Here is a 72,089-nt window from a genome sequence, read left to right as displayed (position 1 = left end):
CAGGTCCACCACTTCAAACCAGATCGCCTCCCGGCGGAAATGCTCCTTGTCCCCAAAAAGAACATCAATCTTGATCTTGCCAATGGGGGCGCAGGACAGGCCGGGTACGATGCCATGGAACACAGTCCGGGTAGGCATGAGTTGCTTTGTCTTGACATTCAACTTCTCCATGGTGTCACGGTACAGGATGTTGATGCTGCTCCCGCCGTCTACCAGCACGTGGGAGAATCGGGCAGCGCGTCTATCCGTTGCAAGGGTGGCATCCAAAACCAACGCATAAGAGCCGGGAGACGGCATCACCTCTGGGTGGTCGGCCCGGCTCCAGCTGATAGGTTTTTCTGACCAGTGCATGTGCTCGGCGGGGTTGGCAGCAACCGTGCTGACTTCTTGGTGTTCTCGGCGTTTGCTGCGCCGGTCTTCGGGCTAACTTGTAAAGATGACATAGGTGGCATGCTCGTCGGGGAACTCGTCGTGCACGGCTCCGACTGCGGGCCGAGCGGCCGGCAGCTGCGGAGCCGGAGGCGGCGGACCGGCAGGCGGAGGCGGTGCGAGCCCTTCACCTTTAGAGATTCGGGTGAGCCAGTGGCACTTCCGGGTCGTGTGGTTGGACGGCTTCGCGCCGCTGTGGAACTTGCACGGGGCGTCGAGAGTCTTCTCGTAGGAGAAGGCCAGCTGCCAAGCCGGCTTGTTGCCCCTCTGCTTCTTGGGTGCGGGCCGTGCTTTGGGCTGCTCGTCTTCGACTGTGGCCACCTGCCGACTGGTGGAGGGCAGCACCGGGTTCTTGCGCTTGTGGTCATTCTGGTGTGGGCGTCGGCCGGAGTCCCCAGCCGGCGTCTTGAGCGCCGGGTTGAGTACCTTTCCGGACGCGTCTACCCGGAGTTCGGTCTTCATCGAGGAGTCGGCGGTGGCGTACTTGTCCGCTATGATCAGAAGCTCGTCGAGGGTAGTCGGCTCGTCGCAGAGGAGCTTGTGCTTGAGGAGGGTGCCTTCTCGGCACCCGGCAGTGAAGTATTCTATGGCTTGCACCTCGTGCACCCCTTCGCAAGAGTTGCGGAGCTCGGCCCAATGCGTGAGGTAGTCGCGAGTGGACTCGGCGGGGCCTTGCACACACAAGGAGAGCTGTCTGGGCTTGGGAGCCCGCTTGTAGGTGCTGGTGAAGTTGCGGACGAAGGCTTCTGCGAAGTCTAGCCAACTGTTGATGCTGTATGGCTTTAGGCTGTTGAGCCAGGTCCGCGCCGTGCCCTGCAACATGAGGGGCACGTACTTCACGGCAACACGCCTGTTGCTGTTGGCTATGTTAAGCGCCGTGGAGTAGTCGATCAACCAATCTTCCGGCTTCACGGAGCCTTTGTACTTGGGCGTGTCTCTTGGGAGCGAGAACCCTTTGGGGAAAGGCTCGTCGCGGATGCGGGGGACGAAGCAAGGCGGGCCGACATCGTCTTCTTCTTGTAGCGCCAGGGATAGCGCCAGGCGGTCGATCCGATGGCGGGCGTCGTTCTCGCCGACTCCTTCGCGGCGACCTAGCCGGCCACTGAGAGTCGGATGCGCAACAGGCGGCGGGGTGGGATATCTCTCTCCACGGGGCCGGGGCGGAGGCAGGTTGCCCCGCCACTCCATGGCCCGGGGGTGGCCTTCTGTGTCTCGCTCGATGGAGATTCGGGTTCGGCTTCGGCTCGCAGCCGGCTCTTTCTCGCGCCGCGCGCGGGTTTTACCCGTAGTCGGCGTCCGGGACATCGCGCCGTGATCTTGGCGCGGGGGAGGGCTTTCCACGCGGGCGTCGGCTTCGTGCCGCTACGCGGCTGCATCGATCAGCTGCTGGATGCGTCGGGTCATGTGGGGGAGTTCTTCGGCCCCCAGTCCATCTAGCTCGTCTACGGCCGCCTGGGCGGCGGGCAGGTTCTCGAGTGGAGTAGCATAGACTGGGCGGTCGACTCCTAGCGTATCAGCGACAACAGCGCCGCGCTGTCTGACAACGCCGGCCCGGCTAGGCCCGCCTGGGGGCGGCGTGCCAAAGGCAGCGCGGTCGGCCTCGCGTCGGTGGGCCTCAGCGAGGCGTCTCATGGAAGCCAACTTCCGGCCCTCCGCGAGGAGGGCAAGGTGGCGAGCTTCCAGTGCTTCAGCGTCGGCATCGGCCGGGAGGGGGATGGACAAGTCGTGGACCGCCGCGTGCGGGGCGTCGTGGGCGCTCTTGTCAGAAGCGCCGCCGTGGCCGATGACCATCACCTCGGTGGTGACAGCGTCGCAGCCATCGGCCCGGGGAAGCGGGTCGTTGTAGATCGCGACATTGGTGGGGAACGCGTCGAGTGAGGCCGTGTCGGAGTCGACAGGCATCGGATCGGTGGAGCCAACCGACTCCAAGTCCACGGCAGGCTCGCGGGAGACGTGGAGCTGGCCGAGGAGGTTGACGAGGTGGTCGGTGCCCGTGTCGGAGGGAGCTCGTCAGAGATGAGCGTCTTGTCAAGGAGATCGGCGAGGCTGCTCGCCGCACAGATGTTGGTGACGCCTTGTAGCACGTCGTGGCAAGCGCCATCGGGCGTGCCGGGCTGGCTACGCTCGCGGGGAAGGAAGAGGGTTCCCGTCCAGAACAGGTCTCCCGACGGCGGTGCACCTGGCCCCACGGTGGGCGCCAAATGTCGGGTGGTAGGTGCGACATATGCCAATGGGTGGCTTATCATTGTGGGAGCCAGTAAGACGTCGCCGGTGCCTGGAAACGGGATGAGGCGAAGACATGCACGCCGGCGAATCTTACCCAGCTTCGGGGCTCTCCGTGGAGATAACACCCCTACTGCTGCTCTGCGGGGTCTCCGCATGGTCACTAGATAAACAAGTAGCTACACGGTGCTCCTTGAGCTGTTTGGCGAGAGGAGGAAGAAGGGCACGGCTTGCTCTCTTCTCCTCCCTATGTGGTGTTTGAGACTAGCAGGGATTCATCCCTTTGCATGGATGCCCCGAGGGGTTTATATAGGCCTACCTCCCGGGGGTACAATGGTAATCCGGCTAGGCGCGGGGCCCAGCTGTCTGTGTCTACGCTCTCCGGCTTCTTCGCCGGCTGCTGGGGCCCGCCGGCTAGTGGGTCCCGCCGGCTGCCGGCTCCTTGGCCGACAGGCAGGCCCCACTGTCCAGGGCCTTGTCAGTGGCTGGTTACTGTTGCTCAATCTTGGTGGCGAGGGCTTCGCCGAAGTGGGCGTGGCTACAGTGCCGCCGCCCAGTGGGCGATCACTGTAGCCCCACCGTGTTTTGTCTCCTTAATGGGGCGTCTTCTTTGAGGGAGGTGGCAAGCCGGCTGTGGGGAGCCGGCTCTATCTTGGGCCGACTGGGGGAGGTCTGGCCGTCTTCGGGTGTCTCTCTGCCCGAAGGGGCCCACCGCCCGTGGGCCGTACTGGTAGCCCGTCGTGGATGACATCGGGGTCAACGTGGCAACAGTGCTGCGCCGGACGGGTCATGGCCACCCGTACGGCGCACTGTGCCAGGTGTGCTCTGGGATTCGGGGGTGGCAGGCTTCACTGTAGCCACGCCCCGTCACATCGCCGTTACGTGGATGCAGACTTCGAGGGTACGATCTTGACCGCTTTATGGGAGCCGGCCCTCCCGCGGCTTCTCTTCATGAGGGCTGAAGTCGGGCCGCCTTCCGATAGCCGGCAAGGGGAAGGCGGCCCTGTGTCTTGGATTCTTGAGGGCAGAAGTCGGCTCGTAATTTTTTCAGAAGGGCCAGGGGGAGCCGGCTAGGCTACCCATGGTTATTTACTCCGACACACATCCTAACACTTATGCATATTGATGACTTAGATGTGCAACACAAGAAGTAAAGTATATCTTCAATCAATGAAGACATACATTCTAAGTGTGAATACATTAATGTGGAATTTGACTTCAGAGCGCCATGATAATTGTGCGCCATGTCTGGGTCTAATACTTCCTATACGGTGGGTAACACCACCACCAAAGGTTCTGTTTGAAGTGTTTCACTCATGGCGTTACATTTGCTATGTCTTCACATTTGGTTTGACTTCAATCTCAACATGTCTTCATGATTATCTGCACTATGTTGATTATATATATATTAGTGTTCTGTCCTCTACAGCATTCACTTATAGCTATGTCTTCGTGTTGAATCTTTTGAACTAAGTGAATGTGATCGGACCCTAACCTCTATATGCTTTCTATCTCAAACTCTATCTCTCCAAATCATATGCATTCTATTGAAACTGTCGAATGTCTTCTCTACGTCCTTGTCAGCAGAAGATACAGAGACAAACATTAAGTCCGTTTTCAATGCTCATTCCTTCACCTGAAACCCGGAGAAGTGGGAATGACCACCCGACAATCCAGGCGTGCGTGGGACGTGGAACAACCCCCGATATGCTGCATGATGGCCACATGTTCCTCAGATGTGAATCGCCAGGGGCACCTGTGTAATAACACTGAGCCGCCCCTGTACCTATAAATACATGTCTCACCGCAGTCATTATCTCTTCTTCCACTCTCACACGAACCCTAGTGCCACCGCTAGCCCTCGACGACGCCGGCGACGAAGCGCTTCGCTGCCGCAACCTCTCTGACGCCGTCTTCACGCCGACCGCGGACATCGTCTTCTCCGCCGTCGCCATAGGTGTCCTCCGTCGCCAAGTTAGGGCACGGACGATCGAATTGCTCGGCCTCCTCTTCCACTCCGTCTAGCAGTTCTTCGTGTGGTAAATAAAACTTCCTTTTTACAGCCCCTTTGATCCTAAAGCTTCGTCACTTTCTACCTCAAGCAGTTTCTGTTCACACAAGTTGGATCTCTTACATACTGCATCTCATAATATGCCTAGTATATTCACTTGTACTTCACAAAGTAGTTAGATTCCTCACTTGTACTGATCCATGGATTCGTACAAATCTGGAACCAACTCCTTATCTATGAGTGAATGTCTTCGCACGATGAGGTCAATGTCTTCTAAACTGATTTATCTTCAAAATCTTCTGAGAATGCATATGACCTCTTCCCCTTCCCTCGCACCTTAATGCTGTCACAGATACATGTCCATGGGAGAATCCCTTGGTTCTCATAGTCTGCATTCATTTGCAGAATTCTTACAGCATCATATAAATTCTCCTGAAGCCAGTTCCTGTTTGTCCAGCAAGAGAAAGCCTTTGAAGCCTTTGAACGTATTGAAGCCTTTCAGTTTAAAGTTCATGGATTCAGAGAAATCTGCTAGGAAGGGAGGCAGACAGCGTCGTGGGGGAACATCAAAAGATTTGCCTGATGACCTCTCAGAGCTTTACAAGACAGATCCCAAAGAGGATTATAATCAGCGCAAGACCCGAATCCAGTGGATTCGAAGATATTGGGCAGGACAGTGGTACAAAAACAGATTTGTGACCAAGGAATATGCTAAGACTGCTATCAAAAGTCCTTGGGGTGATATTCTCTTCCGAGGCCTTCCACCCAAGAACAAAGCTGAAGCTATTGCTCGGGGTTTCTATCCGTGTATGGTCCGTGGACCTCAGCCTGAAGATGCCCGACCCATCATCATTGCTATGGTGTCGTGACGATAATCTCTTCAAGCGCAACTTCCAGCACGCAAAGGCATCGGCCAAGGAGAACAAGAAGTCATTGGGACTAGACTTCAACCCTGGTCCTTCTGCTCCCCGGGCTGACGGCACACGCGATGCAGAACCCAATGTCATCGGTCCTTTCTACAACCTTGAAGGTCTCATCACCCATATCTTGGTTCAAGGGACATCCGTGAATGAGCCTGCAGATGACGCTGAATCAGATGAAGCGCCTGCCGTGCCGAAGCAAAAGAAACTGAAGAAGCCAAAAGCTTCAAAGCCTGCCTCTGCACCAAAAATCTCACGGGCGAAGCCACTGGCCACTGCACCTCCTAAAGACAGTGTGCAGTCTGAAGATTTTTCATGCATCTCCAAGCTCCAGAAGGTCAAGATGCCTCTGCCACACACTGGCCAAGAACTGACAGCTGCTGCCATTCTACGCAACGATGCCATTGATCTGTCCAGTGATGAAGATCTTGCAGATGACGCTCTTGAGCAACTGATCAAGAGCAAAGAGGAAGCAGAAATCTTCAATGATCTGCCTCTCTTTGACGTGGCAATCGTCCACAATTTCATTGATGAGTGGTTTGAAACGCCCAACCTCAGCTTCGAAGACTTGCAACTTCCCATTGGTCTCAGTGTCGCCTTCCATGGCGCCATTGCTTCGGAGCTAGCTCTAGCTCAGCGCATCGTCGAACTGAAGCAAAAGATTGACTATGAAAAAGCTCAGTTCAAGAAGCATATGGCCAAGCTCAGTGTGCAAGAGGTCAAGAACTTCAAGATCATGTTGCACGAGCTTAAAGAAGCCTTTCTCAAAAAGCGTGAAGAAGCTCAAGGTTCTCGTGAGCGCATGAAGAGCCTGGCTGACAAGTGTGTGCAAGGCTACAACGAGGCTGAGAAGCTCAAGGCCCTTGGGCGTCCGGGCATTGATCCCAGGATGGCTGCTAAGCAGAAGAAGAAGCCCACTGTGGCCGAACCCAACGCACCAAGGCAGGAAGCAGATCCCATTGTCTTCCCAACTAGCTTGACTGGCTCGAAGCCAAAGGCTAGGTCAACCGCTTCAGAATTGAAGAAGACGAGGACTGCTGAGGCTGAAGCCAGAAAGAGGAAACATCCTGAAGCCTCTGCTACTGCTCCCTCCAAGAAGAAGCGGAAGACCAAGAAGGAACGGGCTGCTCCCATAGAGCCCTTGATTGCTGAACCCATCTCCATGGTTTGCCCTGACGCTGAACCTCAGGAGCGCCAACTGACTATCCATGAGCCTGCTTTCATAGAGGCTCATGAAGTTGAAGACTTTCCAGCAGCTGATCCCATCGCTGCTGAAGACATTGGTCACCATGACCATGTTGAAGATGATGCAGTTCTTCCTCAGCTCGAGCACCAACAGGTATCATCGCCTGTGCTAACGCATAGCGAGCTCATCAGCATTGGTCGTCCTCTGACGCCAATTGCTCAGGATGCATCAGGGGCTGATCGCTCACAAGCACAAGATTAAGAAGACTTTGAGGCCCAGCCAACTCCAACTCCACTGGCGTCGCCAGCGTTATGCAGGCTTCGCAAAGGACTAAGGCCTCCAGTCTTTGAGTCTGAAGCTAAAGCTGCTGAAGACATTCCGGCTGCATCAGTCGATGAAGAAGAAACCCCAAAAGCTGCTACTCCCCCATCCCACCAAGAAGCTGTTCTCGAGGAGAATGTGAATGTGCCCGACCCTCCAGCTCATCAAGTGGAGGTTGAGAATCTTGAGGCTGCCACCACCAACACCAATGAAACCACTGACGCTGTCATGGCTGAAGCTAATGTGGAGCCTTCACCAACCCAAGCACCAGAAGTCAGCGAAGCCACTGATCCCACTGCTTCTGTTCCTGCGCCTACTGCTGGTCCTCAGTTCGACTATCATGTTGAGCATAGGCCTCAGGTACAGAAGCCAATCACAAGATTGCCCAGGTTTCCAGGTCCTGCATCAGCACCTGGATCCTTCAATGTCAATGGCTTCAAAGCAGACAACACTTTCTTCAATAGCTCCAGGAACCCCTACTCAAGGGAAAGAATATCATCTGATCGGTTCTGGAGCTATCCGCAGCGAAGCTATTACTCCTGCATTCTATACAATCAAGGTTGCATCTTCCCACATAAGCGTCTTGACATTGAAGCAATAGCTGGTCTGCCCTGTCTGGAAGAAGCTCTGGATTGCTTCAAAGAGGTTGGATTGCTGCCGTTTGTCACCGGCCAAGAGCACTGGAATGAAGAGTTGTTGCTCCAATTCTATGCCACACTTCACATCCGTGGGTACAACAGAGATCCGAAGACTTGGGTCCTAGAGTGGATGACAGGAAATGTTCATCACGAAGCCAAAGCCTTTGATATCATTGAGCTCACTGGTCTGCCCAGTCCTGGCGATCTCTACGAACATGGCTGTCAGCTTCACAGTGAAGCTGTGGAGAGCATCTTTCAGAAACCTGAACCTAACATGAGTCAGATGCTCAGTATGATGAAGCCATTGCCCCAAGATGCTGCATATCCCAAGGAGTTCTTCGTTGAAGACCTTGAGTATCTGCCACGGACTATTTATCACATCATAAGGCAAACTCTCTGGCCCATCAAAGGACATTCTCCACATGCCAAGCTAGAAGGTGCAATGAAGACTTTGGTCTTCTATATTCTTCATGGCAAATGCTTCAATGCACAGGACTTCTTCATCCACCAACTTGCTGCATCAGGCTCTGATCTTTTTGGCTTGAAGTTCTACGCTCCATGGATAATGCGGCTGATTAAACTCCACTCCGCTATCTCATATCAGCCATCTGCTCGTAATCATCGGATCTTTCTGCCTGATGTGGATATGTCTGTTGAAGCCATTTATCCTGAGCCTGCCAAGGAACCTCTAAGTCTTCGAAATGCGGAGCATCAAAGTTTTTCTCAGAACATTGAAGGAGTTGAAGCAGTCAATCGTGTGTATCCTTTGGCTGGAACTACACGTGCACCACATCATGCCCTTACTGAAGCCACCGATAGCACAATTGCCCAACGACCCAAGAAGCGCACTCGTGTTCTCAATGACCGAGAGCTTCTGGTGGCTCTTCATCAGAAACAGGATAGGCATCATGACTGGCTGAAGCACCAAATGCAAAGCCTCTTGGTGGATGTCAACCGCATTTGCAATCTTGCCACCAAGAATGCCTTTGTTGCGCATGAAACCTCTCGACGCACATGGAAAGGGCTGACGCTGATGTGCTCTGAAGATGATCTTCAAGAGGATGGCTTCTCTGAACGCTTCAAGTTTGACTCCACACCTCCTCGAAGGGCAGTGCTGCGACGAACTCCATCTCTTGAAGACTCTGAGTTCTCTTCCTTTGCTGCAACTGTGAATGCCAGAGTGATCGAGGATGAAGACGATGCTACTTCACCGCCACCTCCTTCAGCACGCTTCGACACTGCTCCAAGTTCTTCTGCACCGCCGAACACCACCGATGACCCTACCGCTTCACCTACTCTTCATGGGAACGAGTAGATGCTCTATGTCTTCAAACCTTTTTGGTCCTTACTGACAAAAGGGGGAGAAGCATATGAGTTTGATAGTCTTCAAGCGGGTCCATATGGGCGGGTGCTTTATATTTTGCTTCGTGTTTACAACCCTCGTTTTGATACATTTGGTTCTTTGAGTTGTAACACTTAAACTCGATGGTCGTCTGCTACTTATTTGCCACTTTGTGATGCGATGATAAATTCCGCATGTGTGACGATAAATTCCGCACTTAGATCATTTTGCAGACGTCCATTTTCCATTATGCATGTCATTATCTTCACATACGTTCACATGCATAGTGGATTGTCATCATAAGTTGAAGAGGATCTCCACAAGCACAACCTGGCATGTGCATTTGCATTCCAAAAGCAAACTACTTATATGCACATCTTCAGGGGGAGCCCTTGCAACTTATGAAGACAATTCCTTATCCTTTACAATTTCACACATTATATTCCCCGTTGAAAACTTCAACTAGTTTGTCATCAATCACCAAAAAGGGGGAGATTGTAAGTGCATCTAGTGCCACCCCTAGTTGGTTTTGGAGTATTGATGACAAACCTAGTTGAGGGACTGATGTGTTTGTGAGAATTGCAGGATAACACAGGTAGAAGTCCCTCATTGATTCGGTTTTCCTACTAGAGATGACCCCTAAAAATGTATGAAGACATTGATGTCAAAGGTGGTATATGAAGATATTCTCATTGAAGACTATGACAAGAGAAGACATCGCATGAAGCCTATGGAGCTCGAAGACTTAGATCTTTTGTAGTTCTGTTTCTTCTTTGTTGAGTCATAGGAACCACCGTACTGTTAAGTGGGGTCCAAGAGAACCAGTCAGAATGACTGAAGTGATGCTTAACCAAAACCTATGTCTTCGAGTGAAGACTATGAGAGCGAATCTTGTCCAGAGTCAGACAAGTCAGCTTTGCTTGTAGCCCAAGTAAAGTTGCCGTGTGTGTTTGAAATCTGACTGTTGGAACACGTGTCAGTTCCTTAGTGACCTAGGGTCATTTCGGGAAAATCAGGTCGGGTTGCCTAGTGGCTATAAATAGCCCACCCCCTACAACCATAAACGGTTGGCTGCTCAGAGTTAGAGTACGGCTTTTGTCGTTTGAGAGCAACCCACCTCAAAGCCTTTGAGAGAGAATTCCTTGCGAGGATAAAGCCCTAACCACCCAGAGCCAAAGAGTGTTAGGCATCACTTAAGTCTTCTTGTCTGTGTGATCTGAAGACTTATTACACTTGACGACTGTTAATCCTCCAGCCGGTTAGGCGTCGCGTTCTGAGCATCCAAGAGACATTGTTGATCGCCGTTGAACGAAGTCTGTGAAGGTTTGGGAGTCTACCTTGAAGACTTACCAGAGTGATTGGGCGAGGTCTGTGTGACCTTAGCTCAAGGGGAATACGGTGAGGACTGGGTGTCCCGAGCTGCGTGTTCAGGACTGGATGTCCGGGACTGTGTGTCCTCAGGTTTAAATACCTAGCCGCCCTAACCAGATGTACAGTTGTCACAGCAACTGGAACTGGTCCAACAAATCATTGTCTTCAACGAGTCACTGGTTTCATCCTTCCCTTCCCTTTACTTACTGTTGGTCCTTGTGAAGCCATTGTATGATTGCATTATCTTCTGTCTTCATTGAGCGACTGCTTGTTCTGTTTGGCTTTATAATATCTTCCAGCCTGATCCTCACTACATTGCTGCTATTAGTCATTGTGCTTTCACTTCATTGAATACTTGACTATGGTTTGCCCAGTGTAGTCTACCTTCCGCTGCATGGTAATAGGTCTATTTCTATCGTTTGTCTTCGAAACTTCCACATTTTGAAGACTTTCATAAAAATTGCCTATTCACCCCCCCCCCTCTAGTCGATATAACGCACTTTCAACAGCCATGGCAGGATTTGCACCTGCAGGGTGGCTGATGGGGAGGGTAGCATCCATGAGGCGTCGGTGTCAGTGCCTCTCAGTTCCCAGTTGTGATGGTTGGTGGTGCTTTCCATGGGATTGACGGCCTCTCCTGTGGCAGTTACAAACAAGGAAGAAAGGGAAAAAAAGAGAGGAAACGAGTGGAGAAGAGGGATCGCGAGGAGATAATGCTTTTGGACCGGTGGGTGGCCTCTCATGGGACACGTGTCGCACATAGGAGCCGGTTTAAGGGAGTAAGAAATCATCCAGCTAAAAATAAACCTTTTCCATTATTAATTCGGCTATATATAGTGGGAAAATAAAAGAGTATCCTACTTAAGTATAGTTGCCTTATTTGTAATAACCACACTCATAACCTGAAAGTTAAGCACGTCAACTAAGCTTGATTTTTCTCTGTAGGCAGTTCAAAGAGCTCAAAGGGATATTTTCCTACGTAGTCAAACTGTAAAATGTACACTGTCAAAGTGTTTTTATCTTTGTCATCTCCTCCCAATTGCACAATATATCTTTATTATTAATTTCACCACAACAGGATTATTGTTCTTTTTTCACTTGAGAATTATTTCACCACAACAGAATTATCGTACTTAGTATGCAAAACAACACATTATTTCTCATCCTCAAACCAGAGTTCAGGTAATTCCTAAAACTTGAACTTCTCGCGTGGTCATGGCCTTTAGTACACTAGTGCAGAACCGGGCAATAGCACCGGTTCGTAAGGGGCTTTAGTGCCGGTTCGGTAACCGGCACTAAATTGTAGGCACTAAAGGCCCCCCCTTTAGTACTGGTTCAGCATGAACCGATGCTAAAGGGCAAACACGTGGCACGAGCCAGCTCCGTGGGTGCATAGGACATTAGTACCGGTTGGTAACACCAACCGGTACTAAATGTTTTGGTGTGTTTTGGTTTTATTTTTTATTTTTACGTTCATTTTGTGTTTTCAATTTAATTTAGTGATTGTTTTACATTGTAATGAGTTGTTAAATCATTAGGTGATTAGTTTGACTGGATGCGTGTGGATCCTAGCTAAGTCATCAAGTATATGTCATATCCATATTATATATACTTGATCACCTACTTAAGTGATCGAGGTAATATGGATATGGCATATACTTGATCACTTAGCTAGAATCCATCCAGTTGAAACTAATATGCAATTTCTTTCATAAATAATATAATAACTCATCATCATCATCATATTAATTAATATAAAAACTCTTGCATCATATATATCATCACCAACGGTTTTCATAGCAAAATATCATCGAGTTCAACATGGTAATGATATTATAAGCGTTCATAACACCACAAAAGCAAATCACTGTTTGAGATTAAGTTCAGGACGAAGAACACGGACATGAGAGGACAAGTACTAAGAGCATGAACTAGCTAATTAATCACTCCTGCTGCTCTCTCTCAGGTAAAATAGCATAGAACATGTATAGCTTTGCTGATTCATCATATTGGAGCATGCAGATGAACCTGTCTCCTAATCGTGGGTTGCGCTTCTGATTGCTGCCCCCTAGTACTTCTCTGTGATCGTTCACAATTTTGCTCCAGTCTTTTACTATTAAGCATTCCTCGCTATTAGAAATCCTGAATGCACTAAACACTAGTAGAAAACGGGCCATTAGCACCGGTTCGTAAGGCCCTTTAGTGCCGGTTTCGGAACCGGCACTAACATTTCGGCACTAAAGGCCCCCCCCCTTTAGTACCGGTTCAGCACGAACCGGTGCTAAAGGGCAACCACGTGGCACGAGCCAGCTCCGGGGGCCGGGAGCCCTTTAGTACCGGTTGGTAACACCAACCGGTACTAAAATGTTTGGGGGATTTTTGGTTTTATGATTTCTTTTTCATTTAATTTTGTGTTTTCCATTTTAATTCTTTTTCGTTTGCTGGTATTTTACGGTACTACACATTGTACACGTTATGCAATATATATATAAATAGAATTTCTAGTAGAACCAATCATATATATATATATCATCAATGTCTCACAAACCACCATATTAATTTACACATACACACATGTATAGCTCTATACAATTTCTCCTACATATGCATGTTGCCTTCGGAGCCAGTGGCATTAGCCTAATTGGTGCCTTCGGAGCACGATGACAATTGGAAGTGGTTCATGACATGTTCGATGGGGGCGGTAGCGGGTAATAGTATTCTCCCTTCGGATTTATGACCTGGTCGAGCAAAAATCCCGCTATTTCCTCTTGAAGTGCTTCTACGCGCTCCGTTTCTAGGAGCTTGTCCCGCACCTCTTTGAACTGTTAAGAAGGAGATCAATATGCATGTGTATTAGTTGTGTGACTAGATATCGATAATGGTGTAAAAATTGTGAATAGTGTTCTGACAAGCGTATCCATTCCTGTCTTTGAGATCTGCTCCTTTCGGACGCCATCATGCGAATGTTCTCGCAAACGCAGTATGCACACAGATTAGTCCCCTGCGCCTGCTTCAGGGCCTTTATTACGAGAATGGAATTTAATTTGATCAGATAATAATTAATCAAGCATGATAATTAAAGAGATGGCAGCTAGCTAGCTAGTACTACTTAATTACTTACCTTGGATCGAAACCATTTCAGCTGTGGTTTCCATTCGCCTTTCGTGACGCTGATGAACCTTGCCCAAGCCCTGCCCGCCGACAAAGAAAATGAATAAAGGGGTTATTAAATAGTTCATATCATGAAATGACGAACTAAATAGGCCGAGATATATAGTTAATAATGATTGAAATTACCTGTTGACTATCCCATACAAGATGTTGTAGTCACTATTTGCTTTGAGTAGCGAGTCCAGTATTTCAACTGTTCCGGCGTCAACTTTAATGATACACAAGATCCAGTGAAATCTGCATGCACACACTCATTTGCATGTCTTAATTAAGCGGGCATATGTAAGCAAAAACATGTAGCTAGCTAGTAGGCAAAAACAGAGAATTTGTAGTACAAGAAAGTGTGACTCACTCGAAGTTGTAAGGAAGTAGTATATCTTCATTGTATTTGAGGCCCTTCAAGAACTCTAGCATGCTGTCCTCTACGTGCTTTTCATAATACTTGCTCATTTTCCATGTGTATTGATTAACGGTGTTTGGGTCAATGAACCCAATGCCATAGCGTCCACCTTTTCTCATTTCATACATCTTCATCCTGCATAATACCACAGAAAAGAATATAGTGAGGATAATTACAGGTAATGATTGATCAAAAGGATCACTACAGCTAGCTTGAGACTTAAATTAATTACAGAAAGAAATCACTTACAGACAATAGCAACTGACGATAGATTTGTCGAGTGCGTCTTGATTGTATAACTGAAACAGTTCAGAATACTCAACGGCCAAAGCTTTCTCATGGTAGTAATGATCCTTCTTGACATACACCATGAGGGACTCTCGATCGGATCTCTTGGTAATGTCCATGTACCATTGATGCAATTCATACATTCTCGTTGGGAGCTTCTTGACATCTTCTGGCTTGACCAAAGGTTGGCCCCGGACATATTTCCGTTTTATTTCCTCCTCTGTAATCACAGGCATGTCCTCGATCTCGAGGAGTTGTCCAACAGTGATCTTGAGTTCTTCAGCCTGCATTATATGCTCCTGGGTTATTACCACATCGCCCACCTCGGGAACGTAAACTGTTTGGCCACAATAATATTGGGCGCGCGTACTGTCACGTGTTGTCGACACAACAAGCGGGGGGTCGATTGCGTCGCCTGTTCTTCCAGCTGGGCAACGGTTTTCCTGCATTTTTCGACAGCTGCTTGTTGTTTGCTCGAGCTCGAGCTCGCCTCCTTCTGTAGACGTTGTCGATGTAACTTCCTGATGTGGCACTCATAGTCTGTGTCAACAGGCTTAGGAGCTGGTGGTTGAGCCATACGAATGAAGTGGTCAACTACTTCCACAGGCACTTTCTCCCTTGGCGGCGGTGGCGGTTTCGGTCCAAAATGGGCGTCGACTTCTGCCCGCACTATGGCATTGGTTTGCTCCTCGGTCCTGTCGTAAGCCCTCACAGGAAGAGGAGTAGTGAGGTTTGGACCATATTTATATCGCTTGCCTCCGCCTGTACTTCCTGTACTATGACCTCAACTGGTACCGCTACGCACCATAGCTGCGGGGTGTCTCTTCTGCGATTGCTGAGGCGGCGGAGACGGCTGACGGGGCTGAGTTGGACGAGGAGGAGTGGCCTGAAGCTGTGCCGGACTTGGAGGAGGAGTGGCTTGACACTTTGCCGGACTTGGAGGAGGAGGAGTGGCCTGACGCGTTGGTGGACTTGGAGGAGCGGGAGTCTGCTGACTCGGTGGCGGACTTCGACGAGGAGTCGGGTGACGCGGTGTCGGTGGCCTTCGAAAAATGATGCAATCCTTTCTCCATAGGATGATACGATGTTTGGCATCTCCGAGTGTGTGCTCCTCATCACCTCCGGGAATGTCAAGCTCTAGCCCCGAATATTGGTCCACCACCTCATCAACCAAGACACGAGCATAGCCCGCTGGAATCGGGTTGCAATGGAAGGTTGCCTCGGGGGAATTTGAAAAAGCAACGGCGTCCGCCACCTTCATGGATATGTTCTTCATTTTGAAGTGTAGCTCGCAGTTAGTGTTCTCCGTGATGTCATCCACGGGGTATCTATCCAGCACTACTGCGTCGCCCGGGGCGGAACCCACGCTGCTTCTCGGCATGGATGGGGCGGTGGTATCCAATGCTGGATCATCCGCTAGCTGCTGCAGCTGCTGAGACCCCCTTTGCTGGCTAAGTGAGTCGATCTGCTCCTGCTGCCGCTGGAATTTAGCTGCCAATTCCGCTTGACTTGCTTCTAGGCCTTGAAGGCGTTCATAGTCGAGCTTCCTCTGCTCCTCCTTCATCTTCCTCTTCTTCTCCTCCGCAATCTTCTTTCTCGCACGGGTTCTGTAGTCGGCGTTCCAGTCCGAAAACCCCTCATACCACGGAATAGCGCCCTTGCCTCGTGTTCTTCCTGGGTGTTCAGGATTTCCCAGGGCACGCGTAAACTCGTTGTTCTCTCTGTTGGGCTGGAACACCCCCGATCGAGCCTCTTCTATTGCAACAAGTAGTGCATCATCGGCTCCGTTCAGACATGCCTTCGTCGAAACATTGCCTGTCTTCGGGTCCAACTCCCCCCCATGCGCATAGAACCAAGTCCTGCACCTGGGGGGCCAGCTCTTACTAACCGGAGTGACACCTGCATCCTCCATCTCTTTCTCAGACTTATCCCACTTAGGCATTGCCACCGCGTAGCCACCTGGCCCCAGCTTATGGAACTTATCCTTTTTTTTGGCATTGGCCTTGTTTATTCTCGACCGTTCCTTAGCTAATTCTGAATCCTTGAATTTCACGAAATCGTCCCAATGAGCACTTTGATTCTCTAGTATCCCCTCGAATACTGGAGTCTTCCTTCCTCCCTTGACGTACTTCTCCCACGTCATTCTCTTGTGGTTCTTGAATGCAACCGCCATCTTCCTAAAAGCAGCGTCCTTGACTTTCCGCACGTCTGCTTCTGTGAAATTATCTGGTAAGGTGAAATGTTCCATGAGAGTATCCCAAAGCAGATTTTTTTGCTTCTCGTCGACAAAAGTAACATCTGGACGTGGATTTGCTGGCTTTCTCCATTCTTGAAGGGAGATCGGGAGTTGGTCCTTCACAATAACTCCGCACTGACGAACGAACTTGTCCGCAATCTTCGTAGGCGCTAATGGTTCGCCATTAGGTCTGATTGCCTCAATATTGTACTTTACGCCCTCCTTCAACTTTTTGTTCGAGCCTCGTTTAGTCCTTTTGCTCGATCCGGATGGCTGAAAGAAGAAAGATCGATTCGTTAATATATCTTCAACTCATTTAAAACATGCGATGATCACCAGATTCCTGCTTATATAAATATATATACCTTGCCGGTGTTTGTTGTTTCAGGATCAACATGTTCTTCGTCGTAGTTCATGACTTCATCTTCTCGGTCGTCGCGATCGAATATCATATCACCCTCTCTGATGTTGTTTAGAAATTCGGAGCCGTCAAAATCTTCTTCATTCTGATCATCATCTGGCCCGCGTATGATATCGAGCATGGTCTGTTCTCTATCTCTGTCGGTATTGTCCGCCATAGCTTTTATTTAACTATGCCAAAAGAAATATAAAACAATTTAGTATAATCTTGAATAATAGATATAATCTCGAATACATCGTCTCGAATAATAGATATAATCTCGAATACATCATCTCGAATAATAGATATAATATTGAATACATCACTAGCTAGCTAGCTAGCAAGCTAATAAAGATCGAATAGTACAGAGTAATCTAGGCCACTCGCGGTTCCTGAGGTGCGGGCGGTGGACACCCAAAGAGAAGGAACCATCACTGGATCATAGCTCGGGTGATCTCCCCAAAGAACCTGCCAGGTATTGGAGAACCTGACATCCATAGCAGCCATGTAGCGATGGACGTGCTCGTCCTCCTCCCTGACACGGCGACGTACCACCTCCGGCGGGGCCGGCTCCCTCCGCACCGAAAGTGGCCCACGTGAATGCCACCAAAGGAGATGAGGGTCGACGACGGGACCCGGGGCCGGGTTCCTCACCAAGCGTCGCGCCCCTGAAGGTAGCACCTCCCAGTGCCAGCCCGGCGGAGCCCAGTCCCGGACATGGGTCCTCTGAAGCAGGACGTCGTCGCGGACGTGTCGACGGCGAGGATGCGGGCCGGGCATCGTCGACAACAAAATACTATATGCCGCAGAAGTAAAGTAACATTTTTTAAATGATGGATTTTGATGATTTCATATATGCAAATTCTAAATTTTATAACTAAAAATATAAGAAACTAAAAAAACATCGATCATCGTCTAACAATTTGAAATTAATCTAATTCATCTAGCTAGCTAAAACTAACATTTCCAAAATTTCTAACATTTCTATATAACTAACATTTCTATAACATTTGACATTATATATATTATAACTAACATTTCTACATACTATTTGACATTAATCTAATCTAATTAATTAATTCATCTAAAACTTTGTATGAAAAACAGAAAAACAGAAAAAACTAAAAGCTAAAAACAGAAAAATTGTGTGTGTGCGCGTCTAGTGTGTGTGTAGTGTGTGTGTGTGTGCATGTAGTGTGTGTGTGCGCGCGTGTGTGTGTGTGTGCATGTAGTGTGTGTGTGCGCGCGCGCGTATGTGTGCGCACGGTCGGCGCCGGCGCCGGCGCCGGTGTGCGCTACAATCGATTGGAGACGAGGAGAGGGGCCGGGGGAGGGGCTCACAGCGCGCGGGCAAGGTCGAGGCGACGGCGACGGCGAGGGCGAGGTCGAGGTCGATCCAAAGGCGACGGCGACGGCGAAGCGAGGGGATCGGCGACCGGGACAGCGACGGGGGTGCCGCGGAGTCGACGGGGACGACGCGACGAGGACGGGGGCGTCACGGAGTCGACGGGGACGGCGCGACGGGGGCGGCGACGGCGCGGGACGGGGTGGCGGCAGAGAGAAGTGGGAGATGAGAAACTGAAAATTTTCAAAGTGCTTCTTATATAGGGGACACCTTTAGTACCGGTTGGAGCCACCAACCGGTACTAAAGGCCTGTTTTGGCCAGGCCAAGCGGGGGGGAGCACCCCCCTTTAGTACCGGTTCCTGGCTCCAACTAGTACTAAAGGCCCCCCTTTAGTACCGGTTGGTGCCACGAACCGGTACTAAAGGGGGGTGCGCTGCCAGGCGAGGGGCGCAGAAGTTTAGTCCCACCTCGCTAGCCGAAGGGCGCTCACACCTGCTTATAAGCCCCGCCGCCGCTGCTGTCTCGAGCTCCTCTCTAATGCAGGCCTTCTGGGCCTACCTCTGCTACTCTGCCTTGTGGGGCCTATTGGGCTTGCGGGCCTGCATCCTGGCCCAACAACAGGTTGGGTTTGTAGTCGTATGCAGGCCGCTGTGGCCCGGTAGGTGGGCTTTTTTCATTTAGTTTTTTCTTTTCTACTTTATTTATTTTGTTTTATTTATTTTTAGTTGTTTTTTGCTGTATTCAGAGTTTCTTTGTGAATATTTTTGATAGTTTTTAGAAACTTTCAGTTAGTGCCGGTAGTTTTTAAATTTGAATAGTTTAAATTTTGAATTATTTGAAATTTGTGTGAATCACTAGTTTGTGAATAACTTAACTTTAAAAATACATTTTCCAGTGATTCTTTTTTATTATGTTTAATATTAGTGTGTTTTATCATTATATTCAATTTGGTAATGCTTAAGTTATTTAAAAATGAAATGCCTTTGTAACGGATGAGTTTTCGTCCGAAACCCTGATACTTCGAAACCCTAGTGCTTAAGGTAATGCTTAAATCAATAAATGCATGAAAGAATTTGCTTGCACATAAAATTTCTTCGCGTTTCAAATGCCAAAACACATAACTAGCTACCCTAACTATTACAGAGATTCCCTCCTGGGTGTGAAACACAGAAGAAAGTGATGATAGCTAAGCCGATCACATCCCAGATCTTTGGGTGTGAAACTTTTTCTTCGCGTGTGTCCCTTTGCGTCGTAGCCATGGAAAATCTTCATCATTTAACGGGATGCTCGGGTCAATATTCACTGTGAATGGAGCAATTTTATCAAACTTTTCATAATCTTCTGACTTGTCTGTCTTGTCATCCACTCCCACGATGTTTCTCTTCCCAGAAAGAACTATGTGCCGCTTTGACTCATCATACGATGCATTCGCTTCCTTATCTTTTCTTTTTCTTGGCTTGGTAGACATGTCCTTCACATAGAAAACCTGTGCCACATCATTGGCTAGGACGAATGGTTCGTCTGCATACGCAAGATTGTTGAGATCCACTATTGTCATTCCGTACTGCGGGTCTTCCGTTACCCCGCCTCGTGTCATATTGACCCATTTGCACCGAAACAAAGGGACCTTCAAACCACGTCGATAGTCAAGTTCCCATATGTCCTGTATATAACCATAATATGTTTCCTTTCTCGTCTTGGTTTCTGCATCAAAGCGGACACCACTGTTTTGGTTGGTGCTCTTCTTATCTTGGGCGATCGTGTAAAATGTATTACCATTTATCTCGTACCCTTTGAAAGTCATTATATTCGAAGATGGTAACTGGGACAACAAGTACAGGTCATCTTCAATAGAGGTGTCATGCATGGTACGTGCTTGCAACCAGCTGGCGAAACTCCTGGTTTGTTCACATGTAATCCAGTCATCAGACTGCTCCGGGTGTTTGGAGCATAGCAAATTCTTGTGTTCATCCATATACGGAGCCACCAAGGCGGAATTCTGTAGAACTGTGTAGTGTGCTTCAGTGAGAGAATGTCCGTCCATACATATTATTTGTTCCCCTCCTAGCGTGCCTTTTCCATCCAGTCTGCCCTTATGCCGTGATTCAGGAACACCAATCGGCTTAAGGTCAGGAATAAAGTAAATACAAAACTCAATGACCTCCTCATTTTGACGGCCCTTGGAGATGCTTCCTTCTGGCCTAGCACAGTTATGAACATATTTCTTTAAGACTCCCATGAACCTCTCAAAGGGGAACATATTGTGTAGAAATACAGGACCCAAAACGTTAATCTCTTCGCATAGGTGAACTAGGACGTGCGTCATGATGTTGAAGAAGGATGGTGGGAACACCAACTCGAGACTGACAAGACATTGCACCAAATCATTCTGTAACCTTGGTATGATTTCTGGATCGATTACCTTCTGAGAGATTGCATTGAGAAATGCACATAGCTTCACAATGGCTAATCGAACGTTTTTCGGTAGAAGCCCCCTCAATGCAACCGGAAGCAGTTGCGTCATAATCACGTGGCAGTCATGAGACTTTAGGTTCTGAAACTTTTTTCTCTGCCATGTTTATTATTACCTTTATATTCGACGAGAAGCCAGACGGTACCTTAATACCGAGCAGGCATTCAAAGAAGATTTCCTTCTCTTCTTTGGTAAGAGCGTAGCTTGCATGACCCTGATGTATGCCGTCTTTTCCGTGCATACGTTGCTGGTCCTCCCGTGCCTCAGGTGTATCTTTTGTCTTCCCATACACGCCCAAGAAGCCAAGTAGGGTCACACAAAGATTCTTCGTCACGTGCATCACGTCGATTGCGGAGCGGACCTCGAGGTCTTTCCAATAGGGCAGGTCCCAAAATATAGATTTCTTCTTCCACATGGGTGCGCGTCCGTCAGCGTCATTCGGAACAGGTTGTCCACCAGGACCCTTTCCAAAGACCACCTTCAAATCCTTGGCCATATCATGTACATCAGCACCAGTACGGTGGCGAGGCTTCGTCCGGTGATCTGCCTCACCTTTGAAATGCTTGCCTTTCTTTCTTACGGGATGCCTGCTCGGAAGAAATCGACGATGTCCCAGGTACACATTCTTCTTACAATTAGCCAAATATATACTATCGGTATCGTCCAAACAGTGCGTGCATGCGCGGTATCCCTTGTTTGTCTGTCCTGAAAGGTTACTGAGAGCAGGCCAATCATTGATGGTCACGAACAACAACGCCTTTAGGTCAAATTCTTCCCCCATGTGCTCATCCCACGCACTTACACCTGTTCCATTCCACAGTTGTAAGAGTTCTTCAACTAATGGCCTTAGGTACACATCAATGTCGTTGCCGGGTTGCTTAGGGCCTTGGATGAGCACTGGCATCATAATGAACTTCCGCTTCATGCACAACCAAGGAGGAAGGTTATACAAACATAGAGTCACAGGCCAGGTGCTATGGTTGCTGCTCTGCTCCCCAAAAGGATTAATGCCATCTGCGCTTAGACCAAACCATACGCTCCTTGCATCATCTGCAAACTCCTTCCCGTACTTTCTTTCGATTTTTCTCCACTGCGAACCGTCGGCGGGTACTCTCAACTTTCCGTCTTTCTTACGGTCTTCTCTGTGCCATCGCATCGCCTTGGCATGCTCTTTATTTTGGAACAAACGTTTCAACCGTGGTATTATAGGAGCATACCACATCACCTTGGCAGGAATCTTCTTCCTGGGGCGCCGGCCCTCGACATCACCAGGGTCATCGCGGCAGATCTTATAGCGCAATGCACCACATACCGGGCAAGCGTTCAAATCCTCGTACTCACCGCGGTAGAGGATGCAATCATTAGGGCATGCATGTATCTTCTGCACCTCTAACCCTAGAGGGCATACAACCTTCTTTGCTTCGTACGTACTCTCGGGCAATTCGTTGTCCTCTGGAAGCATATCCTTTATCATTACCAGCAACTTTCCAAATCCCTTGTCAGATACACCATTCTCTGCCTTCCATTGCAGCAATTCCAGTGTGGTGCCCAGCTTTTTCTTGTCACCTACGCAATTCGGGTACAACAATTTTTTGTGATCCTCTAACATGCGCTGCAACTTCTTCTTCTCCAAATCACTTGCGCAGTTTCTCTTTGCATCGGCAATGGCCTGACCTAGATCATCAACGGGCTCATCTGATGCCTCTTCTTCAGCTTCTTCCCGCATTGCCGGCTCAGCTTCTTCCCGCATTACCGGCTCAGCTTCTTCCCCCATTGTTGTATCATCGTATTCAGGGAATCCATGGCCAGGATAGCTGTCGTCGTCCTCTTCTTCTTCATTGTCTTCCATCATAACCCCTCTTTCTCCGTGCTTGGTCCAAACATTATAATGGGGCATGAAACCGGTCTTAAATAGGTGGACATGAATGGTTCTTGACGTAGAGTAATTGTGACCATTCTTACAGCGAGCACATGGACAAGGCATAAAACCATCCGCCCGCTTGTTTGCCTCAGCCGCAAGCAGAAAAGTACGCACGCCCTCAACGAACTGGGGAGAGCATCGGTCATCGTACATCCATTGCCGGCTCATCTTCATTACACAACACCGAATAGACCAAATTAATACAAGTTCATACATAAAGTTCATACAACACTTAAATGCAACAAACAAATAACTCTCTAGCTAAAGCATTTAAATGCAACAACAAATATGATCAAGATCGCAACTAAGGTAACAATGGATCCAACAGCATAATGATACCAAGCCTCACTATCGATGGCATATTTTCTAATCTTTCTAATCTTCAAGCGCATTTTCTCCATCTTGATCTTGTGATCATCGACCACATCGGCAACATGCAACTCCAATTCCATCTTATCCCCCTCAATTCTTTTCAATTTTTCTTTCAAGTACTCGTTTTCTCTTTCAACTAAATTTAACCTCTCGGCAATAGGGTCGGTTGGAATTTCAGGTTCAGATACCTCCTAGAAAAAATTTCTATGTCAACTTGATGGGCATAATTTGTCATAAACACAAAATGCAACTAGTTTTAAAAGAGAATATACATACCACATCCGAATCATAACAAGGACTAGGGCCGACGGGGACGGATATCAAAACCATGGCACTATATGTATAACAAACAACGTACGGGTAAGATAATTATACGAGTAACTATATATCCAAATCACAAACATCAATTTTTATATAAAATTTCATGAACAAGAGGCTCACCACAAGGTGGTGCCGGCGACGGGACGGTGCGGGCGATCGACGGTGGCTACGATGGAGATTTAGAAGGCACTAAGTAAACCACACCTACATATGCAAACTAAGTGTTATTTTTGACCTCAAATTGCATATAAATCAAATACTAGCACATATATATATATATATCCTCCCAAATTACTAAACTCACAAATTAATCACTATATAAACCAATGCAAGAGCTAATCTAGCAATGAGAGATGAAAGGACAGAGTTGCTAACCTTTGTGATCATTTGAATGGATGAGGGCCTTCAAATCTTGACAAATTTTGGGCAAAATGTGTGATGAGCTCGAGAGGAAGAGGGGAAGAACAGAGAGGAGAGGGGAAAGGGGAAGAACAGAGCGAGCTCGGGTGGACGAAGGGTTTATGTAGGACGACCTTTAGTACCGGTTCGTGCCAAGAACCGGTACTAAAGGGGCTGGAGGGGCGCCTGTCTGACAACATCCTGCCACCACTCTCATTAGTACCGGTTCGTGGCACGAACCGGTGCTAAAGGTTCGCCACGAACCGGTACTAATGAAAGCGGCCTGGCTAGCTGTTGGAACCGGCACTAATGTATACATTAGTGCCAGCTCAAATACAAACCGGCACTAATGTGCTTCACGATTGACCCTTTTTCTACTAGTGAAAGTGCACTGTAGGATATCTTGGCCGTAAGCTAACAATATTCATGGTACTTTTAGTCTCGATCCAATCAGGCACAACATTCATCGGCAGTCCCTGTTGAAGAACATCGTATAGTAACATACTTAGCAATGAAGTTTAGCTTAAAAAATAATGTATGCAAAAGATGCACTGAGAATAAATAGTAGAAATCTTACCATCTTTCCTAAATATATGTGACCGTAGTTCAGTACGAACACTATTGGTCGCACGTTTTGAGTACTAACATTTCTAAGTGCAGGAAAGAAATTTGTCTTGACAACATCAAGATCCTCAAGGCATGAAACATAATGACTTGTCTCCTCGCAGTTTAGTTCAACCCCGGGATAGTGGATGGTCCTGTCTACCAAGCGCCGGACATGTTTGCTTGACTGGAAGTAAGCTGTCAATATTAATTGAGATCTATTAATTATTCAACTGGTTCAAATAATCTCATATCGAAGACATAAATATGGTTGAGAAACTTACATAATGGTAGAACTGGAGGCGTCTGCACATCGACCCAGATGTCTCTATTACCTTCAATATCATCTTCCGGACGAATATCAAAGTTGATAACCATATCAGGCTCAAATGCATAAGCCTTGCATAGTGCTTGTCAAGTTTTGCATTCAAAATAGGTGTATGTGTCTGCATTGTATAATTTGACGTTGAAGGTATAACCATGCTCGGTCTTCAAGTAAACTCTTTTTACCTCCATAGTTTTGTTAGGACTGAAACCTATCTTATCCAAGACAAAAATTCTTGCATGGCAGGGGATACGCTAGTAGAATAGTGAAAAATTAAAATTAAAAGGTGAAGCAAAATGAAGCATAAGTCATGCTTAATTATGAAAAAAGACTTGTCGTTGTGACTTACTGTATCCACTTCGAAGTTCTCATCCAGCTTGATGCTGAAGCGTCTATCATCAACTAGAAAATTTTGGCCGCACAGGCCGCGCTGGTCTTCGCAGTATTCACACATAATGAAATTGTGTTCGTCGTCAGATGACATTCCTATGTTCATAGGTGAAACATTAAACACTTATTAGTTCTACTAATTCAACTAATTCTGTTAATTCAACTAGTTCAACTAAGCACTTACGAAGAATATACCTAATTAATTAAACTAATTCAACTAACTAGTTTAACTAATTAATTGAACTAATTCATCTAATATCTAACATATATGTTCATATATAGGTGAAACATTAAACACTTACTAGTTCTATTAATTCAACTAAATAAACTAGTTCTATTAATTCAACTAAGCATTTACTAAAAATAAACTAGTTCTATTAATTTCTTACTAAAATAAAGTAGGTAGTTCTATATAGTAATATTTTGATTAGATCATCAAATCTCATATACCTAAATTTTCTTACTAAAAATAAACTTGTTCTATTAATTTTCATACTAAAAATAAACTAGTTATATTAATTCAACTAGTTCAAATAATCTCATATATATACCTAATTAATATCTAGCTATACTAATTCAACTAGTTCAACTTGTTCTAATTCATGTAAAATATATTTGACATTAATATTTAACATCTTTTCCATATAATTCATCTAACCATTAACATTCTAACATTATTATCTACGTAATTTATCTAACATTAATCTAAACAACAGAAAATAGAAAATAAGTAAAAATTAACAATGTGTGTGTATGTGTGTGTGTACGTACGACCGGGGGACGGCGGCGTACGGGCGGCGGCGGGCGACGACGGGGGGACGGGCGCGGCGGGCGAGAGGCGGCGGCGACGTACGGGCGCGGCGGGGGCGACGGGTCGGGCGGTGACGGCGACGGGCGGCGGGGGCGGCGCGCGATGGGGCGACGGGCGCGCGGCGAAGAAGTTTGGATCGAGAAGAACTACTGGTGGTCGATGAACTGATTTTTTCGTAGGTTCCATATATATAGGAGGGGTCTTTAGTGCCGGTTGGAGCCACCAACCGGTACTAAAGGCCAATTTTCGCCAGGCCAAGGGGCGGAAACGGCCCCTTTAGTACCGGTTCGTGCCACGAACCGGTACTAAAGACCCCCCCTTTAGTACCGGTTGGAGCCACCAACCGGTACTAAAGGTTGTGCGCTGCCACCGGCGGTGCACAATATTCAGTCCCACCTCGCCGAGCGAAGGGCAGCCGCACTGGTTTATAAACCCAGCCGCGGCTGCTCCTTCGAGCTTCTCTATATAGCAGGCTTCTGGGGCTAATTAACTAGGGCGCGTTGCCCTGTGAGCCTGCAGGCCCTTCTGGGCCTGCATTTGCACACCCTAGGTCTGATAGGCCCACTGGGCAGCGCGCCAACAAATTTTTTATATAGTTTTTTCTTTTCTGCATTATTTATTTTTGAGTAGTTTTTTATATAGTTTTTTCTTTTCTGCATTATTTATTTTCTTCTATTTATTTTTGAGTAATTTTTTTGTATAGTTTTTTCTTTTCTGTATTATTTATTTTCTTCTATTTATTTTTGAGTAAATTTTTTGTATAGTTTTTTTATTTTCTGCATTATTTCTTTTCTTCTATTTATTTTCTTCTGGAAAGTGAATGCTGCATACTGAACAATTAGGTAAATGACCGAAAAACAACAAATGATGTCAGAACATGTTGGAAATTGATGACGTCGCTTTGAATGCTGCATACTGAACACAAAAGAAGTCCGGAGTTCAAATAAGTTTAAAAAACATTGAAGTGGCCGTGTAACAGATGAGTTCTCCTCTGAAACCCTGATACTCCGAAAGAGTATGTCCAGTTTGTACACGAAGTGCGTCCAGTTTTTGCCGTGACCCTCTCTACTCTTTCGCGCATGCTATGCGGGTGATATGATGATACCATGCCAAGTTTCAACATTTTCAGGATTCATTTTGTAGTGATTTTCAATTTCACGGTCGTTTAGCTTTCTAAACAATTAGGTAAATGACCGAAAAACAACAAATGATGTCAGAACATGTTGGAAATTGATGACGTCGCTTTGAATGCTGCATACTGAACACAAAAGAAGTCCGGAGTTCAAATAAGTTTAAAAAACATTGAAGTGGCCGTGTAACAGATGAGTTCTCGTCCAAAACCCTGATACTCCGAAAGAGTTTGTCCAGTTTATACACGAAGTGCGTCCAGTTTTTGCCGTGACCCTCTCTACTCTTTCGTGCATGCTATGCGGGTGATATGATGATACCATGCCAAGTTTCAACATTTTCAGGATTCATTTTGTAGTGATTTTCAATTTCACGGTCATTTAGCTCTCTAAACAATTAGGTAAATGACCGAAAAACAACAAATGATGTCAGAACATGTTGGAAATTGATGACGTCGCTTTGAATGCTGCATACTGAATACAAAAGAAGTCCAGAGTTCAAATAAGTTTAAAAAACATTGAAGTGGCCGTGTAACAGATGAGTTCTCGTCCGAAACCCTGATACTCCGAAAGAGTTTGTCCAGTTTGTACACAAAGTGCGTCCAGTTTTTGCCGTGACCCTCTCTACTCTTTCGCGCATGCTATGCGGGTGATATGATGATACCATGCCAAGTTTCAACATTTTCGGGATTCATTTTGTAGTGATTTTCAATTTCACGGTCATTTAGCTCTCTAAACAATTAGGTAAATGACCGAAAAACAACAAATGATGTGAGAACATGTTGGAAATTGATGACGTCGCTTTGAATGCTGCATACTGAACACAAAAGAAGTCCGGAGTTCAAATAAGTTTAAAAAACATTGAAGTGGCCATGTAACAGATGAGTTCTCGTCCGAAACCCTGATACTCTGAAAGAGTTTGTCCAGTTTGTACACAAAGTGCGTCCAGTTTTTGCCGTGACCCTCTCTACTCTTTCGGGCATGCTATGCGGGTGATATGATGATACCATGCCAAGTTTCAACATTTTCAGGATTCATTTTGTAGTGATTTTCAATTTCACGGTCATTTAGCTCTTTAAACAATTAGGTAAATGACCGAAAAACAACAAATGATGTCAGAACACGTTGGAAATTTATAACGTCGCTTTGAATGCTGCATACTGAACACAAAAGAAGTCCGGAGTTCAAATAAGTTTAAAAAACATTGAAGTGGCCATGTAACAGATGAGTTCTCGTCCGAAACCCTGATACTCTGAAAGAGTTTGTCCAGTTTGTACACGAAGTGCGTCCAGTTTTTGCCGTGACCCTCTCTACTCTTTCGCGCATGCTATGCGGGTGATATGATGATACCATGCCAAGTTTCAACATTTTCAGGATTCATTTTGTAGTGATTTTCAATTTCACGGTCATTTAGCTCTTTAAACAATTAGGTAAATGACCGAAAAACAACAAATGATGTCAGAACATGTTGGAAATTGATGACGTCGCTTTGAATGCTGCATACTGAACACAAAAGAAGTCCGGAGTTCAAATAAGTTTAAAAAACATTGAAGTGGCCATGTAACAGATGAGTTCTCGTCCGAAACCCTGATACTCTGAAAGAGTTTGTCCAGTTTGTACACGAAGTGCGTCCAGTTTTTGCCGTGACCCTCTCTACTCTTTCGCGCATGCTATGCGGGTGATATGATGATACCATGCCAAGTTTCAACATTTTCAGGATTCATTTTGTAGTGATTTTCAATTTCACGGTCATTTAGCTCTTTAAACAATTAGGTAAATGACCGAAAAACAACAAATGATGTCAGAACATGTTGGAAATTGATGACGTCGCTTTGAATGCTGCATACTGAACACAAAAGAAGTCCGGAGTTCAAATAAGTTATTAAAAATAAAAAAGAGGTGCAATGCTGGCTAATTTGCTTCAAGCCATTCGGAATAGTGTAGACTGCACTGCACATAGCTCAGTGCAATCTATGCTATTCCGCAAGGCTTGAAGCTAATCAACATGTAGGTGAGCATTGCAACTCTTCGTCATTGTCTGTGCACTCACGGCTTATAAACCGCTCATACTGCCTCTCTCTTGGCGAGGTGGGACTAAAAATCAGCTTACAAAGAAACTCTAGTACTGGTTCATGGCATGAACCGGTACTAAAGGTCTTCGTGGGGGCCCCAGACTGACCATAGCCTGACACAGCCTCATTAGTACCGGTTCGTGGCATGAACCGGTACTAAAGGTTACCCACGAACCGGTACTAATGATGCCCGCCCGCCTAGCCGTTGGAACCGGCACTAATGGTCACATTAGTGCCGGCTCAAATTCAAACCGGCACTAATGTGCTTCACATTTGACCCTTTTTCTACTAGTGTAAATGACCGAAAAACAACAAATGATGTCAGAACATGTTGGAAATTGATGACGTCGCTTTGAATGCTGCATACTGAACACAAAAGAAGTCCGGAGTTCTAATAAGTTATTAAAAACATTGAAGTGGCCGTGTAACAGATGAGTTCTCGTCCGAAACCCTGATACTCCGAAAGAGTTTGTCCAGTTTGTACACAAAGTGTGTCCAGTTTTTGCCGTGACCCTCTCTACTCTTTCGCGCATGCTATGCAGGCGATATGATGATACCATGCCAAGTTTCAACACAAAAGAAGTCCGGAGTTCAAATAAGTTATTAAAAATAAAAAAGAGGTGCAATGTTGGTTAATTTGCTTCAAGCCATTCGGAATAGTGTAGACTGCACTGCACATAGCTCAGTGCAATCTATGCTATTCCGCAAGGCTTGAAGCTAATCAACATGCAGGTGAGCATTGCAACTCTTCGTCATTGTCTGTGCACTCACGGCTTATAAACCGCTCATACTGCCTCTCTCTTGACGAGGTGGGACTAAAAATTAGCTTACAAAGAAACTCTAGTACCAGTTCATGGCATGAACTGGTACTAAAGGTCTTCGTGGGGGCCTCAGCCTGACCATAGCCTGACACAGCCTCATTAGTACCGGTTCGTGGCATGAACCGGTACTAAAGGTCTTCGTGGGGGCCCCAGCCTGACCATAGCCTGACACAGCCTCATTAGTACCGGTTCGTGGCATGAACCGGTACTAAAGGTTGCCCACGAACCGGTACTAAGGATGCCCGCCCGCCTAGCCGTTGGAACCGGCACTAATGGTCACATTAGTGCCGGCTCAAATTCAAACCGGCACTAATGTGCTTCACATTTGACCCTTTTTCTACTAGTGGTAAGATGTCATCTGGTAGTTTCACAAATTTTTTTTGTTATTATCCCAAAATTTTATTTTATTTTTGTTCATGAGTGTCTTTTTTTTCAGGAGTATCTCTCATGGGTCTCAAAATGATTTTTTAAGGTCTAGGGGCTATTTCTAAGTCACCAGTGACCGATCCCCCGCCGTTGCCGTTGATCCTTGCCGAGCTTCAAAGATCCGCTATCCGAAGTTACGCTACCACAAAACACCAGTTCACTAATGTATTCTATTACTTTTTCTGATTTTGTGTCTATACTGTAGTCCCATGCTGTACAATTCCTCTCAATGAATTACATAATAACGTGCATCTTCCTATTTTTATATGTTTTGTTATCTGGTTGCTCTGGTTGATAAAGGAATTTGCATTGGTGCACTTAAATTGATTATTGTTATAGATGACGTATGACTTGCATGGTTCAATTTGGTACATTTTTGTTGCGCCTAAACTTAGATATATACATGTTCATCGAGGTTGAAAAGTCATTATCGATATTTGAAATTATCAGGATCTCAGGTGTTGTCAGGTTGTTGTACATGATATAGAGCAAGAAGAGTGCCAACCAGGACACGGCGAGATCAAAACAAACATAATCTTCCATGTTTTCTTCCTTGCTCATTTCGCTGCCGTGACAAAAAATTAACAATGTATTCCCGTTGCAACGCACGAACAATTTTCTTTCTGAATTTGAGTAACACCAGTATTCTCTCCCGTTGCAACGCACAGGCATTTGTGCTAGCAATAAAAATGCAAAGGACGCCCTCATCTATACCTTTTTTTACTAATAAAAAAATAGGTATTCTTAGTCTGTTTTGCTATTTTATAGAAAACCCCCTAATGTTTCTAACATTAAACCCGCAGTACATGTCAAATGTTTTTTTTAAATACTCATATCTTCTAAACTGTAACTCCAAATTAAACATGTTGTATATGGAATTTGATTAGAAAAATATGTAAAATCTGAATATGATGTTATTTTACCTGTTAACAATTAAAAAAATACTATCTAGGCTGCAATGTCAATCAATAATGCATTATTCGCCTTTTTTTTCATACCGGTACTGATTTAGATTGGGGATGAACACCTCAGCAAGATCAGAATTGGACATGAAATTGAAGATAAATTTGCTAGAGACACCCAATAAATAAGGACATGCATGACAAGAAATAAAAGAAGGACCCAATAAAGATGGGATGTCCACTATAAAATAAATAAAAGAGAAAATACAGAGAAGATCCGATAAAGATGAGATGTTGCGCTATTCTTCTATATATAAGAAGGAAAAAAGAGAGGACATGCATGAAGAAAAGTAAAAACGAGGCATGCATGACAAAAAATAAAATAAAAGACAAGTTTGATAAGATATAAATAGTGATGAAACAGGGACAAATACCTATGACATGTATGGTAATAAATAGTGATGAAATAGGGGCGCGAGTACCTGCGTCCATAGGAGACCATACAAAAATGTTATTTTCTAAACAAAAAAAATCTCTTTTTATGATTAAAAAATCATGTATCTTTTTAACAATCTTTTTAACAACTCTTCATGTATTTAAGAAATAACTACAAATTCTCAGATTATAGATCATTTTTATAAATTAAGAGCGTGTGGTTTTTTCTCCCATTGCAACGCACGGGCCTTTTTGCTAGTTATAATCATATTAGTACAATCTGTTTTGCTTTGACCCGAGAAATGGGGGTATTTTTTTGTATATTAGAGACAAAGTTGAGCAAGGAAAGCAAACACCTAAGTGAATACAATCAGTATAGTTTGTTCTGCTTTGGCCCAAGAAACCGGGGTTACTTTTGGGCATTAAGGAAAAAATTGAGCAAGTAAAGTAAACACTTTAGTGAATATTTCTACTAAACTATTCATTACCTGCAACCCGCTAGAATTTGGTAATACACGTGAGCAATTTTGTCCATGTCTAGCTAGTTTACACAGATTTAAAGAGGATAAACAGAGTGAGAAAATGAGAGGGATTCTGCCAACATATAAGCTAGAAGTAGAATCTCTGTGTGTAAGAGCATATAGTGCCCCAAACAGTAAAATACGGATTTCCACTTAAGCATTGACACAAACTCAAGACAGAGGTCACCTACGGATGTCTGAATACATATTGTGATAATGAGAAAGAGTAAATATTTGTTATTTCCATATTGCACTGGTAAATTGTAGAACTTTCATGAACACACGCCCAAACATGGTTCGTTCAGTAAGAAAAACAATTTAAATAGTGGAGGAGTAAGATAACATGCCTTCAACTTCAGCGACCAGTGATAGGAACAGAAAATTTTGTAAACATAAACGGCAGTCTAAGAAATATAAGTCGATCAGCTGCAAATATAAAAGAGGCTTAAAAATGATCTAAGAAATATAAATATCAATGGTCAATCTGTATTACTATATATCCTGCTCTTATATTTTCTTAACCTTCAGCAATGTTTCAGGAACAATGCCTCATATAAAACTAAATTAATAATGATAACAATAGTGGCCATAACCTTGAACGCCATTCATCACATTCATAGACATGCAAAAACCAAAAAATTGTGTCATTCTTTTCTTGTGTATAATGAAATCGATGGGCCTCAACTTTCGTATTTTAGACCAGTTCATCCATATGTGTATAATAAAATCTAATTATCTGGAAGATCATCCATGTATGATGGATAAATTGGCCGGGGCATCTTACAAAGAATATTAATAACAGATATTACCATGGTGAGGTATAGGCTGCTGGGAACAACACTAATAGATCAGAGAGGAATTCAAGCATGTTGAGTTGGTGGACGTTGTCCCTGCTTTCTGTTGTACTGGTGTCCTTCGTGGATTGGTTGAGGGGCGGTCCTACTGGAGGTAACGGGGACCGTGTATGGAGACCTTCGACGGTGGACGACGGTCTTGTATGGTGGCAGCGGCCTGCAAGGGAGACGAAGCCATAGAGAAGATCGGTGGTGGCGGCTCTCGGGATGAACAAGGGGGTGGTGGAGGAGAGGACTAAAGGGCGATGGTGACTTTCAAGGGAGTCTACGGCAGTGCAATCCTGAGTAGAGCATGGTAGCGCCTAGGAGCGGGGCAGGCCGGGGAGGCATAACACCGGGGAGTAGGCGAGGGCTCGTGCCCTCATGGGGATCAGAAATGAAAATAGCGTGTAATCGATACAATCCCCAATGATTGGAAAGAGAGGATGTGAATGCGAGGGAGATGGTAAGTTGTTGCACTGCGGGGATATGATTTCGGGATATTATTTCACGGCTGGTTGATCAGGATCTTATGAGTCAGAATACATATCCATGCATGCCACCGAAGGAGAGTCAATCAATCCAATCAGATTGAATCCCAATTTTAGGAAAGAGGGGATTGCGTCCGGATTCCTTCCTCGAGAGAATCATAAAGAGCGAATCAATTCAATAATATTACATCTGATTAAAAAGAGAGAGGATTGCGTCTGGTTTTTTAATGGGAGAGAGAAAAATCCAATAGAAGAGGGTGGTGGGAGGTGAGACAGAAAAAAAACAATGTACCAGGCTACTAACTCCCCATTAGGATGTGAACGTGAGGGAGATGGTAAGTCCTTGCACCGCAAGGAGATGATTACGGGATATTATTTCACGGCTGGTTGACCAGGATCTTATGACTCAGGTGGTGTTTGTTTCTCTAGTCCTAGGACTTTTTCTAGTCCCAACTAAAAAGTCCCTAGTCCCTAAAAAGTCCCTCCCTGTTTGTTTCCAGAGACTAAAAAGTCCCTAGTCCCTTCCTAGAGGTTATTAAATGACCATGTTGCCCCTAGTATATAGAAAAATAACAATCAAACAGCACCATGGGGTGGCGGACCAATGGGTGCATGGAGGGGCATTGTTGGAAAAGTCCCAAAAAGTCCCAAAAAGACTCTCCTTGAGAGTCTTCTTCATTTAGTCCCAAATGCCTAGTTTAGTCCCTAAAAAGTCCCTCCCGTTTGGTAAAAAAGTCTCTAAGAGGGACTTTTTCTAGTCCCTACACAAAAAAGTCCCTGGAAAGAAACACCCCCTCAGAATATATATCCATGCATGTCACGGAGGGAGAGTCAATCAATCTAATCGGATTGCATCCCAATTTTTGGAAAGAGGGGATTGCGTCTGGATTCCTTCCCTTGAGAGACTCACAAAGCGCGAATCAATTTAATAAGATTACATCTGATTTAAGAAAAGAGAGGATTGCGTTCGGTTTTTTAATGGGAGAGAGAAAAATCCAATAGAAGAGGGTGTGGGAGGTGAGACGAAAAAAACCAAACAAAAATAAACCAGTGTTCCAGGCTACCAACTCCTCCATTAGGATGTGAACGTGAGGGAGATGGTAAGTCCTTGCACTGCAGGGAGATGATTTCGGGATATTATTTCACGGCTGGTTGACCAGGATCTTATTACTCAGAATATATATCCATGCATGTTATTGAGGGAGAGTCAATCAATCTAATCGGATTGCATCCCAATTTTTGGAAAGAGGGGATTGCGTCCGGATTCCTTCCCTCGAGAGACTCATAAAGAGCGAACCAATTTCATAAGATTACATCTGATTTTAGGAAAGAAAGGATTGCATCCGGTTTTTTAATGGGAGAGGGAAAAATCCAATGGAAGAGGGTGGTGGGAGGTGAGACGAAAAAACCGCACGAAACTAAACCAGTGTACCAGGCTACCAACTCCCAGTAGAGATTTTTTGAAAGAGGGGATTGCATCCGGATTCCTCGCTCGAGAGACTCATAAAGATCGGATCAATTTAATAAGATTAATCTGATTTTAGGAAAGAGAGGATTGTGTCTGGTTTTTAATGCGAGAGAGAAAAATCCAATAAAAGAGGATGGTGGGAGGTGAGACGGAAAAAAACCGAATAAAAATAAACCAATGTACCAGGCTACCAACTCCCCCATTAGAAGTACAGATACACTTGCATTTGCGAGGGCCACAATGCTTGTTGTGAAAAAGATAAACTAGGCAGCGCATTTGTGGGGGCCACTGTGATATTTTGCATAAATCTATTTTGGAGGATAAATCTCACATTGATTAGCATGGATATCTTCTCTTACTTTCATATATACAAATAACTAGCTATACATGGTATTCTAATAATGTCATAATTTCTTTCCTTATTTGTGTGTGGTAGGATGTCCTTACTAGCCTTGCCATGATCATTATAAATTGACATCTTGGTAGGAGCAACGTTCATACGAGCCATTGGGTGGTGGGAACTAGAAGCTAGCTAAGCATTGTTAAATTTCGCTTCAGCCACTCAATGTGGAATCCGCTATGGGTCCTCGGGCCATGGTTGCTACTGCTCCTTCTGCAGCTCGCCGACGGCAGCATGGAGGCCGTGGTGCCCTCGCCGTCAGTGCCTAGCTTCGTGACCAACCCCTTGCTCAGGACAGGGTATCACTTCCAGCCGCCCAAAAACTGGATTAACGGTAATCTCCTGCCGCGGAACTTATCTGATTGCTCTCTGGCATGTTTAAGTTTGGCTCTGTCTCCAAGCTAGCTATAGTTATGTACGTTTTTTTTTTTTTTGAGAATGGCTATAGTACATGTAGTATATCGTAGGTGCATCCTACAGGTATATCTACAGAAATGGGTATACATTGTAACTAAACATTACCTCCGCCCAACAAGCCTGTCCTAGATTTATCTAGATTCGGATGTATCTAGACGCTGATGTGCTGGTCATGACTCGTGATAATCATATAGCCCGTCTCTATTTTGGTACTTGATATACTAAGTAATTGTTCTTGCTTGTTTTATTCTTCCATGATGCTCTGTTCTAACAATTTCATTATCTCATTATTTTGGGTGGTTATGATTGCTGTCCCGGGGAAACTCATCGATGGCAGATCCGAATGGTATGACTTCTCGAACTCACTCTAATTGTATAGATGTCTTGTATTCCTAGATCCATGATGCTGAAAATATAATATATGTAGATTTTAAAGATTTTCTTAGAAATAGCAATGAAAGATGTTGGGCTAACATTCAAGTGATCTATGCTCATGAAACATCATGTTGAGACTTTTTTTGATCCGTACATGTTGATAATTTTGGAACAGGGCCACTATACTACAAGGGATGGTACCACTTGTTTTACCAGTACAACCCCAAAGGTGCCGATTGGGTCAATACACTTTGGGCTCACTCGGTTTCACGCGACCTCATCAACTGGAACGTTCTTGGTTTAGCCCTCGAGCCAAGCATCCGATCTGACCAGTATGGCGTTTGGTCTGGCTCCGCAACAATCCTCCTTGATGGCACACCAGTGTTGGTGTACACAGGGATCGACCGGCCGGACACTCCCTACCAGGTGCAGAACGTTGCCATCCCCAAGAACAAGTCCGACCCACTACTTAGGGAGTGGGTCAAACCAGACTACAATCCGATCATAGTGCCGGATTCGGGCATGAACGTGACACAATTTCGTGACCCGAGCACGGCTTGGCACATAGATGGCCAATGGCGCATACTCGTAGGCGGAGAGAAGGGCTCCCATGGTCAGGCATATGTGTATCGGAGCACCGACTTCAAGCATTGGGTTCGAGCCAAGCACCCACTTCACTCCGCAATCAACGGTATGTGGGAGTGCCTCGACTTCTTTCCGGTGCTCATGCAAGGGAAGAAAGGTCTCGACACATCCGATCAAAGTGGCAGAGTCAAGTATGTGCTCAAGAGTAGCCTCGAGAAGGCTCGGTATGACTACTACACCATCGGAACCTATAATAGTAGGACAGAGCGTTATGTGCCTGACGATCTAAATGGTGACTACCACCGCCTCCGCTACGACTATGGGAAATTCTATGCGAGACGGGTCCTTGTAGGATGGGCCAATGAGTCAGACACCGTTCCAGACGACATCGCCAAGGGTTGGTCCGGTATTCATGTATGACAGATAATCACATCTAGAAATTTCTGCGATTTGACTGATATAAACCAGTACTCCGAGGGAACTAATTGCTTGTGTTGCGCTTGTGGCAGGCAATCCCAAGGAAGACATGGCTTGACCCCGGTGGCAAGCAGCTCGTGCAGTGGCCCATTGAGGAGGTCGAGCAGCTGAGGCGTAAGTCTGTTAGTGTGACAAACAAGGTCGTGAAGCCTAGGAATCATTTTGAGGTTAAAGGCCTGGAGACATACCAGGTAATTAGTACTCCACAAGGCATGATATATAGCTTCCCACTAACATTAGTTTTTGTTTTTGTTGTTGAAGAAAGCAAAAAAAATAAAACAACCACATGATTTCGTTCACAAAGCAATGAACTCACAAAGTTTCCAATTCACATTTATAATCATAACTATAGTGAACTAAAAAAATTATAGCTATGAACTGACAAATTAAGTCACCAATCTATGGGTTTGCTCAACTTTATCAATCCACGCCTATGCATGAAATGTTTTCCTTTACCAGGCTGATGTGGAGGTGAGTTTCGAGATACCAAACCTGGAAAGGGCCGAGCCGTTCGATCATGCATTCTCGAACGATGCTCAGAAGCTGTGTAGAATGAAGGGTGCGGATAATAAGGGCGGAGTAGGTCCCTTTGGTTTGTGGGTGCTAGCATCTGCCAACTTGGAGGAGAAGACCGCGGTTTTCTTCAGGATTTTCAGGGATGGTCATGGCAAGCCGGTGGTCCTGATGTGCACTGACCCTACCAAGTAAGCATGAATACAAATATACATGCATCTCTTTTATCATTTGAAGATCGAATTAAGGGAATCTATTCAGCTTACCCAACTGATCTGTTTTTTGCCTTCTTCCGTGTCCGCTTGCAGGTCATCTCTTGGTCATGATCTTGACAAGCCAACATATGCTGGGTTTGTCAACGCCGACGTTTCATCATCCGGCGAGATCTCTTTGAGAAGCTTGGTATGTGCCCAGATTTTATATTGCAAATATGAAACTCTTTACAAGTTAGGAGTTAGGACAAGTTTACGGCTCGTTTTCTCACTAATGCTTCTGTTCTGTTGTTAGATTGATCATTCAGTCGTTGAGAGCTTTGGTGCCGGAGGCAGGACCTGCATCATATCAAGGGTGTACCCATCCATCGCCGTAGGGCAAAACGCTCATCTTTACGTCTTCAACAATGGAGATGTGGATGTCAAGGTGTCGCGCCTCAAGGCCTGGGAAATGGAGAGTTCCAAGATGAATAATACTAGTGCTTAAGTTTTGTTTCTCACCTATTTTATACATGTATACCAAATGATTTTTTAATCATTTTGATGTGTTCATAAAATGGCAGTCGTCCAAAACAAAGTTTTATTCAACATCGATGCTGTTCTGCAAGGCTGATTATTCACTAAAATCCCATTTGATTAGTCGAAGCAACCAGTTAATCCAGAAACTAGAACCAGAAAATTGTATTAGAACGACTACTCTTGGTTGATGTACAAAACTAAAACCAGAATAAGAGCAACTAATCATGGTTGTTGTACAATTAACAAATGGAGTTGCGACGGGCGGTTCCAAGGGCTCCTGTGACGCACTGGCGACGGGCGGTTCCAAGGGCTTGATCGACGTATGGGTCTGTGATTGTGCTTCCCAGATCCGATTCTTCCTCCCTTGTCCTCCCAATCCCTTCCGCCTTGTCTAGATCCTATGATTCCTTCATCTAGTCGCTGTTCGGGGTGAGCAAGGGGCGCTCTTTGGACTGCTACCCACCCTTGGCAGGGACTGGCTGAGGATCATTGGCTCTCGATGGCGAAGAAGTGTGACAGGGTGAGATCTGATGCCATGTTGGGCACTACTTCTGTGCATGGTGGCAGCGGTGGTACATCCGTTCCGGTGCTGCGAGGCAAAGGGAAAGAGACAGCGAACGGCGGGGTGTCGCCCTTGGAGGGACGTGCTTCATCTGCTGATCGGGTTGAAGAGATGATGGAACGGCTACGTCTCACTGCGGTGGAGGCGCATCCGGTGGTCCTTGATGATGAGGATGAGGCAGACCTGGTAGCCCCAGATTGTGCCCTAGTGGAAAAAGTGATGTCTCGTAATACTCTTCATATCCAGACTATTTCGTCAGCGATGCGGCCGGCGTGGGGTAATCCGAAACGTTTTTGTTGCGGAATTTGGTACTCAGGCTGATAGGGCTAGAGTGATCGAGGGTTCGCCATGGATGGTGGGAAAGCATGCGGTGCTCCTGAAGATTTTTGACCAGAATATTCAGCCCCTTCAGGTTCAGTTTGATCGCTTAGCGATCTGGGCTCGCATTATGCATCTCCCACCGAGACTGATGAAAGCTAAGCTGAGAATGGAGTTTGCCAAACCGGTTGGGCGGATTTTGAGGATGGATTCAGATGCTGATGGTCGCTATTGGGGTGGTTTCATGAAGGTGAGGACGGAGATTGATGTTCGTGAGCCGATCGTCCGCTACATCACTGTGACCTCTCTCAAATTGAAGAGTACTGAAACTTTCTCTGTGATGTATGAGAGGCTGTCGTTCTTCTGCTTCTCTTGTGGCATCCTTGGTCATTCCACGATTATGTGTCCTACTCCAGGTTTGAGGGATGAAAACGGTGATCTTCTTTATGCCGCCAAGAGACTGTGTGTCAATGATGAGCATCCTCGGAGATCCGGGGGTTTAAGGTCTAGCATGGCTTCGTCTTCGGCTCATGGGGCTGGTGTTGGTGGTTTTGGTAATTCTCAGACCGCCGCCCCAGGCCGCGGTGTATCACGTGCACCCGTTGGAATGGATGTTATTGTGGGGGAGATCTCACCTCCTATCAAACAAGGGGGCTGCTCGTGGCCGTGGGCGTTCTTCACGGGGTCGTGGTAGGGGGCGTGTTAATGGCCCCAGCTGTGAGTTGGTCCCTATCTCCCAAAAGAAGTCGAGGGCTGCTGGCCAAAAGAGGAAACCAAGCAAGGTTACAACTCCGTCACGGTCACTGGACTTGGGAGAGAATAGTGCTCTGTCTTTGGTTCCGGTGGTGGATGGAAATGTGGTTTGTCAGAATGAGGATCGGAATACTGTTACTGAATCTAACAAGAAACAGCGTGTCTCAAACTCTCGATACCGACCCTCCCTTCTCTTCCTTTCTGAAACGAAGATGAGCGATACTCGTGTGAGGAACTTTATGTGGTCCTTGGGTTTTTCTGGCTGTTTTGTTGTTAGTAGTGAGGGCCTCAGTGCTGGACTTGCTTTGTTCTGGACGTCTTCTACTGAGGTGACAGTTAAGGCTGCTAACAAGCGTTGACCCTCCCTTCTCTTCCTTTCTGAAACGAAGATGAGGGACACTCGTGTGAGGAACTTTATGTGGTCCTTGGGTTTTTCTAGCTGTTTTGTTGTTAGTAGTGAGGGCCTTAGTGCTGGACTTGCTTTGTTCTGGACGTCTTCTACTGAGGTGACAGTTAAGGCTACTAACAAGCGTTGCATTGACACACATGTAAAGATCAATGATGGTGAGGTATGGCGTGCATCTTTTGTATATGGGAAGCCCCGCATTTTTGGGAGTTTCTCCATCACCTACAACCTTTGTGGGATGGCCCCTGGATTTGTTGTGGAGATTTCAATGAGGTGCTAGCTCAGGATGAACACTGTGGTCCTAGGGACCGGTCGGAATATCAGATTGAAGCCTTTAGAGAATGTTTGTTGGATTGTGGTTTAACGGATTTGGGCTTCTCGAGACCGAAATTTACGTGGTGCAACAAACAAGACCCAGATTGCCATGTCAAGTGTCGGTTGGATCGCGTTGTTGCAAATGTGGCTTTCACTAGCATGTTTGATATTTGTAGGGTTGAGAATCTTATTGCCACCTCTTAGGATCATTACCCCGTACTCGTGTCGCTGGATAACAGCTCTCGTCAGAATCAGGCACCCCCTGTTCAGCAGGGCTTCAGATTTGAGGCCATGTGGCTGCGGGTTGATGACTAAAAGGACACTCTTGAACAGGCTTGGTCAGATGTGTGGGTGAGTTAACCATCCCTGGAGTCTACTTGGTCTAATCTGAAACACGTTGCTGGCTCCTTGCGGTCCTAGAGCAAGGAGGCCTTTGGATGCAGTCGAAGGAGAATAGGGAAGCTGGAGCGCCAACTTGCCACTATTAGGGCTTCGCCTCCTTCTCCTTCTCTTCTGGCTGAGGAACGATCGATCGAGAGTCAACTCCGCGAGCTCTTTGAACATGAGCAAATCATGGCACGACAACGGTCTCGTATTGATTGGCTCAAGGCGGGTGATCGCAACACTGATTTCTTCCACGCTAGGGCGACTGCCCGTAGGCGAACGAACATGATACATACACTCGCTGGTTAGGGAAGATGGTTCTTGCTGCACTTCCCAGGGGGAGATCAAGAGCATGGTTAAGAGTTTCTATGATAAGTTGTTTACTTCGGAGCCATGCCATGCTGCAGACAGGGTTATTGAGGCAATACCTGACAAGATTACTACGGAGATGAATGAAGAACTCTGCGGACCGTATTCTAATGATGAGATCAAATCTGCCTTGTTTCAGATGGGTCCAACAAAGGCACCGGGCCCAGATGGGTTTCCGGCTCTCTTCTATCAAACCCATTGGAGTTTGCTTCGGGAGGATATATGTCAGACTGTTCGGGGATTCCTGGAAGGTAGGCCTATTCCTGACGGCTTTTGCGACTCTGTGGTTGTTTTAATTCCTAAGACTATGAGACCTAAGCACTTGAAGAATTTCCATCTAGTTAGTCTTTGCAATGTTCTTTATAAGATTGCCTCTAAGGTCCTGGCCAATCAATTGAAAGTGTTGCTGTCGGTTGTGGTGTCAGAGTGCTTTTGTGCCAGGAAGATTGATCACGGACAACACACTTATTGCTTATGAGTGCTTACACACTATTAGAAGGCAGCGAGTGAAACAGCCTTTCTTTGCTCTTAAGATCGACATGATGAAAGCCTATGACCGTGTGGAGTGGAGCTATTTGCATGCTTGTCTGTGTAAGTTGGGTTTTTCCCCTGCGTGGATTGACTCTGTTATGAGATGTGTCACCAACGTCTGTTATGTTGTCCGAGTCAATGGTGAGCTCACTGATCCGGTGGTTCCTTCTAAAGGCATCCGTCAAGGTGACCCAATTACTCCCTACTTGTTCCTCTTATGCACTGAAGGTTTATCTAGTCTGCTATTCCAGAAGGAGTGTTGTGGCGAGCTACATGGTATTAAAAACGGCCGGCAAGACCCCTCTATCTCACACCTCCTATTCGCGGATGATAGCATCTTCTTTGCTAGGAGTGACCAACGTAGTGTGGACTCATTGGAAGCTGTGTTAAAATCATACTGCGAGGGATCGGGCAAAGCCATCAATAAGGATAAGTCTTCTACCTTCTTTGGACGACACTATCCGGAGAGTGTCAAGAACAGAGTAATGAACCAGTTAGGGATTCACAATGGGACTTTTCATGATTCTTATCTTGGTATGCCTACTGAGGTTGGTAATTCTCCCACCAACACATTTAAATTCTTGACTGACAGAGCCTGGCAGAACATTTTTGGGTGGTCCGATCGGCCACTGTCAAGGGCTAGGAATGAGACTCTTCTGAAATCCATAACACAAGCAATCCCAACCTTTGTCTCGAGCTGTTTCTGCCTTCCGAAGGCCACGTGTGATAAATTCAGGCAGATTGTTTCTAATCAGTGGTGGGGTAGAGAGGATGGGAAGAAGAAGATTCACTGGAGATCTTGGTCATGGCTCTCGACCCTAAAATCACTTGGAGGGATGGGCTTCCGTGATATGGCTTTGTTTAATCAAGCTTTACTTGGGAAACAGGGATGGATGCTTCTTACTGAGCCGAGTTCTTTGTGTGCACGGCTCCTGAAGGGTAGATACTACCCTAATAGCAGTTTTTGGAATGCTCCTGTACCTCAGACAGCTTTGGCTACTTGGCGTGGTATTATTCATGGTCGTGATTTTCTTAAAAGAGGGGTACAGTGGGGCATTGGTAATGGACGAGACACAAAGATCCTCTCTGATCATTGGATTCCATCTACACCTCCAGGTATGTTGTAGCCTCTTTCGCCTATACCAGCTTCTGCTACTGTTCACTGCCTTATCAATGACGAGCAAGGGGCGTGGGAGGAGGAGTCTGTACGAGCCTTTTTCCGGGAGGAGTGGCGGACAACATTCTGCAAATACCAATCAACAGAAACAGTGGAAATGACTTTGCTCGCTGGCCGTTTACCAAGTATGGAGTTTATTCTGCCAAGTCTACGTATAATATGGCGAGGACCTGTAGTTCTCTGAATGAGAGGAGAAAATCTGGTTTGGGTCAGTGCTCTAGCTGGCCCAGGGAGGAGAAACTATGGAAAGCCTTATGGCATGTCAAGGTCCCCAACAAGATGAAGATTGTTCTCTGGCATCTAGCTCATGACTGCCTTCCCTCTGGTGACCAACTTCGGCGACATCAGATTCCTACGCGAACAGACTACTGTTTTTGTGGTGGAACATGCTCTGCCATTCTGCCCACATCAGATTCGGCGACATCAGATTCCTACGCGATCAGAGTGTGGAACATGCTCTGCTATTCTGCCCACATGCTCGTGCTATATGGGATGTGCTTAAGGCATCATTCAACATCAGGCTACGGCGGTCCTCCTTCACATCTCCCAAGTAGTAGCTCTTCGACTTCCTTTCTAGCTGCTCGGATCAGGAAGCGACGATCATCACTGTCTCCATATGGCGTATCTGGGAGGCGCGGAACGCGGCGAGGAATGAGCCGATGCCGCCTCCGCCGGTGCGCACTGCTACCAGGGCCAAGGCTTACATTGACCTGATCCTCCAACACCTCTACAAGCATGTACTTGCTTCCAGGCGTGAGACCTCGTATACTGATCGTCAATGGTCTCCGCCGTCGCAAGGTATAGTGGTGGCTTTCTTCGATGCGGCTGTGTCGGTGGAGCAACATAAATCCGGAATAGGGGTGGTGGTGCTCAACCATGAGGGCTTGTGTGTAGGTGCCTGTTCTGATCCGTTGAGGGGTGCAATGTCTCCAGAGGTAGCTGAGGCCTTAGCACTCCGTCGAGCGGTTCGTTTTGCATGTGATGAGGGATTTGATGATGTTATCTTCAACACAGATTGCCTCTCGATGGTGCAGCGCTTGAAATCTTCTTCTAGTGACCGCTCGGTGGTGGGTTCTATTCTCATGGACGTCAAAGTGATGGCAAATGGTCTTTCTTCTGCAACTTTCCAGCATGTTCGTCGGCAGTACAATGTTTTAGCTCATGTCTTAGCTAGATCTAATTTGAGCTCTACTAGTCCATGTACTTTTCTTTCTACTCCGGATTGCATCCAGGAGACTCTTTGTAAATTTGTTGCTTGATCAATAAAGACCGACGTTCTCTAAAAGAAAAACAAATGGAGTTGCGCATTATTCTACCCTAAAATGACGTCAAACTCCATTTTATTGCTACTCTTTTTTGTTGCAGAAAAACTACAATTATACTTTTTCATTTATTTGGTTTATTTCTTCTCCTTTACTTATTTTTTTCATTGTAGTAATATCTTTTATAAACTATTTGCAAATGATTTTTTATATTCACTTATTTTTAAGATATATGCATGTATTTCTAAAGAGTGTTCAAATATTTAGATAATGTTCCTATAACTACAAAAAGGTTTTCGTAATTTTTAAAAATGTTCATGAAACTAAAATGTTCACACATTAAAACACATTATGCAGTTTTTAAAATTGTTCATGTAATTGTATAGTGTTAGTGTATTCTACAAAAATGTGTCAATAAATTTTAAAAGGTTTGATTTGATTCTACAAATTCTTCATGGAATTTAAAAATTGTTCACACATATTGTAAGCAGGTATTTCTCAAAATATATTTTACATTAAAAACAATTAGAAAAGGAAGATATAATAAAAATATATATAAAGCAAAATAGGAATAACAAAATGAAAAGGGAACAAAAGCAGCAAAAAGGAACCTAAAAGCAACTAACACCAGAACCAGATTAAAGTCTCCTTCGATTAATAGAAGTGAAAAGATAATCCAAAAAGTTTATTTTTTGCGACCAAAATTTCCAATTTTCCAATCTATTCATCAACCATGGCAGTACAAAGAACACAAGAGGTAATAAAAATTACAACCAAGTCTATGAACCACCTAACGACAACTACAAGCACTGTCGCGAGCCGAAAGCGTGCCACCGTCATTGCCCCTCCTCATCGAAGTCGGGAAAACCTTGTTGTGGTAGACAGTCAGGAAGTCGTCGTGCTAAGGCCCCAAAGGACCAGCGCACCAGAGCAGCAACCTCCGACGACGCTATTCACACCATCGGGACGGGGATAGGACATGGGAGCCATTATTCCTATTGAGGAGCATCGCCACCGCCACATAGCCCAACCAAGACGTTGAACCTAACAAAAACGTGAACGAGGTCCCTCCCGCCGGTGAGCGGCCGAGATGCACCGCACCTCCACGGCCCAAAGACCAGCGGAGGTGGGGAGAATCGACGGTGGTGCCAGTGGGAGGAGGAAGGATACTTTCTTGAGGAGGCGGAAAGACAGCCATGTAGCATAATAATGGAAGTTTAACCATCATAAGAGGTAGTGATCATAGTTGTTGTACTATAAATGTTCTGAATCATGCAATGTTATACTTAAAAAGAAAGAAATCCTACTCGACAGCTCCTCGTTGTTTTTAGAACTTGGGGAGTATTCCTTCCGTAAAGAAATATAAGAGCGTTTAGATCACTATTTCTTTACAAAAGAAGTATATATATCACCCAGGGTGAATAATAGTTAATCTTCTCCCTTATTATTACAGCGCTTCACCATATATTTTGGGTTAATTTGATAAATGTCACTCCAAATCTGGCGATTCCGAGAAATGCCACTGCAATTTCCAAACTTTGAAAAATGCCATTTCATGCCATTTTCAGTGGCATTTTTCAAAGTCTGCAGTGGTGTTTTTCAAAGTTTGCAAAAATTGCAGTGGCATTTTTTAAAGTTTGGAGATTGCAGTGGCATTTTTATGAATTGTCATAATTGGAGTGTCATTTATCTAATTAACCCTTTTTTGTTCTACAAATTAGGTCTTACATCGGAAGTCGGTAGAACATAAGAAAATGTATATTAGTAAAAGAAATTATTTTTCATGATGTAAAATTTCAAACGTAAAACGTAGCATGAAAATATATAAGGTGACAAAGATGTGTGTGTGTGTGTGTGTCATTTTTTTGTGGTTTTGTGACTTATATCTTCATTTCCTTTCATCAGTTTTTGTGTAGTGAATCTATATCTACGTAAATATTTGTATAACGAACGTAATTTATAATGAATTGACATAAGAATATGTCCGGTGCAAAATAAATTATTCTGCACCTTGGGTGATGAATAGCTTTATTATCATATTATTACCCATATGTAATGGAATATCTGTGTTCAATGCCCGAGTCATCCTGTCTTGTGGGCGACCCTATAAATCACTCACTCCGGATGAGAAGGAGCACTAGCCCACAATGCCTCACATGGCATGGGTCCAGATAGCAATAAAAATGCAATGCTTGTTTACCTATTCTCCTTTTGGTTCCTCTCTTTCTTTCTTTTTTTACTTTAGTAATAAAATTTTGAGACCTATTTACACATATCAAAGAAAATGTTATATTATTTATGAAGAATGTGCATGTATTTATAAAAAGTGTTCAGGATGTTTCCAACAACGATTATGTAATTAATCAAAGGTTTTCATAATTTTTCAAATTGTCAAGTACTCCCTCTGTACCGAAATACTTGTAGTTGGGGAAAAGTAGTACAAGTTCCCCCAACTACAAGTATTTGGGTCCAGAGGTAGTACTTTTAAAAAGTATTCAAGCATTTAAGTATATTCACATAATTTTAAAACTGATCGTACATTTAAAACCGTTCTCATAAGTGAAAATCATTCATACATTTTTATTGTATGTATATTTTTTTTAAATAATGCTTTTTAAAATATGTCCAAGTAATTTCTAAAATAATCCATATTTTTTTAAATTTTTATTTATATCATTTTTATATTAAAAAGGCTAAGTTAAAAGGAAAAAAGATTCATAAAAGTGAAAACAGAAAAATTTAAAGTAAGAAAAATTAGCAAAAAATAACATGCTTTTATAAATATTCAGGTTATTTTTAAAAAACTTGTCATAGTATTTTAGAAATGTTCGTGGAATTAAAAATGTGGTCATGCATTGTTTTAAAATGTTTACGTTATTAGAAAAACTGTTCACATATTTAAAAGAAATGCACAAGATTTTTTTAGAAAATAGTAATAGAAAAGGTATGTTCCTGTATTTGTCCAAAAAAACCGACCTAAACAGGATAAAGGGGAAATGAAAAAGACACAGAAAAGGAATGAAGTAAAAGGAAAGGAAAAATAAAAACATAAGATGAAATAAAACCATAAGGAAAAGAATTAAAAAAAACACTGAAACCAGATTTAAAGCCCTCTTTGATTAGCAGAGGTGACCAATTAATCGAGAAAGCATAACTAGAATAAGAACGGCAGATAATGGTTGTTTGTACGATTATTAATCTGAGTCATGGGTTATTGTACGCATAAAGTTGCAAAACACTGCTCTATTGCTACTTTTTTTTATGTCATGACGTATATGGTGTTCGTGGGCAGTATATACATAGCGTGTAATTATCCATATATCATGTTGCAGATGTTCATATTTTTATAAATTTGGTCAAAGTTTACAAAAGGCAACTTAGCACAAGACTAATATACAATGTATTCTGAATCAGATGTTAGTTGTCTGTCCTGTGTGTTGAGCAACGATCAATGAATTAGTTCAACAAGTGGTGCTAAAAAATACACTTTATTTTCCAGCAGTGTTCCAGAGAACCATAAGTGTGTGCGCTATTTTCCCAACAATAGACAGATAGATTATAATAGTGCGCATCTAGCTGTGGAGATTGGAAAAAAATAAGGAGAAACAAAACCATAAGAAAAAGAATAAAAAATGAAACAAACACTAAAACCAGATTAAAGTCCTCTTTGATTAACGGAAGTAACCAGTTAATTGAGAAACTATACCCAGAATAAGATCGACCGATAATGGTTGTTGTACAATTATCAATTTGAGTCATGAGTTATTGTACGCAAAAACATGCAAATCACTGCTCTATTGCTACTTTCTTTCAGGTCGCGATATCTATGGTGTTCATGATAGTCTATATATACCATATAACTATCCATATATGGTATTTTAGCCGTTCATATGCTTTATAAATGTGTTTAAAGCTAAGAAATTTGACTTGTATTCTGAAATGGAGGGAGCATATCAGACGCTAGTTGTCTATCCTGTGTTGAGCAACCATCCATGAATTAGTTCAGCAAGTGGTGCTGCAAATTACACTTTAATTCCAGCATAGTGTTTCAGAGAACAGTAAATGTGCTTGTGCGCTAATTTCCCAACATAGATAGACAGAAAGATTATAATCGTGTGCATCTAGATGTGGAGATCGGACACTATTTAACTTCCATTCCCCCCTCGAAAACAAAGAAGTATATATATAACGTATAAATTAGGAGTTATCAAAGTTTATAAATCATCATGTGACCTAGAGTATGGTAAAAATGACACAAGCAAAGATACTTGCAAATATGTGTATATACTCGAAGTATAGTGTATGAATAGGTCAAGCAACTAATTAAGTTCTTTGTCACGTACTCACCTCACGTCTAGAAAAACTTACAAATGCTCTTATCAGTTATCACATTAGCCAGACTAGTTTAAAATACCTCGATCAATATATCTACATATACATTCACATGGACGTAGATATATAGATGGATCATATCACGTATAGCCAGGGTGTTCGATCAGTTGGGTATGAGCTTGAAGTGGGGCTTCTGCATGGACGGGGTTGGGTCGTAGGTGCCGTAGTCACTGGTGGTGACGTCCTTGAGCATCCGGGAGTGCACAGGCTGTGCCATAGCTGCTTCGTCCTGGGCCTCTCCTTGCTGACCAAGAGACTCCTCCTGATCTACAATGAAGCTCGGCCGCTGTCTCCCTGAAAACAGCAGAATCATCCATCAAACCTTGTAAAAAAACTAAGAACCCAGAAGAAAGTGCATCTGTTTTCTCATGACCCAGACCCACAGGCACAGCATGCGTGGATCACCTAATTAATTAAGCCGCAGCTCGACATCTAGCTTGTTCCCTTCAATCTCTTGATGCATTTGTAACAGTAAGAAAACAAAAAATACATGTCGTGGCCATGTGCGCTAGGACCTAGGCAGGAACTGCACTGCACTATACTCTACATCACATGTAGATGCAAGGGTTTGAAGCAGCAGGAAACCAGATCAAGAACTTCTTAGATTCTTCGTCCAAAAGGGATTTACTGGCTATCTAGAACGAAGGACAAGACAGTCACACGAACCTGCCAGGGAAGTGGAGAGCAGCAGGGCGAAGAAGGCGAGGGCGAAGAGGGAGGCGGATCTCCGGGGCATCCCCATCTCCGGGTTACTCACGCGATGCATGCGCTCTCCCTCCCTCAGTAGTAACGCATGGAAGGCGTGAACCAGCGTCAGACGCTCGAGGTGAAGGTGAAGCAGAGGCCTCTTCTTCCACCTAGAAAGCAGAATATATAACTGGGTAGTTAGGCAATGCCTTACGCGTGGCGCGACAAATAATGCGAATCCCACTCACTGCCTCTGAGCAAGTTCCAAAGGGATGATGTAGGAATTTCGATATTTTTCATTTGTTTTGACTGGGGCAAAAGTGGAGGGCCGGCAGGTTCCGTATGGAGTTTTCAGGGCGGTTGGTCACCGTGGTCGCTTGCTCATTTTCAGTTCTGGTACGGTGGTGGTTATTACCAGGCAGTGGCTGACAAGTGCACCATGCCAAATGGCTTCTTTTGGTTAAAAACTAGGTGTGTTCTGCACTGTTTTTCTTTCCTTTTTCTGGCGCTGCTTTGCCGCGTGTTTTAGGGGACTGGCTAAGCTAATTAAGTGGTCTCTGGCTCTGGTTAGTGCCACTGCCACCGGTGGTTGCATGACTAAAAGCCGGTCGTATTTGCAGGACGGATTCCCGGGTTCAGAATCAGATACCGATCGGCTTTCATCCATCAACATGCACGTTGCTACTTGTGGTAACTTAACTCTAGGGCCTTTAGGAGCATACCATGTGCTGAAAGCATAGCGCACCAAGTTTCTCCTCAGATCCAGCAAGCCTAGCATGCATCTCTTTCAGAAATCCACCACCATGACACACCCTAAATCGGCTCTACACACCCAAGCAGGCAATTCATCTTTGGCTTGCAGGAAAGGTAAATCGATCCTTGACGCCGTTTCTCGGGCCAACATTTTTGTCGTGACCGATGAACCGGGGAATCATACGAGATAAAAAGCAAACCATTGACATGGTTCCAAAGAAAAGCAAACCACCTTTGAGTGTTAAAAATGGCAAGTAGGCTGAGATGAGGGTAACAGCAGTGGGACAGTGTACTGCATTGTTCAGGGTGTGTGCGTGGATCACATACATAGGGCTAGACAATGGGCAGTGCTCAGGCATGTCCTCTCTCTGTCACCATGCTTTCAGTCGGTTAGCATATTCCATCTCCATGCCAGAGGAACAGCTGAAAGGTAAATCCATCGACCCGACGCTCCTCGGTCGCGTGACGGAACAGAAACTGCGAGACAGCAAGGAGAATTTCAAAACCTGATTTGAGTGGAGATAGTGCTGCTGATGATGCCCAGGTAGAAAGTAGCAGGCAAGCACACTGTGGTCAGGAGCCAGTACCAGTAGTGGAGCATAAAGCCAGAGCACCACTACGAGCATACACACAAAGTATTCGATCGGATGTCGTCTTTACGGGCGAGCAGACACTAATTAGACACACTGGTTGGCGACGGCAAAGCCATGGCCGTGCTTTTGGTTTTCCTTTAATTTGCTTTGCCACCCCCTCCTCCTGTGATCCATTCATCTTTGGGTGTAGCTAAAGAGATGGTTGGGTGTGATCAGGGAACTGCGTGTGGGGCTGCGAGATTTGGACCTGACAGTTTTAGGAGCACTCACTGGGCATCATGGGATCAAAGCTGCTTTTGTTTCTGTCTAGTGCGTTGGGGCAGACCAAGCACTGGTGGTCGACGATGCATGCTTTAATCCTTGCGTGGTTTCATGGGCGCAAAGAATGCCAGCGGCGAACATGCAAGATTAAAGGTACCCATGACCTCAACAGTCAGTTCTGCTCGACTGACTGTTGAGGTGGGTAGTACACTTGATTAGTACTAGTAACCAAAAATCCATCAACGCATATTTATCAGGAGGTTATGACAGTCAAGTCAGCAAAACGAGCACATTCATTATCAAGGCAAACTTGAAGTAGTCACCTGCATATTCTCCATATCATATGCGTTGACTCCTACAAAATAAGTTCCAGCGATGCAAAGTTGAAGTTGACTTATTCCATGAAACATGTATGTGAATATCTTTATCATTCTGGAAACAGGTGGATTGCATCTCTCACCCTCAAATCCTTGACAACACATTCAAATTCGATATATTCAAACGATAAACCTGGAAGTTTGAGGAAAAGGTGTTTCTTTCTTGTCAAGTTGTCATACAAGTTCATTCTGACGATATTCCCAGCATATCCATCAGAGGACCCAACACCTGTCTGCAAAATATGTGTTGGATATAATTGATCATTTGCAAGAAATATATCTGTGGTTGCAGCATAAAGATTAAGGGATATTTATGAAGGAATTTCATAAAATATAGCAAATGTTCTAGCAAAATGCATCGGCAAGTAGAAAAGAAACAGATAAGTTTTTGGCATCAACTGCAAAAAGGCGAGTGCAGTGCCCTTCAGTTTGCAAATATCACATAAAATTTACAATCCAATCAATTTAGTATATACATTCACTTTACATTTTACCAGGCATAATTTGGAAATAATTATGGTAAACCAATAAATGAATAAATCAGACAAAAATAGTAACTCAGTTTGTACTACAAAGTTAGAAAATCTAAGAACATGCTTACAATCAGAAATTAATTAACCAAGTTCTCCTATCATGCAAGTAATGTCCCTGCAAACCATGTAGTTTGAATCCACAACTTCAAACCATGTAAACTATCACTAGTACAAAACGGGGTTTTGTGGTGGTTTTGGTACACAATCCTCAGGCGGTTTTGTCTACTGTCTCTAGCAAACCAGAGCTACTACTCGTATTATTGGAGGTGGTTGAGAAACCAACTGGGGAAATACCTACCTGAACAGTCAATTCTTGCGACAGAACAGACTAGAATGATTTGCAATCTCAGTAGCCTCGGCTCGAAGTTTCAAAACTTGTCAAAATGTCAAGTTTTAGTAGTTCAAACTTGGTGAAGTTTCAAAACTTGTCTAAATGTATTCAAAAGTGGGTTTGCTTCAAAACCCTCGTAACAAGTAACATGATTATGCAAACAAAATATAAATTGGATTTTCGATTCAAAAGATATGATAAATTCAAATTTAGAAGTCAAAAGGGAAAAGCAAGGGAGGTGGGGTGAGCAGAGCATGCACTCTCTGCCAAATGTTTTTTTTGCGGGTAACTCTCCGCCAAATGTTGTACAAAAAACTGCATGCATGGAGTAATTGGACTCTAATAACAAAACAAGTTTCTGAATCTTGACACAATCATGTGGCTACATGCATGCTCCCACACGCCCATGCTACAAATCGTCTCCCAAGGAGGACATCTCATTGCAGCCACTAGATAAATTCGCCTCTCGTCTAGCCGAGAGTGGTAATTTCTTCAACATAATAAGTGCCAAGAAAAATATTGTGGACAACCGAACCTCCCTTTGAAGGATGGACTAGGACCCAAGCAACTTCCACGTCATCATAGGGGCTAGCGTGGATGGTTGTGATTCACCGAGATCTTCTCTTAAGGCTTTCATGGTATCTATTTTTCTTCTTTGTCAATTTTTTCTTACCTCTCTGTCATTCGAACTTCTCGACAAAGTCTCATCACGGGCATATCCATAGAGCTATGCCTCTTCTGCCCCTCGTAAAACCTAGGTACTTAAGGTTTCCCAAGCCCTCTTAGAACACATCTCCTTTGAAGTGGCTAGCTAGCCTTAGCTGCTTCATCGAGGTCCACCTTAAAAGCAAGACATTGACATGCAAACATAGCATGGGAAAGAAATTCGAAAGCAATTAGCGAATTTCTTGGCATCTCGTCAAGTGATTGTGGGCCTCGCCATTCACGTGGTTACTAAAATCAAGCATGTTTCTGTAATCGAGGAGGCTTCAGAGGCCCTTGGTCTCGCTCAGCATCTCGTCCCCTCAAATATGTTGTATGTAATTTTTGGGGTTTATTTGGAGGTTGTTGCCTCCTTGTTCTCTTGTTCCCATTTTTTGGCCATGAGTGGCGGAGCTAGAGCAAGGCCGAGTGGATCGTGGCCCGCCCAGCCCATGTTTTTTTAATTGTACACCTACTTTTGGGCCATGAAAAAACAAGGACAATACTTATTTCCTCCAGTCGGCCTGCCCAACTACTTGGGCCAAGCTCCGCTAATGTTGGCCATGTCGGCATACCCTATAGTATGCAAATGGTTGAGTGCATGTTTAGTTGGCGAGTTCCTTATGTGCCAATATTTTCACTTGGAATTCCTTGGTGGTCTTCTAGCGCACGAATTCATCCAACACTTCGTCCTTAATATATGGGCATTGGCCAAAGGGCAAAAAATATAGATCAATGTTACTTCGTCACCAATGTATTCTTCGATCCACTACTTGAACGCATTTGAAGTAGTCAAAATATAGTTGCTCGTTCGGCAGGCTTCTCGTGTTCATCTTTTAAGCGGAAGTATCCCATGATCTCTTTAATGATGTCCATGCGTTGATTCTTGACACGCTTCTAGTGATAAACGGTGAAGTGCACTCATCCTATCATTATCTAGTGAAGTCATAACCTCATTGAACCTATTGATTGTGGACCCTCGCATGATTGTTTTGTTTAGTAGGAAATGATAGTCTAGGTGACGAATGAGAGCCAGTACTATCCCTCCACAAGCGTCAAATGTAAAAAAAGTAATTAGTTCATGTTATACACTTATAAGTGATTAAATCTAAATATTTGGTATATATTTAAAGCAAAATTTAAACATTAAGAGTTATATTATGTAATATTATGTCCACTAACCATTATATTCACAAAACCCATAAATATATACACTGAATTAAATCTGTCATATCTACAAAATCATTTATATCGAGAAATATATACAGTGAATCCATCCTATCAACAACTATATCCATTAATTATACAAAAGAAACTATATCCACTAATCATATAAAAACTATAAAGAGTATCCACCAATCATATGACTGAATACAGTAATCATAAACTAATGCACCAAATCCATCTTATCAACAACTATATCCACTAAGCATACAAAAAATTATGAACTATAAATACACGATAATACAATACATATAAGTGCTTCTAGCTCCCCCCTTTGTCCGTGGTGGGCAAGGGAGATTGCATCTCCGACGTCGTAGCATCAGCTTTGTGGCTGGTTTGGTAAAAGAGTTGGCAACATGTTCATTAGAAGATATGAACCAAACATCGAGAGCTTTGAGTGCAATCTTCTCTCAGGAAAATAAAATCGAATTCATTGTGTGTTGTGTGTTGTCAGTGTGAACCATCACCTAGGTTATCACACCACAACATCGACACTTGGGAAGTAGGATATCACCTCCTTAAGAAGTGACTGAATTTAAGTTACTTCAGCAGCATTATTTACACGGGTCTTATATTCTTCTTCTTCACTGGAACGGAAGGAGACTGTTGGCAACTTTCTTGAGGTCCAACATATAAAAGGATGGCCCAAAATACAATGCAAAGCTGAATGATCACTAGATTAATAATCTTGGGAATTAAGCTTTTCACATCTTCTGGAGAATTCAAATTTACAACCCTAAATGTACACACAACTTTGTTCGAATCATTTTTGCCAAAAAAAAATCGCTCCAATCTAACCAGAGTTGGTATCGGTGGCTCTTTCGATGATATGACAATGTGAGACACAAAGCACACACTATTAAAAATCCAAAGTTCACACTAACAATGATGAAACTCAAAATTATTCTTCCTTTTCACATATCAACGATATAAATTAACAAAATTATGGATTAAATTCTATTGAATGCTATAAAAGTTGAGAATCAAACCTGTATTCTTAGTAGGAAAACAAAAAGATTGAGAAATTGGGGTGCTCAGGTTAGGGTTGTTGATTAGCGAGGCAAGATATGGCCACAGTGACGAGTGCAGATTTTTGGAGGTCGAGCTCTAGTGAGCTCGGTATTTTGAAAATATGAAAAAGGCATATTTAAAAGTTTGAAACAATTCTGAAAAAATATATCCATGGAAACATGTAAGTATTCCACAAGAACGTGTTAAATTTCGTCAAAAAGTGTTGTGATTTGTAGGCTGTACAAAAAAACAAAATTCTAGCCCAATAACAAAAATGAAAGGCCCATTTAAAAATGCATATTTGTCTTTTTCTGTAAGCCACATGTAAAATTATAATGCTGCAAAATTTTGCACATACGTAATCTGCACGTGTGTTGACAAATAAATTTGGAAACTTTCGTGCACCGAAAAAATAAAATTTGAAAACGAGCTCAGCTCGGCCTTCGTTGGCATTTTTCGCACAGTGACCGCCTATTGGACGTATGTATGCGCCAATAGGCTGAGTAATGGGCCTGCCTGTTCTGGCGATGGCTCACTTGAACGATTTTCCTTTTTTTTTCTTTTGGAAAACTGGCTGTTGGATGTTTCTCTTCGGGTTTTTCCTTTTTTCTTTCTAAAAGAATATTCAGTGTATTTTTAAAGGTAATGTGTGTATTAAATATTTGTTCCACATGTGTTTAAAAATCACCATAGATTTGTTTTTAGTTTGTATTAGAAAATGTTCACATTGTATATTAGAAAAAATTTCATCGTACCATAAAAAAATCCTCCATATAATATAAAAATGTCATCATATATTCGAAAAGACACTTTTCAATACAATATGTTCAGTCCGTATTAATAAAATATTCATCGTGTAATTAAGAAAAGGAAAAAAGAAAAATGGAAGTAAAAAACCCATAAGAGAAAATAATAAACATAAAACCGTAAAAAATGAAAACAAAAACCAACTGGAAAACCAAACAAATAACATGCAATAGCTTATTGCAAGATATATGCACCTCTCACCTCTAGCATCCGCGTACATAGGCTGGACGAGCAAGGGCGCAATGAGTAATGATTCTCTTTATAGGACTTGCCTTCAGTGCGCACTTTCTTTCTGGTTTCCAACTGTTTCCTGTTTGGTTCGGTTTTCTTACAATTTTAATTTTATTTTTATTTCCTCTTTTTCTTCTCCTTATTTGTTGTTTTTCTTTGCAGGTTTCACCGGTTTTCTTTCATTTTGTTGTTTCACTTTATTCTTTTACATTTTATTATGCATTTTGCATTTTCTTTTCAAATACATGTCTACTTTTTTTAATACAGGTTATACATTTTTCGTATAGATGTGGAATATTTGTATGCACATATTAAACATTTTTCAAATACATGTTTGAATCATTATGTGAGTACATATTAAATATTTCTCAAATGCACACAAAAATATTTTTGAATGCTATGAATTTTTTTATTAAATTCTGCAAACATGGTATAAACTTTATTTTGAAAATTTTACAAACATATTTTTTGAAACGCGTGAACAATTTTTAAAGTTTCCATGTAATTTTTTTGAATGATATGAAGCATTTACTTAAATTTCGTGAACCTTTTTTTCCATTGTATAAAAATATATCAAACATAGTACTCATTGTATAAAGATGTTTCAAACATATTAATTTATCCTAACACTTTTTACATTTCAAAAAAAATCCTGAACTCTTTTTAGAAACTCAGGAACATTTTTTTAAGTGTACAAATATTTTTTAACGCCGCGCAAATAAAAAAAGTACGTTGCATTATTATTTTTTCATATTCACCGGTGGAATCTTAAATAGGAGTATTTATAGATGAATAATTTTTTTAAGTATATGCATTTAGAATATATAGAAATATTAAAAAAATGAATATAAGCTTACGTTCTTACCTGTCTGTCTGACGTTTGTGCGCCTGCCTGGTTATGGACCTGGCCATTTAGTGAGTGGCTGAGTCCAGCGAAACGGACGAGTCAAAGGCCCCTCCCTAAAAACCGTACTACTATAATATACTTTTTGTCAAAAAAACTATAATATACATTTGTATATTGACTTATATAATACTGATTTTTCTGGGGGGGTGGGGATGGGGGGGGGGGGGGGGTTGGGTATGTGTCGCATGCCCTTGAATTAGTCTATCCCAAAGAAAAACAAGTATTGCTTTCTAGCATTAGTTTACGGCACCAACAAATGCTACAAAGTTCTACTTGATTCTATCTCCAGAATTCATGACCGACTTTACAATACTGACCAAGTGATGAAGATGGTTATGCTTTATGAAAACATTTGCCAGGCTAGAGCTTTAAGAAAATTACGATATTCTAGTAAACTTTGGCGGTGGTTTTTTTTTCCAGCATCACTTCTTAAGAGATCTTGCAAGACAAAGAAATATAGAAATGAATAGAAAGTAAAATGCTTCAACTTTTTTTATTTTGATAAATATCTTTATTTAGGTAGTAACTAGGTGGTGAAGTTATTTGATTAAGTTTTCGAATTTAACCAACTGAACCTATTTTAATTTTGATTATTTCAATGAGATAAATGTTGGGAAAATTAAGAATACCGGTATTTTTTTATTCCTTTCATTTATTCTTTAAGAAAGAAATGAGAATTGGTTTGGTGAATCAGAATTTTTTTATATAAAATATTAAAGTAAAAGTTGCAATTTTTTTTCTTGTGTAAAATACATATCAATAATCATGGGTAATCCCTCTTCTCCCACTTCCAGTTATGATGTTAGTGGGATTTGACATTATTTTTATTCCGACAACAATAAAAAAGATCTTCGTCGCATATGCGATCTTCCTAGTGTTTTGCTCTTAAGTATAGATATGGTATTCTTAGTTCAACTACTCAACAAATAAATGGAAGTTATATCTATCAATATATGTGGTCATGGGCCGTCAATAATGATTCTCGTATTAGAGTTGAATCGAGAGCACTTAGTAGCTTCACATGTCATTTCGGCGAAAGGATGGAAATCCTCTTCTATAAGCCACCAATTTTGGAATTTAAGACGGAGCTTGGGAGTAGTAGCTTCCGAGGTCCATCAATTTTCGATTTATAAACTGAGATTAGGTCAGGGTAAGTTGAATCAATGCAGGCTAAAATAGGAGCATGATCACTTATGATAATGGCAAGTCAAAAAATTAATTCAACTTTGTTTTGATTCAGTTATTGCTTAATACATGACTGTCTCTGGGATTACCCGGTTTTGAGATCCCCCTAAATAGTGAAAATGCGGAAAGACTAGGGCATCTCCAACACCGACCCCTCAAACCACCCGCATACGTCTGAACCGCGTGGTCCGGACCATGGAAGCCATCCAACACGGTGTTGTATCGGTCCGCCGAGTGGTCTGGGTCATGTTTTGCCCGCATCTGGAACCAAATGTGTTTGGGGGGGGGGGGCTTTGCGGGAGTACGGACACAAGACACATCAGACTCTTACACCCATGGCCCACCCAAAAGGAAGACAGAACCCGCACTTTTGTAGCCGCCCGCCCTGTTTTCATGGCAAAATCCCCACTCTCTTCCTCCATACCGCCTCTCTCGACCCAATTCCCGCCCTTTTCTCCCACTCTCTTCCTCCCTCCCGCAGCGGAGGCATGGAATCAAAAGAGAGCCTGCTGGAGTTGGAGGTGGTGGAGGATCCCAGCATCACCATCACCCGGAAGATCAACTCGGCAACGCGGCAAAATCGCCGTGTCAAAGTGATACGTCTCCGACATATCTATAATTTTTTATTGTCTCATGCTATTATATTATCTATCTTGCATGTTTTATATGCATTTATATGCTATTTTATATGATTTTTGGGACTAACCTATTAACCTAGAGCCCAGTGCCAGTTTCTGTGTTTTCCTTGTTTTTGAGTTTCGCAGAAAAGAAATATCAAACGGAGTCCAATTAAGCTGAAACTTTACGATGATTTTTTATGGACCAAAAGAAGCCCACAGAGTACCAGAGATGCACCAGAGGAGTCCCGAGGACACCACAAGGGTGGGGGGCGCCCCCCTAGGGCGCGCCCCCCGTCCTTATCGGCGCCTCGTGGGTCCCCCTGACTTGTCCCCGATGCCAAAAAATCTTATAAATAGGGAAAACTCCAAAAATAAACCTAGATCAGGAGTTCCGCCGCTGCAAGCCTCTGTAGCCACCAAAAACCAACCAGGACCCTGTTCCGGCACCCTGCCGAAGAGGGAACTCATCACCGGTGGCCATCTTCATCATCCCGACGCTTTCCATGACGAGGAGGGAGTAGTTCACCCTCGGGGCTGAGGGTATGTACCAGTATCTATGTGTTTGATCTCTCTCTCGTGTTTTTGATATGGCACAATCTTGATGTACCGCGAACTTTGCTATTATAGTTGAATCATATGGTGTTTTTTCCCCCTCTACCTTCTTGTAATGGATTGAGTTTTCCCTTTGAAGTTATCTTATCGGATTGGGTCTTTAAGGATTTGAGAACACTTGATGTATGTATTGCATGTGCTTATCTGTGGTGACAATGGGATATTCTCATGATCCACTTGATGTATATTTTGGTGATCAACTTGTGGGTTTTGTGACCTTGTGAACTTATGCATAGGGGTTGGCACACGTTCTCGTCGTGACTCTCCGGTAGAAACTTTGGGGCACTCTTTGAAGTTCTTTGTGTTGGTTTGAATAGATAAATCTGAGATTGTGTGATGCATATCGTATAATCAAACCTGCGGATACTTGTGGTGACATTGGAGTATCTAGGTGACATTAGGGTTTTGGTTGATGTGTATCTTAAGGTGTTATTTTAGTGTGAACTCTAGGGTTGTTTGTGACACTTATAGAAATAGCCCAATATATCGATCACAAAGAATAACTTTGAGGTGGTTTCGTACCCTACAATAATCTCTTCGTTTGTTCTCCACTATTAGTAACTTTGGAGTGATTCTTTGTTGCATGTTGAGGGATTGTTATATTATCTAATTATGTTATCATTGTTGAGAGAATTTGCACTAGTGAAAGTATGAACCCTAGACCTTGTTTCCAAACATTGCAATACCGTTTTCGCTCACTTTTGTTACTTGTTACCTTGCTGTTTTTATATTTTCAAATTACAAAAACCTATATCTACCATCCATATTACACTTGTATCACCATCTCTTTTCCGAACTAGTGCACCTATACAATTTACCATTGTATTGGGTGTGTTGGGGACACAAGAGATTCTTTGTTATTTGGTTGCAGGGTTGTTTGAGAGAGACCATCTTCATCCTACGCATCCTACGGATCGATAAGCCTTAGGTCATCCGCTCGAGGGAAATTTGCTACTGTCCTACAAAACTCTGCGCGTGGAGGCCCAACATGAGTCTACAAGAAGAAGGTTGTGTAGTAGACATCACAAAGCGAAGGCCGCAAAGGAGGCAACCCTCGTGAAAGCGGAAGGCTGGTGGAGGGCGTGCTAATGGCATCTGTGGCGATGGGCGTGCTGGTCACGACCAGGGTCGCGGAGCGTAGATGGTGTCGCCCATCATCCAGATGCCATCATGACCGGAGCATTACAAGGCTTCATACTGCTACGCCACCAAGCAGCTTGGTAGGCAGTCCACGGCAACTGCCGCTGGGCAAGAGCCTTACATCGTCAACTTCAACGCAGCGTTGCTGCTCTTCTCGGAGTCTGCTTTGCCACAACTTGTCCGGGCGCGGACAGCAGGTGAGGAGCACATGGGTGCCCACACACTGTTCGCTGCTATGATTAAAGCCGGTGAGAAGGCGTACAACGATGCGGACACAGAGATGTTGGACAACATCCACGACGACACCGGAGGAGGAGGAGGCTATGAGGACGGCCAGGTGGAAGACTCGAATCCCACCTAGTCTGGAAACTGCACCCACACGCAGCAGGGCTACTCCCAGGCCGGCACACAGCAGACCGGCATGGGCACACAACAGGAGGAGGATTGGGCCGCCGAACAAGCAGAGGAGGAGGAGGTGGAGGAGGATGAGGACGAAGAAGAAGAAGATGATCCAGATGGATTTGGCAGCGATACGAAGAAGAAGGGTAGAGGAGAAAGCTTCAACATGAGGGAGGACGAGTTGTTGTGTGATGCATGGTTGGCCACTAGCCTCAATCCGATCCATGGCACGGAGCAAAAGGGCTCAACTTTTTGGGCCAACATTCACAAAATGGTTCCATGAACACAAGCATTTAGCGCCCTACTCCGATGCGGTCATCAGCAACTGTAACCCAAAGTCCCTCAACCATCGATGGTACACCATCCAAGAGGCCGCATCGAAGTATTGTGGCCACTTGGCACATCTCATTACACGGTGTCCTAGTGGTGTCCGAATCACCGAGCAAGTAAGTTATTATCACTTGCCAGAAATGCATAGTTGTGTTGATCAAATTGTAGCCCGATATGCTTTTGTTGATCATTGGCCGGATATGAATAGTTTAGGCACCGGACATGCATAGTTTGTTGATCATTGGCTGGATATGCATAGTTTTATTGATCACTAGCCGGACATGCGTAGTTTTGTTGATCACTAGCCGGATATGTAGCTGGATATACATAGTTTTGTTGATCGTTGGCTGTTGTTTTAGCCTTCTCATGCGTGTACTGTGTTCAAGAAGTTGGAGAAGAAAAACTTCACTGTCATGCATTGCTAGTTGAAGTTGAATGGTTAACCGAAGTGGAACCTATTCATAGCCAAGACCGCCGCCCAAGCCAAAGAGGAAGAAACCGGTGATCCAACTGACCCAGCGAAAGAACCACCTAAGAAGGTTAGAAGAGGGCTTCAGGGAAAGAAGTGGGAGGAGGAGAGGGCAAAGCGAGAAGGTGCGGCAGTCAAGATGGCGAGAGGTTTGATGACATCTTGTCCAAGAAGGAGGAGGCATTCGTCAAGCGCTCAGACATCAAGGAGGAAAAAAGGCGAAGAGGTTCAAACTGTTGATGCAGTCGGCCAAGAAGAAGCTAGAGCTCGGAGAGAAGAGGACCTTGATCAAAGAGAAGAAGGCCATGCTCGAGGAGAAGAAGGCGGGGCTCGAAGAAAAGAAGGTGAAGATTGCAGCCAATGCAAAGGACGCCAAGATGTTGTCTTTGAAGGTGGAGTCTTTGAATGCCGATGCAAGAATGATCATGCAAGCCGTCCACTACAAGATGTTGCAGCAGCGAAAAGATGAGCTGGAGGCGGCGGAGCATGAGGCGGAGACGGAGCCTGCATACGCGGCGGTGATGGCACCTTGAGCATGGAGGAGGCTCGAATTGCCCGTCCGGCAGGGCAATAAATCTCAATTTTCTGCACGAACTGTCAGACTGAAATTCCTTTGTGATTGGGATCGGGCATGTAAAAAGCTTACACATACTTGACTCTTTTTTGTTGTGATCGGGCATGTGATCCGACGCTGCTGTGATCCGGCGCGCGCTATGGATCGGACGGGATTTGAATTTCAAATGGGCCCTTTACTAGCAGACATATACTTAATAGTATTGGATGGCCAGCTCCCGCATCCGTGTTGCGAACTGGTCACCCTGTCTGCGGACGGATACTGAAGCAAATTTACGGGTCGGCGTTGGAGATTCCCTAAACTCTACTGATAAAAGTTGTACTGATAACTAGCAGTTTCTTCTGTGTCGTCCAACATATGATGGGTCGTGGCCTTTTCCTTGTGATTTGCCTGATCATATCTGAACCTTGTTTCATTTCTATGGAAATGGAGCTTTGTTTCAATAGAGGTGTGAAGTGTGATGCACCGTTAAAAACATTACTAGTACTATGGAAGTGATTGCATCGGTGTGCATTGGCCAAGGTCATCATAACTAGGACTAAGAGCATTTTCAATAGATGACGTAGATGTATATGCAACTGAATTTTACATCATTGAGGCTCAAAATCCAGGCTCCAACAGGGGATGCTAAGAAACGAAGTCAGGAGCGTGTGGGATATCCCAGCTGAGGACAAGTTCAGTTTCACAGGGGAAGATTGGCGAGCGAATATATCGCCAGGCCCCCGCGTCGCTCGCACAGGGCGGCTCGGGCGGCGCCTCCTTCCGCGGCAGCCGTGGCCAGCCCAGCCTCCTCGTCTCCTCGCCATCGTCGGCGTTAGCCACCGGGGCAAAGCTCGTCTGGTGCCGGCGGCGGCGGGACAGCGTCCGCGCTCATAGTTTTCTTCAAATCCCGTGGTACCTTCGCTAGATCTATCCGTGGTGGCTGCTCTGACGACGGTGCAACTGCTCGCGGCCTTCACAGCTGCTACTCCTCGGCTGTTCGGTGGCATGCTGCTTCGCGGCGATGGCTTGTTGGTGAGGGTCCGCCAGCGCGGCGACCATGGATCCACATGGATTTGGTCATGTCACGGGCTGCCTTGGCCTCGTGTTGACCGGCATGGCAACACCGGGACACGTCGGTGGTGCCTCGGGCTGGCTCCTTGCTGGCCTGTGCTCATGGCGGCAACCTGGATCTGATAGGCATGGCGGCAGGCGACGCGTCGGCACGCTGGGACGTGTGGACTTGGTCCAGCCGATGCGTGCATCCTCCGGCGTCGCTTGGGCCAGGCCTTGCTAGATGACTGCTCGGTCTCCCATCGTCTATGTGCGGTATCTCGGGCGGTAACGGTGATCCAGATCTTGTTCGGCCTAGAGATGGTGGCTGCAAACTGTGATGGTGCAGCGACCTCTTGTGGCTCCATGACGGCAGTGTACATCGAAAGATCTTCGGGAGTTCATCTTTTCAGATCCGATGGTCACTTCGGCGATGAGGTTCAAACTATGAACGTCGGCTTGACGCGGAGGAATGGGTGTGCAGCGGCGCAGTAGCTGATGGGGTCGTGGAAAAGTGGTGACGACAACACATTTGTGACATCGATGGTGGTGCTTCTTAAGTACCCGGTATCGAGCTTCGGGGTGAAAGCCCAGATTTGAATTCTGGCAATGGCGATGGTTATACATTGTTACCTTGTTGAAGGCATTGCTCGGATATGCTCGGACAATTTCTTCAGGGTGAAAACCTAGATTCCGGCGTTGACTGCTGGATCCAGTGACGACAGCGTTTCAGCGTTGCTCCCTTCCTGAAGGCGTTGCTGTTGAAGAATCATGATGTTCATATGGTGTCTTGAGACGGTTGGTGTGGATATGGTCTTTCCTATAGTTTGCCGATCACGGAACTGATCACTTTATTTTTTTTCTTTCTTTTTCTCGCCCATGCATAGTTTTGGTCTTATATGACTTTGCTATTTGCTGGCATGTTTTTTGTGTGGGTTAGTGTTAACTGTGTGCATCCTAGCTGTACAGAGGCCGGGTGTGTGCTCATCATTTTAAGCTAATAAAATCCATCCTTTTTCGAAAATAGAGGAAGATTGGCTTCAGAACTTGTTGGGACCATGCACTCAGTCTATGCGTACAAGAAATCAAGAATATTACTACTCTTGTGGAAGATGCTGGTTCTTCAGAGATGATTGCGTCCACGGGTCGGGTAAAGATTCAGTAAGCAAATCGGTTGCCTTTCTCAAGCAATTTGAACTGGACCTAATCAGCTGTGATATACTCTCGCCAATTTGAAAAAGCTTATCTCTCAAATGAATGTATCTTGATGCTAGATACATCCATAGGAGGGATAACCTTTATCCGACGGAGGGAATAGATGATCCGCGGAGACGGGAAGGAATAACACAGATCCCAAAAGATCCCGACAGCAGTCACGACACGCATGTCCCGAGGAGAGCCGGAAAGTGAATGGTGGCAGGGCTAGCAGTCAGTGATTCCACTTCAGATAGTGCGACGCTCATTCCCATTGGGGGCAACAGCATAGGTGCGTGGGTTCCCCCACCTGAAGGTGTAGTGAAACTGAATATCGATGCCAGCTTCCTACTGGATACGGGTCAATGCTGGGGTGGGGCGATTGCCAGAAAGCATAATGGGCAGGCGGTCTTCTCCAGGAGCAAAAAACTGGCTTCTTGTATGCATGTGGAGGAGGCCGAAGCAGCTGCGGTTAAGATGGGGCTGGAGTTCCTGGCGTCTTTGTTTACGAGACATGTCATGCTAGAGGTGGACTGTGCAAACCTTGCGAAAGATCTGTTACCAGAGACCAGATCGAGACCGGCCTGGTTCCACCATATCTGCGACATTAAAATGGCAATGCATTCCTTCTCCAAAGTCCAAGTGAGTTGTGTTGGTAGAAAAGGCAATAATGTGAAAGTTTATTAGCCCTTGAAGAAAAGTAATCTTGCATGCCCCTTGGGAGGAGGTACGGAGGACTTAACCATCGCTCGCCCTGATCCGGACAACACAAAGGATATCGATCAAGGATAAATTATGCTCCAACTTCCCTGCTATGCCACAACCGACACTTAGGTCTAAATCACAAACCTTAACACTGATATTTTTACTAATTAATGTTTATCGTAAACTTTCATATTATAACTTCAATGTCGTTGATCATACGCATCGTATTCAGTGATCTACATGAATTTTTTTATTATACCACTCTTGTATACCTATCATTTTTGAACTAAACATATAACTAATGCAAATTACCACTACCTATTCAACTCTCAAAAATATATAAGTAAAGCATTAGGGTTCTATAAAATATAAGTACCGCCGTGCTCTAAATTTATAAGTGAAGCACATGAGCAAATCGCCTTAACTCAAAAGATTTAAGTGAAGCATAATGACCATTCTAATAAATTGAGATAAATGTGTGTCAATCACTATTGGTCTGATCAGGATACAATGATCATTCTAATAAAGTAAGACATTTTTTGTTTGCAGATGATAGTCTGTTTTTTCTAAAGGCTAATGTACAAGGGGCGAATGAGGTGGTGGAGGCCCTTTGCATTGCCATGCATCTGGACAAAGAGTAAATTTGGACAAATGTTATGTGTTCTTTAGCAAGGGGTGCTCAAATGATTTTCGACAGGAGGTAAAGAATGCCCTAAATGTTCAGGTGGAGGCTTTGTCTGATAGATATTTAGGCATGCCTACCGAGGTCGGGAGATCTAAGAATGGGGGTTCAAAATACCTCAAGGATAGAGTCTATAAAATGGTTCAAGGATGAATTGAACTAATTTTATCTATGGGAGGGAAAGAAGTTTTGATCAAATCAGTGGCACATGCCCTACCAGTATATGCTATGGGATATTTTAAGCTTCCCGGGGCTTATGTGAGCACATTGATGCAATGGTAAGAAAATTCTGGTGGGAATCAAAACTGGAGAAAAGGAGTTGCTCGGGTAGCTTGGGATGACATGACCCAACCCAAATATATGGGGGGCATGGGCTTCAGAAAGATGGAGCAATTTAATCTTGCTTGGCCAATAGGCCAAGAGGGCGGCTCGTTCAACATCCCAACTCATTAAGTGCACAAATATTGAAGGCAATTTATTATCCAAATGGAGATTTCCTTTCAGCTCAATTGGGATCTAAACCGTCACAGATCTGGATGTCTATTCATGAAGGGAGAGATGTTCTGAAGCAAGGACATATAAGGAGAATTGGTGGTGGGAGAACTACTCACATATGGAACAATCAGTGGCTGCCTAGGGAAACTACAGTGAGACTGGTTGCGCCTCAGCAACAAAACAAACTGGAGATGGATTTTGAATTAACTGAGCACACAAATAGAACGTGGAACCATGACCTATTGAACTTGCATCTTTTGCCCATGGACGTTGATGTGGTATGGTGTGTTCCGCTGCCATCAACGAACATGGATGATTTTTGGGTCTGGAGCCGGGAAAGATCGGGTGAATTCACTGCACGGTCTGCCTATCGGTTGCTTGTCCATACCCAAAACAGAGGAGATGCCTGGTTGGAAGGGAAGGCAGGTATGTATAATTCAAAAATTGAAGAGTAAGCTTGGAAAAATATTTGGAAGTATAACCTTCTAGCAGAGGTTAAGGTATTTGCATGGAGGCTTTCACACCAAAGTGTGCCTACAACTGATGTGGCCAATCATTGAAACAAGTCAGTAACAAGTGGTTGTACTATATGCGGCTGGTCACAAGACTCGTGGCGTCACTCCCTCCTAGAGTGCAGGATGGCACGTTATGAAAATTTATATGACAGAATCTATGATTGTGAGGAGTCAAATGCTAAGTGCTGGATGTTTGAGCTACAAGATATGCTAACGGAGGAGTACGTTAAATCTATCGTTACTCTATGGTCGATCTAGAAGGCTCGAAGGGATGTTATCTATGAGGGCATATATCAAAGCCCATTTGATACTAACGGATTCATCACACGTTTTCTGGAGGATTTGGAATCCACTGAGGAGAAGGAGCACCAAGGATCAGCAAGGGTAGGAATAGCTCGAGCTTGTTCCATCCCGCCGCCTCAAGGTGCAGTCAAGGTTAATGTCGATGGTGCTTTAGCACATGCTACTCGATGTTGTGCTGCGGGAGCTATTGCAAGATCAGTGGAAGGAACTTTTCTAGGGGCATTTTGATGGCACACTAGACCAAGCACGTGTAGGAGCAACAGCTTGCAGAGAAGGCTTATGTTTATTGCAAGATAATCAGGCTAATTATGCGGTTGTGTCATCGGTGTTCGGGAGATCCAGGAAGGAAGTCGTGCTCTTAACGCTCCAATCATCAGGGAGATCAGAAGCTTGATGCCCACTATTGGCAATGTTTGATTCTGTCATGAACGACGTGAGTCTAATGTAGATGCTCATAGTATTCCTAGGAACTCTCTTGCGTTTGCACCAGGACACTATCTCTGGTTGCTCGAGCCCGTCCCCCGGTGTGGCTATGTAACTCTTAATATCAATCAATAAAGCTCGGGTGGTGTTCGCGATAAAAAGACTGTTTTCTGTTTAAGTTTCGTACCTTTTTTATTCCTACTGTTTCTATTCTTATTTACAGTTTTTCTTTAAAATTTTCATCAGTTTTTCTTGTGTTATTTATTTGCTTAATTTCATTTTGAGTTTTTTATTTTCTTATTTTTCTTTTTTCAAATACATGTCAACTTTTTAAATACAAGTTGTACATTTTTGTATGGCCATTTTTGACACATTGAACATTTTTCAAATACATATTTGAAAAATGTCTTGAATAAATTTTAAATATTTTCAAATACACATTGAAATGTTTTTGAATGGTACAATATTTTTCCAAAAAATATGGAAACAATGTGTATTTTTTCAATGTCTCAAACCTATTTTTCAGAAAGTGTGAACAAGTTTTAAAATTTTCAAGTGCATTTTTTTGAATGGTCCGAAACATTTTCAGAAATTGCGTGTACCTTTTCTTTAACATTGTGTGAGCCTATTTAAAAATTTCATGAACATTTTCTGAAATGTGTTAACATTTTAAACAATGTCAGGCACATTTTTGAATGGCACGTAACATTTTTTTTAAATAACACGAACATTTCTTAACATTTTTAAAAACTAGACGATATCCCGCGCGTTGCTGCGGGAGATGGTTAGCTATACATGAGCGACATTAATTCAGTATGTATCAAGGAGACATGATACTTGTATCTAAAATGAAGGAGGCATGATACTTGGATCAATAATATGGTTGGGATAGATGAATGCTCAAATAGATCTGAAACTCTCTTGCTAATTAAAATGATTAGACCCTAAAATATACTGAAAGATTTGGTGATTACTTCAACTTCTAAGTGTAAAACACGAATGATGTAAATGCAAACGTAAGGCCAATTATGTGTTGTTGCGGTTTTTGGGTATAAATATTTCCAATCTACCAAGTACCAATAGTCATTAAATCTGTTCATTTTCACTGGCAGGTGGGAGGGAAAGGCCATGTCACTGTAGGTATGGCACATCGTTTGATTCGTTTGGATCAGGCGCCCCTCGCGTCGCCCCTAGGGCGACTCGGGGGAGTCTAGGGTTTTCCCCCGCCCCCCACCCCCCCCCCCCCCCCCCCCCCCCCCCCCCCCCCCCGGAGACGACCGTCGGGAAAGCCCGCGCGGGCGCCGGGGAAGGTGGCGGCGGGGTCTTCGGCGCTCCTTCTTCGCGAAGGCCCTCGGATCCAGGGGCGGCGACCCCTGTTGGCGTGGCGTGCGGCGTGCCTGAGGGCTCGGCCGTGAGGACGGCGAGCCGCAGGTGGTGGTCGAGCGCGGCGCGGAGCTTCCCATGCCAGATCTGGAGGTATTGCCCCCCTCCCTTCCATGCATCCCTTCCCAGTCCCCGGTTCGGCTTTGGATCTTGTCGGATCCGCCTCCGGTGTGTTCTGGTGGAGCAGATTGGTGTCCGAGGGAAACCTTGGCCGCCTTGGCTGGCCGGCAGCGGCGACGCCGCCTTTTGGCGCCGCTTTCCTCCTTGGGGGCGCTGCTGAGGACACCATCTCTCCACTCCGACCCATGTCCGGGTGAAAGCCCAAGATCCGATGCGGATCGGGCGTCGGCGGCGCCCCGTGCACCGTAACCTTACTGGAGGCAGCGCCAAGGACATTGGGATCGGATGGGAGGGTCTGCAGGTGAGGGGTGGGGGTGTGTTGCCTCCCTTTCGGTGGAGCGGTGTTTCTTTCTACATATTCTTGGCAGCGGCTCTTGGCGGCATGGAGCAGCGGAGGCTTGGCGTCAGATGTGTGGTGACGGACACGCGCAGGAGGTCGACGCTGTCTGGCGTCGTAGTGGCGTCGGCGGCAGCGAGACCGGGCAATGCCGATGCAGCAGTACAGCTCTGAAGATGGATAGGTGGCAGGTGGCTGTGGCGGCCTCATACCCGGCAGGCGTCCTGGTTGAGGAGCACGCCAGACTGGTGGGTGCCCATACCCAGCAGGCGTTCTGGTTGGGACCTCAGGTCTTAGATGTTAGGTTTGGCTGCGAGGTCTGTTTGGTATTAGGCCCAGACCATCACCGCCCCTTCATCACCTAGATAAGAGTAGCGATAGAGGTTGCTGAGATGGTGGCTTTGGTCTTTGTAAGGTCTTATGTTAATAATTAATAAATTGACCGTATGCATCGTCCAGATGCAGAGGCCGGGGGTATTCCTCCTTTTTCTAAAAAAAGGTATGACACATTGTTTGATGCAGGTTAATTCGACCTCACAACATGTTTACATACACACAATGATGTCAGCCTCTTCTTTAGTATATGGAACTTCATATAAAAAAAAGGTAGCAGGACATATGAATATGCAAGCCGGCAAAATGGTACTGTATAATCTACATAATCACGATAAAAACTTGTCCAAAAAACGTAGCATGAAATATGACTATCAAAGCCAGCAAAATGGTTCTGTATAATCACATAATCACGATAAAAACATCTCGTTTACATATTATAAGTACTTGTTAACAGAAGTAGTAAGTTTGCTAATTCATTTAAGGGCAATAGACCTGATATGAAATCTCTTCACTGCAGCTGCATGAAACAAAAATGCAAAATTGTTAGTTAATATTTGCCCGCAGAAAAATTTAATGAATTTTTTTCATTGCCAACCCATATAGGAGCTTCAGAAAAGATGCAGTGGGATTGTGGGAAGCTAACTGTTCTTGCTCTACTGCATACCCGTGTAGTTGCTTCAGAAAAGACACATAGTGGGAAGCTATCAGCTCTTGTTCAAGTATCAGCGGAAAGCAAAATTAAACACGTGAAGGGCAGGAACTTCTGAACAATGACAAACCGATGACCCGTATGAGAGGCTCAGTAGCAGCATGTACAGAAGCACCCCAAAAAAAATTCATTCCCAGTTTTCAGAGCTGATGTGTAAATGTACTGAACTGGTCACCTACAAAATCTTATATACTCCACACATTTAGATACACCCAAAAAGACCAAGAGGAACTTCGTTAGCAGAAAAAAGTAAGAATAATAGATGGCAGCACCAGGCGCCTAACTGGTGGTTTCCCTCTGCCTTCAGCATGGTCTGTGGACGCAAGACCAAAGGAGCCTTTTGATGGCAGACTAAGTAGCAGAACTTGCAGCAGCGGCAAGGCTAGAGGCCAAGATGAATCTGAGATAGGGATTTGGTCAGGAGTGCGCAAGTGTGGGAAAGCAAAGTGGAGGCATGTCTTTATATGAATAGGAGTCACGATCGTGGACTGCTACAAATTACATCTTCAGTTTCTTGTGCAGTTATGGCTAAGCAATAGTGGACATGGCGTTGAGGAAGTGGAACAGAACAGCCGTGGGAAAGACAATGAATGGATGTGACTGTGTATGGGCTACAGCCCAATCAATCTGCCTTTTGCGGAGAAGAGGCTTCGTACAGCCCAGCCGCAGGAAATCCAGTCCGAGGGTCTTGAAAAAAAATAGGAAAAGGAAAATATTTTGAAAAGGCTGATGTGGCACAGTGATGAGATGTATAGTCTGCATGGCAAGAGAAATAGGATAGTGGAGATCAACTATTTAGGTATCATAGATATCTCGAACATTTTTTTAGAAACACGTGTACATATTTTTAATGTCACCAACATTCTTTTGGATGGCACGAACATTTTTTTAAAGTGTGCGAACATTTTTTTTACATTGCATTAACATTTTTTTTTCAAATTGACAGTGAGTCTTTAAAAAAATATAGATGAATTAAACTTTCTATTATATGTATTTAGAATATTTCTAAATAAAAGTATAGAGTTAGCGTATGGCCTTACTTGTGTGTCTGATGTATGTGTGCGTGCGTGGTTATTGGCCTGGCCCATTTACGAAGCATTTGAGGCGAGCGAACAGGGGAGACAAGCCCGTCCCTAAAAACCATACTAC

At 44.5% G+C, this 72,089-nt stretch overlaps 3 protein-coding genes across 3 annotated transcripts; 1 reads left to right on the top strand and 2 right to left on the bottom strand.

Moving 5' to 3' along the window:
* Positions 1-20,978: 20,978 nt before the first annotated feature.
* On the bottom strand, positions 20,979-22,844 carry LOC125538851 (the record flags this gene model as incomplete). Its single annotated transcript, XM_048702159.1, has 2 exons — positions 21,787-22,844; positions 20,979-21,405 (listed from the first exon to the last, which is right to left on the bottom strand). Coding segments are annotated over exons 1-2 (1,485 nt in total), but the record flags the coding sequence as incomplete, so codon positions are not given.
* Positions 22,845-35,505: 12,661 nt separating this feature from the next.
* On the top strand, positions 35,506-38,571 carry LOC125538841 (beta-fructofuranosidase, insoluble isoenzyme 1-like). The gene is made up of 7 exons (XM_048702148.1): positions 35,506-35,727; positions 36,148-36,156; positions 36,361-37,184; positions 37,280-37,438; positions 37,707-37,951; positions 38,069-38,162; positions 38,268-38,571. Exons 1-7 carry the CDS (start codon positions 35,559-35,561, stop codon positions 38,457-38,459), a joined length of 1,692 nt encoding a protein of 563 aa, XP_048558105.1. The 5' UTR covers positions 35,506-35,558; the 3' UTR covers positions 38,460-38,571.
* A 10,262-nt stretch (positions 38,572-48,833) lies between these two features.
* Positions 48,834-49,824, bottom strand: LOC125528829 (protein CASPARIAN STRIP INTEGRITY FACTOR 1). The gene is made up of 2 exons (XM_048693267.1): positions 49,627-49,824; positions 48,834-49,254 (listed from the first exon to the last, which is right to left on the bottom strand). Exons 1-2 carry the CDS (start codon positions 49,724-49,726, stop codon positions 49,064-49,066), a joined length of 291 nt encoding a protein of 96 aa, XP_048549224.1. The 5' UTR covers positions 49,727-49,824; the 3' UTR covers positions 48,834-49,063.
* Positions 49,825-72,089: the final 22,265 nt, after the last annotated feature.

This window comes from Triticum urartu, chromosome 1 (assembly GCF_003073215.2).
Source record: "Triticum urartu cultivar G1812 chromosome 1, Tu2.1, whole genome shotgun sequence".
Taxonomy (NCBI): Eukaryota; Viridiplantae; Streptophyta; class Magnoliopsida; order Poales; family Poaceae; genus Triticum; species Triticum urartu.
This window is presented reverse-complemented; position numbering and strand designations above follow the sequence as displayed.

Coding starts and splice junctions, on each gene's coding strand:
- LOC125538841 (XM_048702148.1), top strand. CDS start 35,559: ATGTGGAATCCGCTATGGGTCCTCGGGCCATGGTTGCTACTGCTCCTT. Junction 37,439..37,706: donor AAGGCCTGGAGACATACCAG/GTAATTAGTACT, acceptor TTCCTTTACCAG/GCTGATGTGGAGGTGAGTTT. Junction 37,952..38,068: donor ATGTGCACTGACCCTACCAA/GTAAGCATGAAT, acceptor GTCCGCTTGCAG/GTCATCTCTTGGTCATGATC.
- LOC125528829 (XM_048693267.1), bottom strand. CDS start 49,726: ATGCATCGCGTGAGTAACCCGGAGATGGGGATGCCCCGGAGATCCGCC. Junction 49,255..49,626: donor GCTCTCCACTTCCCTGGCAG/GTTCGTGTGACT, acceptor TGCTGTTTTCAG/GGAGACAGCGGCCGAGCTTC.